Source organism: Ranitomeya variabilis, chromosome 4, assembly GCF_051348905.1.
Source record: "Ranitomeya variabilis isolate aRanVar5 chromosome 4, aRanVar5.hap1, whole genome shotgun sequence".
NCBI lineage: Eukaryota > Metazoa > Chordata > Amphibia > Anura > Dendrobatidae > Ranitomeya > Ranitomeya variabilis.
Window position 1 is genome coordinate 234108955 of NC_135235.1, and position 72089 is coordinate 234181043.

At 45.3% G+C, this 72089-nt stretch overlaps 1 protein-coding gene and 1 long non-coding RNA gene across 2 annotated transcripts; both read right to left on the reverse strand.

Annotated features, from left to right (window-relative positions):
- Positions 1-44134: 44134 nt before the first annotated feature.
- Positions 44135-48274, reverse strand: LOC143768756 (uncharacterized). The gene is made up of 3 exons (XR_013214009.1): positions 47973-48274; positions 45813-46072; positions 44135-44419 (listed from the first exon to the last, which is right to left on the reverse strand). It is a non-coding gene; the product is annotated as an uncharacterized LOC143768756 (long non-coding RNA).
- Positions 48275-50906: 2632 nt separating this feature from the next.
- Positions 50907-54716, reverse strand: LOC143768757 (dispanin subfamily A member 2b-like). The gene is made up of 2 exons (XM_077257407.1): positions 54481-54716; positions 50907-51061 (listed from the first exon to the last, which is right to left on the reverse strand). Exons 1-2 carry the CDS (start codon positions 54649-54651, stop codon positions 50918-50920), a joined length of 315 nt encoding a protein of 104 aa, XP_077113522.1. The 5' UTR covers positions 54652-54716; the 3' UTR covers positions 50907-50917.
- Between the last annotated feature and the right edge of the window lie 17373 nt (positions 54717-72089).

Here is a 72089-nt window from a genome sequence, read left to right on the forward strand (position 1 = left end):
GGGCTGTGCTCTGTGCTGTATACTGCTGTGGGCTGTATATAGTTCTCTGGCTGTGCTCTGCTGTATACTACTGTGGGCTGTATATAGTTCTCTGTGGGCTGTGCTCTGTGCTGTATACTACTGTGGGCTGTATATAGTTATCTGTGGGCTGTGCTCTGTGCTGTATACTGCTGTGGGCTGTATATAGTTCTCTGTGGGCTGTGCTCTGCTGTATACTACTGTGGGCTGTATATAGTTATCTGTGGGCTGTGCTCTGTGCTGTATACTACTGTGGGCTGTATATAGTTCTCTGTGGGCTGTGCTCTGCTGTATACTACTGTGGGCTGTATATAGTTCTCTGTGGGCTGTGCTCTGTGCTGTATACTGCTGTGGGCTGTATATAGTTCTCTGGCTGTGCTCTGCTGTATACTACTGTGGGCTGTATATAGTTCTCTGTGGGCTGTGCTCTGTGCTGTATACTACTGTGGGCTGTATATAGTTATCTGTGGGCTGTGCTCTGTGCTGTATACTGCTGTGGGCTGTATATAGTTCTCTGTGGGCTGTGCTCTGTGCTGTATACTGCTGTGGGCTGTATATAGTTCTCTGTGGGCTGTGCTCTGTGCTGTATACTGCTGTGGGCTGTATATAGTTCTCTGTGGGCTGTGCTCTGTGCTGTATACTGCTGTGGGCTGTATATAGTTCTCTGTGGGCTGTGCTCTGTGCTGTATACTGCTGTGGGCTGTATATAGTTCTCTGTGGGCTGTGCTCTGTGCTGTATATAGTTCTCTGTGGGCTGTGCTCTGTGCTGTATACTGCTGTGGGCTGTATATAGTTCTCTGTGGGCTGTGCTCTGTGCTGTATACTGCTGTGGGCTGTATATAGTTCTCTGTGGGCTGTGCTCTGTGTTGTATACTACTGTGGGCTGTATATAGCTCTCTGTGGGCTGTGCTGTATACTGCTGTGGGCTGTATATAGTTCTCTGTGGGCTGTGCTCTGTGCTGTATACTGCTGTGGGCTGTATATAGTTCTCTGTGGGCTGTGCTCTGTGCTGTATACTGCTGTGGGCTGTATATAGTTCTCTGTGGGCTGTGCTCTGTGCTGTATACTACTGTGTGCTGTATATAGTTCTCTGTGGGCTGTGCTCTGTGCTGTATACTGCTGTGGGCTGTATATAGTTCTCTGGCTGTGCTCTGCTGTATACTACTGTGGGCTGTATATAGTTCTCTGTGGGCTGTGCTCTGTGCTGTATACTACTGTGGGCTGTATATAGTTATCTGTGGGCTGTGCTCTGTGCTGTATACTGCTGTGGGCTGTATATAGTTCTCTGTGGGCTGTGCTCTGCTGTATACTACTGTGGGCTGTATATAGTTATCTGTGGGCTGTGCTCTGTGCTGTATACTACTGTGGGCTGTATATAGTTCTCTGTGGGCTGTGCTCTGCTGTATACTACTGTGGGCTGTATATAGTTCTCTGTGGGCTGTGCTCTGTGCTGTATACTGCTGTGGGCTGTATATAGTTCTCTGGCTGTGCTCTGCTGTATACTACTGTGGGCTGTATATAGTTCTCTGTGGGCTGTGCTCTGTGCTGTATACTACTGTGGGCTGTATATAGTTATCTGTGGGCTGTGCTCTGTGCTGTATACTGCTGTGGGCTGTATATAGTTCTCTGTGGGCTGTGCTCTGTGCTGTATACTGCTGTGGGCTGTATATAGTTCTCTGTGGGCTGTGCTCTGTGCTGTATACTGCTGTGGGCTGTATATAGTTCTCTGTGGGCTGTGCTCTGTGCTGTATACTGCTGTGGGCTGTATATAGTTCTCTGTGGGCTGTGCTCTGTGCTGTATACTGCTGTGGGCTGTATATAGTTCTCTGTGGGCTGTGCTCTGTGCTGTATACTACTGTGGGCTGTATATAGTTATCTGTGGGCTGTGCTCTGTGCTGTATACTACTGTGGGCTGTATATAGTTCTCTGTGGGCTGTGCTCTGTGCTGTATATAGTTCTCTGTGGGCTGTGCTCTGTGCTGTATACTACTGTGGGCTGTATATAGTTATCTGTGGGCTGTTCTCTGTGCTGTATGGTACTGTGGGCTGTATATAGTTCTCTGTGGGCTGTGCTCTGTGCTGTATATAGTTCTCTGTGGGCTGTGCTCTGTGCTGTATACTACTGTGGGCTGTATATAGTTCTCTGTGGGCTGTGCTCTGTGCTGTATACTACTGTGTGCTGTATATAGTTCTCTGTGGGCTGTGCTCTGTGCTGTATACTGCTGTGGGCTGTATATAGCTCTCTGTGGGCTGTGCTCTGTGCTGTATACTACTGCGTGCTCTGTGCTATATATAGTTCTCTGTGGGCTGTGCTCTGTGCTGTATACTGCTGTGGGCTGTATATAGTTCTCTGTGGGCTGTGCTCTGTGCTGTATACTGCTGTGGGCTGTATATAGTTCTCTGTGGGCTGTGCTCTGTGCTGTATACTACTGTGGGCTGTATATAGTTATCTGTGGGCTGTGCTCTGTGCTGTATGCTACTGTGGGCTGTATATAGTTCTCTGTGGGCTGTGCTCTGTGCTGTATATAGTTCTCTGTGGGCTGTGCTCTGTGCTGTATACTACTGTGGGCTGTATATAGTTATCTGTGGGCTGTTCTCTGTGCTGTATGCTACTGTGGGCTGTATATAGTTCTCTGTGGGCTGTGCTCTGTGCTGTATATAGTTCTCTGTGGGCTGTGCTCTGTGCTGTATACTACTGTGGGCTGTATATAGTTCTCTGTGGGCTGTGCTCTGTGCTGTATACTACTGTGTGCTGTATATAGTTCTCTGTGGGCTGTGCTGTATATAGTACTCTGTGGGCTGTGCTGTATATAGTACTCTGTGGGCTGTGCTGTATATAGTACTCTGTGGGCTGTGCTGTGTATAGTACTCTGTGGGCTGTGCTGTGTATAGTACTCTGTGGGCTGTGCTGTGTATAGTACTCTGTGGGCTGTGCTGTATATAGTACTCTGTGGGCTGTGCTGTATATAGTACTCTGTGGGCTGTGCTGTGTATAGTACTCTGTGGGCTGTGCTGTGTATAGTACTCTCTGGGCTGTGCTTTATATAGTACTCTGGGCTGTGCTGTATATAGTACTCTGGGCTGTGCTTTATATAGTTCTCTGTGGGCTGTGCTGTATATAGTTCTCTGTGGGCTGTGCTGTATATAGTTCTCTGTGGGCTGTGCTGTATATATTACTTTGTGGGCTGTGCTGTATATATTACTTTGTGGGCTGTGCTGTATATATTACTCTGTGGGCTGTGCTGTATACTACTGTGTGGACTGTGCTGTATACTTCTACGTGGGCTGTGCTGTATACTACTGCGTGGTCTGTGCTGTATACTACTGTGTGGTCTGTGCTGAATACTGCTGTGTGGGCTGTGTTATCTACTACGCGAGCTGTGCTATAGTATGCAGGCTGTGCTGTATACTATGCGGTTTGTGCTATATAATATGCGGGCTTTGCTATATACTATGGGGAGTATATTATATTCTATGGGGGAGGCCATGTTATGTACTATGTGGCTGTGTTATATACTATTGTGGGGGTATATTATATTCTATGGGGGAGGCTGCGTTATATACTATGGGGGGCTGCATTATATTCTATGGGGGGCTACATTATATATTATGGGGAGGTGGGCTGTATTATATTCTATGGGGGTTACATACTCTGGGGTGGCTGCATTATACTCTGTGGGGTGGCTGCATTATACTCTGGGGTGGCTGCATTATACTCTGGGGTGGCTGCATTATACTCTGGGGTGGCTGCATTATACTATATGTGGGCTGCATTATACTGTATCGAGGACTATGGGGAATACGTTATACTATATGAAGAACTATGGGGTGCATTATACTATGGGAAGTGAATTTTACTACATGGATGACTGTGGCGGTGCATTATACTATATGGAGCACTATGAGGATTGTATTATGCTATATGGAGGACTATGAGGATTGTATTATGCTATATGGAGGACTATGAGGAGTGTATTATACTATGTGGAGGACTGAGCAGTGTATTTTAATATATGGAGGACTATAGGGAGTGTATTATACTATATGGAGGACTATGGAGCACATTATAATATATGGAGGACTATGGGGTGTATTTTACTAAACAAGTAAAATGCTGCATATTCGGATTGTTTTTGCTGGAACAAAAAGCCTTGTTGTCAGCAGCACATCGCCGGTGTAAACTGTAGATGTGCTGCTGAAAACATGATACTGTATGGTGATCTATTAGTGATCGTTCTGTCTCATCATTATTCCTCAGCTGGTGGAAAGAGGCCGGGAAACAAGCGTTGAACAACTTCAGTATTGTCGATCAAACTCGTTTAGCGGCCTGAACTCAGCGCACGTAAATACAACAGAAATGCGATGTGTGATGTGCAATATGTTAGCATTTGGGGCCCCATTTTAAACTTTGCCTAGGGCCCCACTTTGCCTAAAACCGGCCCTGCCTACAAGTGTACAAAGATATTATACAGTCACCATGTGACAAGTGGGCCTGTGTAACTTCAAATGCCAGGGCTGAATTTTAGTCCCAGTCCGGCCCTGACTGCAAGTATCGGGTATCGGCCGATATTTGCTGTATCGGAATTTCCGATACCGAGATCCGATACTTTTGTGGTATCGGGTATCGGGTATCGCAACAACATTAATGTAATAATGTGTAAAAGAGAGAATTAAAATAAAAAATATTGCTATACTCACCTCTCCGACGCAGCCTGGACCTCAGCGAGGGAACCGGCAGCGTTGTTTGTTTAAATTTCGCGCTTTTTCTTGGTTACGTGAAGTCCCGGCTTGTGATTGGTCAGGGCGGCCATGTTGCCGGGACGTGGACCAATCACAGCAAGCCGTGACGAAATTACGTCACGGCTTGCTGTGATTGGTCCGCGTCCCGGCAACATGGCCGCCATTAACCAATCACAAGCCGTGATGTCACGGGAGGCTGGACATGCGCGTATTTTAAAAAGCGCGCGTGTCCAGCCTCCAGTGACGTCCCGGCTTATGATTGGTCACGGCGCCATGTTGCCGGGACGCGGACCAATCACAGCAAGCCGTGACGAAATTACGTCACGGCTTGCTGTGATTGGTCCGCGTCCCGGCAACATGGCCGCCATTAACCAATCACAAGCCGTGACGTCACGGGAGGCTGGACATGCGCGTATTTTAAAAAGCGCGCGTGTCCAGCCTCCAGTGACGTCCCGGCTTATGATTGGTCACGGCGCCATGTTGCCGGGACGCGGACCAATCACAGCAAGCCGTGACGAAATTACGTCACGGCTTGCTGTGATTGGTCCGCGTCCCGGCAACATGGCCGCCATTAACCAATCACAAGCCGTGACGTCACGGGAGGCTGGACATGCGCGTATTTTAAAAAGCGCGCGTGTCCAGCCTCCCGTGACGTCACGGCTTGTGATTGGTTAATGGCGGCCATGTTGCCGGGACGCGGACCAATCACAGCAAGCCGTGACGTAATTTCGTCACGGCTTGCTGTGATTGGTCCGCGTCCCGGCAACATGGCCGCCCTGACCAATCACAAGCCGGGACTTCACGTAACCAAGTAAAAGCGCGAATTTTAAACAAACAACGCTGCCGGTTCCCTCGCTGAGGTCCAGGCTGCGTTGGACAGGTGAGTATAGCAATATTTTTTATTTTAATTCTTTATTTTACACATTTATATGGATCCCAGGGTCTGAAGGAGAGTTTCCTCTCCTTCAGACCCTGGGAACCATCAGGGATACCGTCCGATACTTGAGTCCCATTGACTTGTATTGGTATCGGGTATCGGTATCGGATTGGATCCGATACTTTGCCGGTATCGGCCGATACTTTCCGATACCGATACTTTCAAGTATCGGACGGTATCGCTCAACACTAGTGCTTACTGATTTGACAATAGAAGCAACGGAAGGCAAAATTTATGCCCCAATGAAATCTGGCACCTGGGGCCGCCACTGCTGTGTTTTTTTTTTTTCCCCATTCCTACACCTGCACAGATGCCAAGTCGTACCCTCGCTCCCCGCGTCCGTGCCAGGTTTGCATTGTTTTTCTGGTTTTGGAAATTCCTTGGATCCAGTATCACAACCCTGTTGTCATCCATCACCAATGCTTCAAAAAACTGAATTTCTGTTGATTCCTCTTCCGTCATCACCCGATTCATCGCCCGAATACTTAAGTGGTTGCAATTCTCTGTATCTGAAATCCTAAGAAATTCCCACCACATAGGGGGTAGGATTGCAAAAATAACTTGCACCTAATTCTTTCCTCTCGAGCCTTTATAGAATTATTTAACCTAGACACTAAACGCCATAAAAAATGAAAAAGTTAAAATTGCTGTTGTTTTTCGGGGCACTTCAAAAATTCAATAAAAAAAAAAAAAATCAAAGCATCAAAGTATTCCACAATGGCTTTATTATAAACTTCAGCTCTCACACAGCAACAATGACACAAACATAACAAAAAGTTAATGGTGGCACAAGCAAAATAACTTTTTATAAAGTTCTGAAACTTTTGTATCACTAAAATATAAAAGAAACCGACACAGGTTTGGTATTGGCGTAACTGTCCCCACCTGATGGATCGAGCTTCCAGGTAATTTTTTTTTTTTTACTATGCGCCACTGTGTCTCCTGGGTATTGGGGCGGACAGGTTACGTGTAGTCCAGCTGTCCTGCCGGTTTCTGCTGTGACTCCTAGAATCTGACACAACCTACCGGGATCTGCGCTCTACAGGGAGGTAGCCCAATTGCAGCTGTCCTCCCCAGGTGTCACTCTCCTGTGCTTTGCTCTCCTGCCCGCTCACTACAAATCTGTTCGTCTTTCTGTGTTATCCCTGTGCAGGAGCTGCAGCTCCTTCTCGTGGCTGTACAGCCCCTCAGTCCTTTATCTCTTTATGCCAGGAGGTGCAGACTCCCACGTCTGCTCAGCTGTACTCCTCTCTTACCAGCTCTGCCTAAGCTGATATTCCCTGACAAAGCTCCTCTTTGGCATTCCGTGACAGGAACTAACTAACTTTCCCTCCAGACCAGAAAAAAAAATAAAAAAAAAAATATATATATAATGAGCCACACACAAGCTGGATCAGAGCTTCCCCTTCTGGCCTGGAGTGTGAACATGTTGCATGCTTGTGGTTACCTGATAAAGAAGATCTTCGTTCGCTTCCGAGCGCGACATCACTCTCCCCGTGAGGAAAGCAATGCCACTGTAACAACCAGGACCCTGGGGTGTTACAATTATATGTTGCACATATGGTATATATCCCTTTTGGGATTACTGTTGTTCAATTTATCTATATTAGACATGTTTTGCCCCTGCTCATACTCTCATATATAGAGTGTTTGTTATCACTCTTGTTACTGCCTTGAGTCATATACACACACTGTGTGTTTTTTTTTTTTTTTGTTCAGTCCAGGTGTCCCACCTATTGTTTGTTTGAGGTGCTCACTGGTTTTTATTTATACATGTTTTTAATATTATTAAAATAAAGCATTTAATTTACTTTGTGACTTTATTATTATTTTTTGGTGTTTTATACACTGCTCCAAAAAATAAAGGGAACACTTAAACAACAAAATATAATTCCAAGTAAATTAAACTATTTTGAAATCAAACTCCACTTAGGAAGCAACACTGTTTGACAATCAATTTCACATGCTGTTGTGCAAATGGAATAGACAACAGATGGAAATTATTGGCAATTAAGACCCCCTCAATAAAGTAGTGATTCTGCAAGTGGGGACCACAGACCACATCTCAGTACCAATGCTTTCTGGCTGATGTTTTGGTCACTTTTGAATGTTGGTTGTGCTTTCACACTGGTGGTAGCATAAGACGGACTCTACAACCCACACAAGTGGCTCAGGTAGTGCAGCTCATCCAGGATGGCACATCAATGTGAGCTGTGTCACGAAGGTTTGCTGTGTCTGTCAGCGTAGTGTCCAGAGGCTGGAGGCAGTACCAGGAGACAGGCTAGTACACCAGGAGCCGTGGAGGGGGCCGTAGGAGGGCAACAACCCAGCAGCAGGACTGCTACCTCCACCTTTGTGCAAGGAGGAACAGGAGGAGCACTGCTAGAGCCCTGCAAAATGACCTTGAGCAGGCCACAAATGTGCATGTGTCTGCACAAATGGTTGGAAACCGACTCCATGAGGATGGTCTGAGTGCCCGACGTCCACAGATGGGGGTTGTGCTCACAGCTCAAGACAGTGCAGGATGCTCGGCATTTGCCACAGAACACCAGGATTGGCAAATTCGCCACTGGCGGCTGGTGCTCTTCACAGAGAAAGCAGGTTCACACTGAGCACATGTGACAGACGTGACAGAGTCTGGAGACACCATGGAGAGAGATCTGCTGCCTGCAACATCCTTCAGCATGACCGGTTTGGCAGTGTGCCAGTAATGGTGTGGGGTGACATTTCTTTGGAGGGCCACACAGCCCTCCATGTGCTCGGCAGAGGTAGCCTGACTGCCATTAGGTACTGAGATGAGATTCTCAGACCCCTTGTGAGACCATATGCTGGTGCAGTTGGCCCTGGGTTCCTCCTAATGCAGGACAATGCCAGACCTCATGTGGCTGGAGTCTGTCCAGGAGTTGGCGGACGCATTAGTTCAGGTCTGGGAGGAGATCCCTCAGGAGACCATCTGCTGCCTCTTCAGGAGCATGCCCAGGCATGTTAGGGAGGTCATGAAGGCACGTGGAGGCCACACACTACTGAGCATCATTTCCTTGTCTTGAGGCATTTCCTCTGAAGTTGGATCAGCCTGTAACTTTGTTTTCCACTTTGATTTTGAGCATCATTCCAACTCCAGACCTCCGTGGGATATTAGTTGTGATTAGTGTTGAGCGATACCGTCCGATACTTGAAAGTATCGGTATCGGAAAGTATCGGCCGATACCGGCAAAGTATCGGATCTAATCCGATACCGATACCCGATACCAATACAAGTCAATGGGACTCAAGTATCGGACGGTATCCCTGATGGTTCCCAGGGTCTGAAGGAGAGGAAACTCTCCTTCAGGCCCTGGGAACCATATTAATGTGTAAAATAAAGAATTAAAATAAAAAATATTGCTATACTCACCTCACCGAGGGAACCGGCAGCATTGTTTGCTTAAAATGCGCGCTTTTCCTTCCTTCCGTGACGTCACGGCTTCTGATTGGTCGCGTGCCGCCCATGTGGCCGCGACGCGACCAATCACAGCAAGCCGTGACGTAATTTCAGGTCCTTCAGGATTTTAAAATTACGTTCTGGCTTGTGATTGGTCGCGTCGCGGTCACATGGGCGACGCGACCAATCACAAGCCGTGACGTCACGGGAGGCTGGACACGCGCGCATTTTAAAATGCGCGCGTCTCCTGCCTCCCGTGACGTCACGGCTTGTGATTGGTCGCGTCGCCCATGTGACCGCGACGCGACCAATCACAAAGCCGGGACGTAATTTTAAAATACTGAATGCCTAGAAGGACCTGAAAATTACGTCACGGCTTGCTGTGATTGGTCGCGTCGCGGCCACATGGGCGGCACGCGACCAATCAGAAGCCGTGACGTCACGGAAGGAAGGAAAAGCGCGCATTTTAAGCAAACAACGCTGCCGGTTCCCTCGGTGAGGTCCAGGCTGCGTCGGAGAGGTGAGTATAGCAATATTTTTTATTTTAATTCTTTCTTTTACACATTAATGTCCGCTCTCTATCTGAAACTCAACCTCTCCAATACTGAACTTCTTCTGCTCCCACCATCTACTAACCTCCCTAAACCTGACATTTCCCTCTCCGTGGGTGGCACCATAATAACACCCCGGCAGCAGGCGCGCTGTCTGGGTGTTATGTTTGACTCCGATCTCTCCTTCACATCCCATATACAATCTCTTGCCCGCTCATGCCGCTTACACCTAAAGAACATCTCTAGAATCCGCCCTTTTCTCACTATAGAAACAACAAAAACCCTCACTGTCGCCCTGATCCACTCCCGCCTGGACTACTGCAACTCTCTATTAATTGGCCTCCCCCTCACTCGACTTTTCCTTCTCCAGTCTATCCTTAATGTGGCAGCCAGGGTCGTCTATCTAGCTAATCGTTACTCAAACGCGTCCACTCTTCACCAGTCATTACACTGGCTGCCCATTCATTACAGGATACAACTCAAAGTACTTGTTCTCACCCACAAAGCTCTTCATAGTGCGTCACCCCCTTACATGTCCTCCCTCATTTCGGTCTATCGGCCTAACCGACCTCTGCGCTCTGCAAATGACTTTCGACTAACCTCTGCACTAATCCGTACCTCCCACTCCTGACTCCAAGACTTCTCCCGTGCTGCACCAATCCTCTGGAATGCTCTACCCCAAGAAATTAGGACCATCCACAATTTGCATAGTTTTAGGCGATCCCTCAAAACACATTTGTTCAGAGCGGCCTATCATGTTCCCTAATCAGTTATTTTGTTTGTGTGTAGCCCATTCACTATCTCCATCTACCCCCAATCCCTGAAGATGGCTGGTCCATCATTGTAAATACATCATTGTAAATACACATCTGTACTTTGTATCTCCCCCCCACCTGATTGTAGATTGTAAGCTCTCACGAGCAGGGTCGTCTTGTGTTGCTTTAATTATTGTATTGTTAACACTGTTACTTATGACTGTGTTTGAAACTGTTAAACTGTAAAGCGCTACGGAATATGTTGGCGCTAAATAAATAAAGATTATTATTATTAGTGAATGTAAGAAATAAATCTTTAAGGAAATGTTATAACCAAGAACCTTCTATGTTTTCGGGAGATTTTGAACAATACTTTTATTTGGGGGGATTTTTTAACAATTTCTGGGAAGGGGATTATAGTAATAGTCAATAAGATGAGTAATAAAACATAACAGAGTGATCTAAAACTGGTTCTATTAAACAAGTAAGTAATAAGATATATTCAAAGAAGAATCAACAGAGAAAAAAAGGTTAATGCAAGAGGAAAAGAATGCGGAAGGAAAAGTTAGGAAAGGTTCGAGGGGAAGGAAAGAAAAGGGCATTGGAGAAGGTTGGATCAGATAAACGTGGAGAGTATGGACAGGGAAAAAGATCATCCTTATTGAAACAATATTTGTAATAAAACCATTTTCAATTTGCTTCATTAAATATGTAATTGTACTTGTACTTCTTGGCATATAATAAAGCATTTAACTTAAAAGGGGGCATTCCGACTTGAGGAAAGAAATAGGTACCAAGATGACCATGTGGAATAGTATTTTTTTATTTTTTAATGAATTGTTTAGACATTCTATTAGACATTCTATTCATTATTTCTGAAATGCAGGGAACATCTATTAATTTCCACTTAGATACTATAAGTATTTTTGTTACAGCAAATAGATGAATTGCGAGATATTTAATTTTTGGGGGGAAGTTGGTTTGAATCAATCGAGAACAAAACCAGTTGAGGAGACAATTCAACTACAGAATTGTTAATATTGCTCAATAAATTAGCTACTTCTTTCAACGGGTCGATTATTTTAGGACATGACCAGAAAATATGTAATATGAGCTTTTTGAGTAAAGTTCCTCCAGCGTAAGTCCGATCCATCCTCAAAAATCTGCTTTAGTCTGATTTTCAGGAGACTTTCCACCAACTCTTCATAGTTATCTGCTCTTGAGTTCCCACTAATGTGAATACGACCCATGCAGACTTTTACTTGTCCTGCAACAAAAGGAAGAAACTTCTCATCTTGAAGAAGCTTTCGAATTTGAGGTCCAATAAAGACGCCTTCCTTTATCTTTACTTCACTCAGCCTTGGAAATGTATCAATGAGTGTAGCTTGACAATAGGGATAATGAAGTTAATGTTTGGGACAACCCCATAGTGGATGGGGATGAATTGAAGTGATGATTTCCCGGTAGTAAGTTGGATAGGTTCCAGAGTGCATAGCAAGAAGACCTACTTCCAACGTGAGCAGTACCGCATTCTGGGGTGTCCCTAAGTGGGAGAAGACCAAAGGAAAGAGATGGCGAGATCCAAAGCAGAAGTGACTGAGAGGCAGATTGATCGACATGAGACGGACCCTGAGAGAGGACGCCTAGTCGCAAGACCCAGAGTTTACAACTCTTAAAGGTAACGGGCTTAAACAGGACTGAGTACGTGAGACAAGTAAAATCCTGAGTGTCAGTATAGAGGATCCAATATCCTGTATTGGATGCTGCCCTTCCCGTGGTTGTTCCTTCCCGGGGAAAGGCCTGGCTATTCACTGCTTGCGTTGAGAAACATGTGATGGTGTCTCCGCAGCTATCCCACATGCATTTGCATATTTCCCATAAGGGATGGGGGCAGTGTTCTGGATCACTGCGTTGAGAAACACGTGATGGTGTCTCCGCGGTGTTGGATGTTTTGGTCTCCCCGAGGCCAATCATCTGTGCCTTTACAGCCTTTTACTAGGCACTGCTCCTAATAGCCAGATTCCTACTCCACACTGATGAGGGGCAAACACCCCGAAACAGCTGTCTGTGGATGGATACCATGCTTGGCATAGGTGGTTTTCCTGTATTGGATGCTGCCCTTCCCGTGGTTGTTCCTTCCCGGGGAAAGGCCTGGCTATTCACTGCTTGCGTTGAGAAACATGTGATGGTGTCTCCGCAGCTATCCCACATGCATTTGCATATTTCCCATAAGGGATGGGGGCAGTGTTCTGGATCACTGCGTTGAGAAACACGTGATGGTGTCTCCGCGGTGTTGGATGTTTTGGTCTCCCCGAGGCCAATCATCTGTGCCTTTACAGCCTTTTACTAGGCACTGCTCCTAATAGCCAGATTCCTACTCCACACTGATGAGGGGCAAACACCCCGAAACAGCTGTCTGTGGATGGATACCATGCTTGGCATAGGTGGTTTTCCTGTATTGGATGCTGCCCTTCCCGTGGTTGTTCCTTCCCGGGGAAAGGCCTGGCTATTCACTGCTTGCGTTGAGAAACATGTGATGGTGTCTCCGCAGCTATCCCACATGCATTTGCATATTTCCCATAAGGGATGGGGGCAGTGTTCTGGATCACTGCGTTGAGAAACACGTGATGGTGTCTCCGCGGTGTTGGATGTTTTGGTCTCCCCGAGGCCAATCATCTGTGCCTTTACAGCCTTTTACTAGGCACTGCTCCTAATAGCCAGATTCCTACTCCACACTGATGAGGGGCAAACACCCCGAAACAGCTGTCTGTGGATGGATACCATGCTTGGCATAGGTGGTTTTCCTGTATTGGATGCTGCCCTTCCCGTGGTTGTTCCTTCCCGGGGAAAGGCCTGGCTATTCACTGCTTGCGTTGAGAAACATGTGATGGTGTCTCCGCAGCTATCCCACATGCATTTGCATATTTCCCATAAGGGATGGGGGCAGTGTTCTGGATCACTGCGTTGAGAAACACGTGATGGTGTCTCCGCGGTGTTGGATGTTTTGGTCTCCCCGAGGCCAATCATCTGTGCCTTTACAGCCTTTTACTAGGCACTGCTCCTAATAGCCAGATTCCTACTCCACACTGATGAGGGGCAAACACCCCGAAACAGCTGTCTGTGGATGGATACCATGCTTGGCATAGGTGGTTTTCCTGTATTGGATGCTGCCCTTCCCGTGGTTGTTCCTTCCCGGGGAAAGGCCTGGCTATTCACTGCTTGCGTTGAGAAACATGTGATGGTGTCTCCGCAGCTATCCCACATGCATTTGCATATTTCCCATAAGGGATGGGGGCAGTGTTCTGGATCACTGCGTTGAGAAACACGTGATGGTGTCTCCGCGGTGTTGGATGTTTTGGTCTCCCCGAGGCCAATCATCTGTGCCTTTACAGCCTTTTACTAGGCACTGCTCCTAATAGCCAGATTCCTACTCCACACTGATGAGGGGCAAACACCCCGAAACAGCTGTCTGTGGATGGATACCATGCTTGGCATAGGTGGTTTTCCTGTATTGGATGCTGCCCTTCCCGTGGTTGTTCCTTCCCGGGGAAAGGCCTGGCTATTCACTGCTTGCGTTGAGAAACATGTGATGGTGTCTCCGCAGCTATCCCACATGCATTTGCATATTTCCCATAAGGGATGGGGGCAGTGTTCTGGATCACTGCGTTGAGAAACACGTGATGGTGTCTCCGCGGTGTTGGATGTTTTGGTCTCCCCGAGGCCAATCATCTGTGCCTTTACAGCCTTTTACTAGGCACTGCTCCTAATAGCCAGATTCCTACTCCACACTGATGAGGGGCAAACACCCCGAAACAGCTGTCTGTGGATGGATACCATGCTTGGCATAGGTGGTTTTCCTGTATTGGATGCTGCCCTTCCCGTGGTTGTTCCTTCCCGGGGAAAGGCCTGGCTATTCACTGCTTGCGTTGAGAAACATGTGATGGTGTCTCCGCAGCTATCCCACATGCATTTGCATATTTCCCATAAGGGATGGGGGCAGTGTTCTGGATCACTGCGTTGAGAAACACGTGATGGTGTCTCCGCGGTGTTGGATGTTTTGGTCTCCCCGAGGCCAATCATCTGTGCCTTTACAGTATAGAGGATCGGACATGCTGGCTCCCGGAACGGAAGGAAGACTCAGAGCCGCGGGTCAACAAAATGACTCTTTCTAAGCAGGACTGTAGTGTGGAGCTGGGCGGTGGTGGTGAAGTGGTGAGAAACGGTGGAAACTAAGGACCATTAGAATAAAGAGGAAAAGAGAAGATAAAGAACAACCAAGGAAGGAAGGAAACTGCATGGAAAATGCTCAGAGTTGAAAAGGAAACATTCATAACACTGTGTACCCACTATCTAATAACAATAATAATCAGCTGATTTACATAGCGCCAACATATTCCGCAGCACTTTACAATTAAGCGGTGATATATGAAGACAATAAATTCAGTACAAGGTAGGACAGTGAAGAGTTTACGGAGCGAGGGTCCGGCTGCTCGCAAGCTACAATCTACAAGGAAATAGGGGGGCACAATAGGTGAAAAGTGTTTGTTATTTCAGATCCATCCATTGTAATGAATAGGGATTTTCATAGAAAATTGCAGGATCCGGTCATCAGCCAGTATCTGTGTATGTACATGTATGATCCATCATCAGCTAGTATATGTACATGTATGATCCATCATCAGACAGGATCTGTATATGTACATGTATGATCCAGTCATCAGCCAGTATCTGTATGTATGATCCGGTCATCAGCCAGTATCTGTATATGTACATGTATAATCCATCATCAGCCAGTATCTATCTAATATATAAAGCTGAATGTGTGTGTGTGTGTATGTATGTATGTATGTATGTATGTCCGGGATTGGCATCTGAACCGTAGCAGCTACAGCCACAAAATTTTGCACAGTCACACGTCTGGACCCCGAGAGCGTCATAGGCTATGTTGTGAGGTGAAATTTTAACCCCGCGCTTTCCAATTCACCAAACAATTTTGCCCCTATCTACATAATGGGGAAAAAGTGAAAGGAAAAGTGTTGGAGGCGTCGCAGCTACAGGCACAAAATTTTGCACAGTCACACGTCTGGACCCTGAGAGCGTCAAAGCTATATTGTGAGGTGAAATTTTAACCCCGCGCTTTCCAATTCACCAAACAATTTTGCCCCTATCTACATAATGGGGAAAAAATGAAAGGAAAAGTGTTGGAGGCAAATTAACAGCTGCCAGATGTGAACAAGGGGGACTTAAAGAATGACAGCGATGGCACCAAAGAGTATATACTGTACAGTTGCTAAGGTGGGGCCCCAACATGGGATAATCACACCACCACGGGGATATGAACACACACACAAAATGCGCCACACACTACCACGTGCTCGAACACATATACCACCCTCAGTGCACATTTCACCACACATACACCAACCTCGCCACATAAAAGTAGAAACACAAAAGTCGCCGCTCAAAACTCGCCACGCGCAAAACTCTCCACATGCAAAACTCGCCACACGTGCAAAACTCGCCACACGCAAAACTTGCACACGCAGAAAAATTGCCACACGCAGAAAAATTGCCACATGCACAAAAGTTGCAACACATGCAAAAGTTGCCTCACACAAAACTTGCACATACTCAAAAGGCACCACACATAAAACTCGCCACGCGCAAAACTCGCCATGCGCAAAACTTGCTGCACACAACTTGCTACACTAACCTGTCACATGCAACTCGACACACAAAAAGTTGCTACACGCATGTCGCCACACAAAACTCATCTCACAAAAGTCCCTACATGCATGTCGCCACACGCAACTCAACACACACAACTTGACACACGAAACTCGCCCTAAAACACACACAAGTCTGGTATCCTTCAAAAATAAAAATCTGATTAATAAGCAGACAAACTACAAGAGCAACAAATGTACCATATAGGAATCCGGCAGCTGTCAGTCACATGACCAGTCTATTATGTGTATGTGTGAGCTAATATATACTGCCAGGGGGTGGGCTTACTGTTGGCTGGGGATTTATCAGGCTGCCATTTTAGCTTACAAATACTGAGGTAAAAATACTGACCAAATAACGTGTGAACGAGGGCTAATACAGGAGGAGATGACATACAGCTATATACTATATACAGGAGATGACACACAGGTATATACTATTTACAGGGGAGATGACACACAGGTATATACTATATACAGGAGGAGATGACACACAGATATATACTATATACAGGAGAGATGACACACAGGTATATACTATATAGAGGAGGAGATGACATACAGGTACATACTACATACAGGAGGAGATGACATACAGGTATATACTATATACAGGAGGAGATGACACACAGGTATATACTATATACAGGAGCAGATTACCTACAGGTATATAGTATATACAGGAGGAGATGACACAGGTATATGCTATGTATAGGAGGAGATGACATACAGGTATATACTATATACAGGAGATGACACACAGATATATACTATATATAGGTGAGATGACACACAGGTATATACTATATACAGGAGATTACATACAGGTATATCTAATATATAAAGCTGAATGTGTGTATGTATGTATGTGTGTATGTCCGGGATTGGCATCTGTACCGTCGCAGCTACAGCCACAAAATTTTGCACAGTCACACGTCTGGACCCCGAGAGCGTCATAGGCTATGTTGTGAGGTGAAATTTTAACCCCGCGCGTTCCAATTCACCAAACAATTTTGCTCCTATCTACATAATGGGGAAAAAGTGAAGGGAAAAGTGTTGGAGGAAAATTGACAGCTGCCAGATGTGAACAATGAGGACTTAAAGAATGAGAGCGATGGCGACAAAGAGTATATACCGTACAGTTGCTAAGGTGGGGCCCCGACATGGGATACTCACCACACACGGGGATATGAACACAAACACAAAATGCGCCACACACTACCACGTGCTTGAACACATATACCACCCTCAGCACACATTTCACCACACACACACACCAACCTCGCCACATAAAAGTCGAAACACAAAAGTCACCACTCAAAACTCGCTACATGCAAAACTCGCCATATGCAAAACTAGGCTCACGCAAAACTCGCCACACGTGCAAAACTCACCTCATGGAAAACTCACCTCATGCAAAACTTGCACACACAGAAAAATTGCCACATGTACAAAAGTTGCACCACATGCAAAAGTTGCCTCACACAAAACTTGCACATACTCAAAATGCACCACACATAAAACTCGCCACGCGCAAAACTCGCCATGCACAAATCTTGCTGCACACAACTTGCTACACTAACCTGTCACATGCAACTCAACACACAAAATGTTGCTACACGCATGTCGCCACACAAAACTCATCTCACAAAAGTCGCTACATGCATGTCGCCACACGCAACTCAACACACACAACTTGACACATAAAACTCGCCCTAAAACACACACAAGTCTGGTATTGTCCTTCAAAAATAAAAATCTGATTAATAAGCAAACTACAAGAGCAACAAATGTACCATATAGGAAATACGGCAGCTGTCAGTCACATGACCTGTCTATTATGTGTATGTGTGAGCTAATATATACTGCCAGGGGGGAGGGCTTCCTGTTGGCTGGGGATTTATCAGGCTGCCAATAGCAACCAATCACAGCTCAGCTTCTATTTTGCTACAGTTAATTAACCTGAGCTCTGATTGGTTAATATAGGCAACAAAGACATTCTCAGTATAACAAAGCTAATATATGTTGTGAAATGCTTCTATTTGCTTAGTTTTTGCCTTTTAATAATTACATTTCTATCTATTTGTTTTGTGGTTTTTGTGTGCAGAATAAATTTTTGTTAACACATTCTATTTTGCTAACAGCAGTCATTAACCCGGGCGAAGCCGGGTAGTACAGCTAGTATATAATATATCTAATATATAAAGCTGAATGTGTGTATGTATGTATGTATGTATGTATGTATGTCCGGGATTGGCATCTGAACCGTCGCAGCTACAGCCACCAAATTTTGCACAGTCACACGTCTGGACCCCGAGAGCGTCATAGGCTATGTTGTGAGGTGAAATTTTAACCCCGCGCTTTCCAATTCACCAAACAATTTTGCCCCTATCTACATAATGGGGAAAAAATGAAAGGAAAAGTGTTGGAGGCAAATTAACAGCTGCCAGATGTGAACAAGGGGGACTTAAAGAATGACAGCGATGGCGCCAAAGAGTATATACTGTACAGTTGCTAAGGTGGGGCCCCAACATGGGATAATCACCACACCACCACGGGGATATGAACACACACACAAAATGCGCCACACACTACCACGTGCTCGAACACATATACCACCCTCAGCGCACATTTCACCACACATACACCAACCTCGCCACATAAAAGTAGAAACACAAAAGTCGCCGCTCAAAACTCGCCACGCGCAAAACTCTCCACATGCAAAACTCGCCACACCTGCAAAACTCACCTCATGGAAAACTCGCCACACGCAAAACTTGCACACGCAGAAAAATTGCCACACGCAGAAAAATTGACACATGCACAAAAGTTGCACCACATGCAAAAGTTGCCTCACACAAAACTTGCACATACTCAAAAGGCACCACACATAAAACTCGCCACGCGCAAAACTCGCCATGCGCAAAACTTGCTGCACACAACTTGCTACACTAACCTGTCACATGCAACTCGAGACACAAAAAGTTGCTACACGCATGTCGCCACACACAACTCATCTCACAAAAGTCCCTACATGCATGTCGCCACAGGCAACTCAACACACACAACTTGACACACGAAACTCGCCCTAAAACACACACAAGTCTGGTATTATCCTTCAAAAATAAAAATCTGATTAATAAGCAGACAAACTACAAGAGTAACAAATGTACCATATAGGAATCCGGCAGCTGTCAGTCACATGACCAGTCTATTATGTGTATGTGTGAGCTAATATATACTGCCAGGGGGTGGGCTTACTGTTGGCTGGGGATTTATCAGGCTGCCAATTTAGCATACAAATACTGAGGTAAAAATACTGACCAAATAACGTGTGAACGAGGGCTAATACAGGAGGAGATGACATACAGATATATACTATATACAGGAGGAGATGACACACAGGTATATACTATTTACAGGGGAGATGACACACAGGTATATACTATATACAGGAGGAGATGACAGATATATACTATATACAGGAGAGATGACACACAGGTATATACTATATAGAGGAGGAGATGACATACAGGTACATACTACATACAGGAGGAGATGACATACAGGTATATACTATATACAGGAGGAGATGACACACAGGTATATACTATATACAGGAGCAGATTACCTACAGGTATATAGTATATACAGGAGGAGATGACATACAGGTATATACTATATACAGGAGGAGATGACACACAGATATATACTATATATAGGTGAGATGACACACAGGTATATACTATATACAGGAGATTACATACAGGTATATCTAATATATAAAGCTGAATGTGTGTATGTATGTATGTGTGTATGTCCGGGATTGGCATCTGCACCGTCGCAGCTACAGCCACAAAATTTTGCACAGTCACACGTCTGGACCCCGAGAGCGTCATAGGCTATGTTGTGAGGTGAAATTTTAACCCCGCGCGTTCCAATTCACCAAACAATTTTGCCCCTATCTACATAATGGGGAAAAAGTGAAGGGAAAAGTGTTGGAGGAAAATTGACAGCTGCCAGAAGTGAACAATGAGGACTTAAAGAATGAGAGCGATGGCGCCAAAGAGTATATACCGTACAGTTGCTAAGGTGGGGCCCCGACATGGGATAGTCACCACACACGGGGATATGAACACAAACACAAAATGCGCCACACACTACCACGTGCTTGAACACATATACGACCCTCAGCACACATTTCACCACACACACAAAAACCTCGCCACATAAAAGTCGAAACACAAAAGTCACCACTCAAAACTCGCAACGCGCAAAACTCGCTACATGCAAAACTCGCCATATACAAAACTAGGCTCACGCAAAACTCGCCACACGTGCAAAACTCACCTCATGGAAAACACACCTCATGCAAAACTTGCACACACAGAAAAATTGCCACATGTACAAAAGTTGCACCACATGCAAAAGTTGCCTCACACAAAACTTGCACATACTCAAAACGCACCACACATAAAACTCGCCACGCGCAAAACTCGCCATGCACAAATCTTGCTGCACACAACTTGCTACACTAACCTGTCACATGCAACTCGACACACAAAATGTTGCTACACGCATGTCACCACACAAAACTCATCTCACAAAAGTCGCTACATGCATGTCGCCACACGCAACTCAACACACACAACTTGACACATGAAACTCGCCCTAAAACACACACAAGTCTGGTATTGTCCTTCAAAAATAAAAATCTGATTAATAATCAGACAAACTACAAGAGCAACAATTGTACCATATAGGAAATACGGCAGCTGTCAGTCACATGACCTGTCTATTATGTGTATGTGTGAGCTAATATATACTGCTTCCTGTTGACTGGGGATTTATCAGGCTGCCAATAGCAACCAATCACAGCTCAGCTTCTATTTTGCTACAGTTAATTAACCTGAGCTCTGATTGGTTAATATAGGCAACAAAGACATTCTCAGTATAACAAAGCTAATATATGTTGTGAAATTCTTCTATTAGCTTAGTTTTTGCCTTTTAATAATTACATTTCTATCTATTTGTTTTGTGGTTTTTGTGTCAGAATAAATTTTTGTTAACACATTCTATTTTGCTAACAGCAGTCATTAACCCGGGCGAAGCCGGGTAGTACAGCTAGTATATATGTATATATATATATATATATATATATATGTACATGTATGACCCATCATCAGCCAGGATCTGTATATGTACATGCAGGGGCGGACTGGCCCGGGTTGCAGGAATGCATATGCCCCCCGGGCCAGTGCCTGAGCAGCTGCACAGGGCCGCTGGAGGACCGGCAGCGATTTTAATATATAGCGCATCTCGCCAGCCGGCCCTTTAAATCTTGTCAGTCAGGTCCTGTGTGCGCGCATTGCCCGCGCTGAGAAGTGCCGCGGCGGCCCGGGTTAGTGCACGAGCACGGCCGCATTGCTAGTTCCTGCGCGTGCTCGTCTGCTGCCTGTGCCAGCGCGGGCAAGCAGGAGACCACGCGCGCACATGGAGAGATTTGAAAAGTCCGGCGCGCATAGAGGGCGCCTCCACCTGACTGTGTGTGTGACGCTGGCCGGCCTGCACCAGCGTCAGAGAAGACTGTTCTCCTCACCAATGCCTGGGATCCTCTCCTCTTCACCGCCTAAGCTGGACAGGACCCGACCCACTTAAGCTCTTCATCCTCCCGACCTCCTCCCCCATCTCAGGGACCTGTGTTGTGAATTTACCTTTTGGCTCCCTCTAGTGGTTACTAGTGATTTGACTCTGGGTATGTCATTCATCCCTTGTATGCTCACCTGGGTCGTTAGGTCAGGGGTGTTGCTATATAAGCTCCCTGGACCTTCAGTTCAATGCCTGGCAACGTTGTAATCAGAGCTAATCTGTTGTGCTCTTGTCTACTGATCCTGGTTCCTGCTAAATTAAGCTAAGTCTGCTTTCTTGCTTTTTGCTATTTGTTTTTGTTTGCATTTTTGTCCAGCTTGTACATAATCTGTATCCTAACCTTGCTGGAAGCTCTAGGGAGGCTGGAGTTCTCCCCCCGGGCCGTTAGACGGTTCGGAGGTTCTTGTATCTCCAGTGTGGAATTTTGTTAGGGTTTTTGTTGACCATATAAGTTATCTTACTACATTCTGCTATCAGTAAGCTGGCCTCTCTTTGCTAAACCTAGTTCATCTCTGTGTTTGTCATTTCCTCTTACCTCACCGTTATTATTTGTGGGGGGCTTGTATCCGACTTTTGGGGTCTATTCTCTGGAGGCAAGAGAGGTCTTTGTTTTCCTCTTCTAGGGGTAGTTAGTCCTCCGGCTGGCGCGAGACATCTAGCGACCAACGTAGGCATGTTCCCCGGCTACTTCTAGTGTTGGCGTTAGGAGTAGTTATATGGTCAACCCAGTTACCACTGCCCTATGAGCTGGATTTTTGTACGTCGCAGACTTACTTGTTCCTCTGAGACCCTCACCATTGGGGTCATAACAGACCTGGGTGAGTCCCAAGATGAATTTTTTTAATGTATATACAGCAGTTGCACCTATATAATGTGTATAGATTGCTTTATATACATTATATAGGTGATGCTGCTGTGTATAATCACTATACCACCTATATGATGTATGTATAGCAGTCTATATCTTATATAGGAGACACTGCTACTGATGAGTATATACCTTATATAGGAGACACTGCGGGGTGTGTGTGTATGTGTGTATATATATATGTACATGTATACACAGCAGTATCACCTATATAACGTATATACATCAGTAGCAGTATTGCCTATATAAGATATAGACTGCTATACGTACATTATATAGGTGGTATAGTGATTATATACAGCAGTATCACCTATATAATGTGTATAGGCTGCTATATATACATTATATAGGTGATACTGCTGTATATACTCACTATACCACCTATATAATGTACGTATAGCAGTCTATATCTTAAATAGGTGAGACAGCTACTGATGTGTATATACCTTATATAGGTGACACTGCGGGGGGGGGGTGTATATATCACACCACTGTATACACAGCAGTATCACCTATATAACGTATACACATATCAGTAGCAGTATTGCCCATATAAGATACAGACTGCTATACATACATTATATAGGTGATACTGGCTGCTACTCCTGTATATAATCACAGTATCACCTATATAATGTATATACGGCAGTCTATATACATTATATAGGCAATACTGCTACTGATGTGTATATACACGTTATATAGGTGATACTGCTGAGTATATACTGTATCGTTATATAGGCGATACTGGTGTGTGTGTATATATACACACACACACGTACATATATACACAGCAGTATCACCTATATATAATGTATAGACTGCTGTATATTCACTATATAGGTGATACTATCATACACAGCAGTAGCAGTATCGCCTATATAATATGTATCCAACATTTGCAGTATCACCTGTATAATGTTGACTACTGCATATACGTTATATAGGTGATACTGCTGTGTACAGTCGCACTATATATCTGTGTGTGTATGTGTGTATGTGTGTGTGTATATATATATATATATATATATATATATATATATATAGCAGTTTCACCTAAATAATGTGTGTAGCAGTCACAGTATCACATACAATATATAGGTGATACTACAACTATGCACATCAGTCGCAGTATAAACTATATATTGTATATACAGTAGTTTCAATGTGATATATATCCAGCAGTCGCGGTGTCTCCTATGTACATCAGCCTCGGTGTCTCTTATGTGATGTATGCATCATAATGTATGCATCATAATATAGTATAATGGTGTCTTAATTATAATATATTGAGAGAGAGGGAGAGATGTTTATATAGTGTAGAGATGTTTATATAGTGTGGTGCTATGTACATAGTGTGGAATTCACACTATATATACACTGCTGCCACATCTCTACACTATATAATATATACACCGCTCTATATTCCTTAACACGATATATAATATGCAGCTGTGTATATAATAGATTGTAGTATACTGTATATACTCGTGTATAAGTCGAGGTTTTCAGCATATTTTTTTTAGTGCTGAAAACGCCCCCCCTCGGCTTATACACAAGTCATTGTCACAGAAAGATGGAGGGGGAGCAGCGGGTCACAGAGGCAGGACCCCGGCGGCTGAGGCTAAAGTCTGTGCCGCTGTTAAAGAGAAATGAATATTCACTGCGCTGGCAGTGAATATTCATTTCTCTTACAGTGTGCACAGCCACAGGCGCCGGCTTCCAGCACACATCCTACTTACCTTCCCTGTGCGCCCTCACTGAATCTCGTTCCGGGGCCAGCAGCTCTTCAGGCCGAGCGATCACGTGTCCTCCGCTCATTAAAGTAATGAGTATTCACCCCTCTCCACTCCCATAGGTGTGGGTAAATATTCATTACCTTAATGAGTGGGGGACATGTGATCGCCCAGCCATAGGAGCTGCTGGCACCAGAACGAGATGCTGCGAGGGCATGCAGGGAAGGTAAGTAGGAAGTGGTTTTTTTTTTTTTTTTTTGTATAGGAACCATGCATACAAGGATGGGGGTAAGGAGCCATGCATACAAGGACGGGGATAAGGAGCTATGCATACAAAGACAGGGATAAGGAGCCATGCACACAAGGACAGCGGAGCCATGCAGACAAGGATGGGGATGAGGAGCTATGCATACAAGGACAGGGATAAGTAGCTATGCATACAAGGACGGGGATAAGGAGCCATGCACACAAGGACAGGGGAGCCATGCAGACAAGGATGGGGATGAGCAGCTATGCATACAAGGACAGGGATAAGGAGCTATGCATACAAGGACAGGGATAAGGAGCTATGCATACAAGGACAGGGATAAGGAGCTATGCATACAAGGACAGGGATAAGGAGCCAGGCATACAAGGATGGGGATGAGGAGCCATGCATACAAGGACGGGGATAAGGAGCTATGCATACAAGGATGGGGATAAGGAGCCATGCAAACAAGGATGGGGATGTGGGGACAATGTATACCCGGCTTATACTCGAGTCAATAAGTTTTCGCAGTTTTTTGTGGCAAAATTAGGTGCCTCGGCTTATACTCGAGTACATACGGTATATTGGGAGCTGTGTATACTTCTACTGTCCTGCATAAATGGTGTAATTCTCAGCATCTATTCTTACTATGTATGTGTGTATATCTATATATCTATCTATCATTCCAATTAATTGTGAGAAAACTAGCGGACTCTTTATTAGTCCATGTGGCAACGTTTCAGATCCATAACTGAACATTTCTCTGATATGGAAGTGAAATGTTGCCACATGGGCTAATAAAGTGTATAAAAAAAAAAATCGGTTCCATTTTCTTCCACAACAGTGGTATGATTTTCTTCTCACATCCGATGCCATATTCTACTGTGATTCCACCCTAATGAGTACCTGTATTAAGCCCACGTTCACACTATCAGTATTTGGTCAGTATTTTACATCAGTATTTTTAGCCAAAACCAGGAGTGGAACAATCAGAGGGAAAGTATAATAGAAACATATGCACCACTTCTGCATTTATCACCCACTCCTGGTTTTGGCTACAAATACGGATAAAAAATACTGACCAAATACTGAACATGTGGCCTTATTCTGTATATATACACTGCACAGTACCACTCCTCCTGTATATATACACTGCACAGTACCACTCCTCCTGTCCTGTATATATACACTGCACAGCACCACTCCTCCTGTCCTGTATATATACACTGCACAGTACCACTCCTCCTGTCCTGTATATATACACTGCACAGCACCACTCCTCCTGTATATATACACTGCACAGCACCACTCCTCCTGTCCTGTATATATACACTGCACAGCACCACTCCTCCTGTATATATACACTGCACAGCACCACTCCTCCTGTCCTGTATATATACACTGCACAGTATCACTCCTCCTGTATATATACACTGCACAGCACCACTCCTCCTGTCCTGTATATATACACTGCACAGTACCACTCCTCCTGTCCTGTATATATACACTACACAGTACCGCTCCTCCTGTCCTGTATATATACACTACACAGTACCACTCCTCCTGTCCTGTATATATACACTGCACAGTACCACTCCTCCTGTATATATACACTGCACAGTACCACTCCTCCTGTCCTGTATATATACACTGCACAGTACCACTCCTCCTGTCCTGTATATATACACTGCACAGTACCACCTCTCCTGTCCTGTATATATACACTGCACAGTACCACTCCTCCTGTCCTGTATATATACACCGCACAGTACCACTCCTCCTGTCCTGTATATATACACTGCACAGTACCACTCTTCCTGTCCTGTATATACACTGCACAGTACCACTCCTCCTGTCCTGTATATATACACTGCACAGTACCACTCCTCCTGTCCTTTATATATACACTGCACAGTACCACTCCTGCTGTCCTGTATATATACACTACACAGTACCGCTCCTCCTGTCCTGTATATATACACTACACAGTACCGCTCCTCCTGTCCTGTATATATACACTGCACAGTACCACTCCTCCTGTCCTTTATATATACACTGCACAGTACCACCTCTCCTGTCCTGTATATATACACTGCACAGTACCACCTCTCCTGTCCTGTATATATACACTGCATGGTGCCATTTCTCCTGTTCTGTTGTCAGAGAGGCGACATTGGTCTTTGGGAAGGTCAATACTGGTTTATTATTTTCAGTTTTTTTATAGGAAAATTTTAAAAAATATTGGAAAATCCATTTAAATGGATTATCCCAAGTAATCTCCTATGCCGAGATCTTGGAATCGCCGGGGTCCAACCGCTGAGACCCCCATGATCCCGAGAGCTGGAGCTCTAAAGAGCACCATGCAAATGGACCTGTGGTCGATCATGCGCACTTCGGCGCCATTCACATGTGGCTCTTCAAATAACTCCTTTAAGAGGATTGTTGAAGGGCAGAACAAAGTATAGCAAAATTAACTGTTAGGGGGTGGGGAGTGTTTGAGTATGTGGACTGGTGGGGTTTTTTGTGGCAGGGCTGCTTTTTTGTCCCTGTCCGGCTGTGTGTGTGACTATACAGTGGGGCTGTGCGTGTGTGTCACTATACAGTGGGGCTGTGCGTGTGTGTCACTATACAGTGGGGCTGTGCATGTGTGTCACTATACAGTGGGGCTGTGCGTGTGTGTCACTATACAGTGGGGCTGTGCGTGTGTGTCACTATACAGTGGGGCTGTGCGTGTCAATTTTACAGTGGGGCTGTGCGTGTGTGTGTCATATTATATATTGCAGTCACAAGACCACTTGTTCCCGGCGCAGGCACCGGATAATCCTCACAGCGCACAGTGCGCACGATATGAGGATTCACACATAGTGACTAGACATGTAGCTTAAGATCCGACAACCCCTTTAAGGATGGGCCGCTACTCATGGGCCACTGCTGTGTGCTTGCCCCCCAGGCTAAAATTTGCCAGCCAGCCCCTGTGTACATGTATGATCCGGTCATCAGCCAGTATCTGTATATGTACATGTATGATCCGGTCATCAGCCAGTATCTGTATATGTACGTGTCAGGACTCTGAACATTTTTTACCTTTTGTGCATTACTGCCCTTTTCCAAGACGGCGTCTTTGGTCTCATGTGCACTGTGTCTTCCTGCTATAGAACTCCACCCCAGCCTTCAGTCTGTGCTAGAGTATTCTGCCTTGCATCCAGCTCCTGACCTCTGATTACTCCCTGGCTGTACACCTGCTCCTGTGAACCTGTGTGGTGATCCTGCTACCCTGCTCTGAGTTCCTGCTGCATACACAAGTTTCCAGTAATCCTCCTTCATCTGCTGCTCGTGTTTACTTCCATCTGCATTTGCTGGACATGTAAGCTGTTGCTGCTTTGCATTAACCTGAGACTATTAATCAGGCCTCCCTGGTTGAGCTAAGATATGATTTGAACTGCCTAATAAGCATATCTATCTGTGCCTGGACTAAGACAAGGACTTATTCGTGTCAAGTATCCTCAAGAATAACTGTGCTTCATAGACTTTCTGCTTGATTGCATTTTCCTCTGAAGTTTCCTATAGACTGCTAAGCTGCGTTTATTATTTGCACCAAGTGTTGTGGACTTGAGTTTCGCTCTGCACCTGTTTGAATCACCGTGTGATAATATAGACTTTACCACTTATAAAACTGTGTCCTGTAGTTGTCTTGTTCCACGCAAAGAGTCTCCTGAGTTATCCCCTATAATTATTACAGTACGTGTATGATCCGGTCGTTAGCCGGTATCTGTATATGTACATGTATGATCCGGTCATCAGCCTGATAGTTCAAGTGCAATTATCAGGTGCAGTTAACATTTGCATGGAGGGTGTGGATAATACAAGGGAGCTGATTCTGAATAATGTTTAGTAGGAGAGAGCAGGGGAGAATTAGGTTTAAGATTTGAGGTGATCGACTTGTTTAAAGAGTTTTTAAACCACACTGGGGGCTAGGTATCAGTTGGATCGTCTGTGGTAGTGCATACCAGAAAGCTGGCGAAGCACGGGAGATGTCTTGGAGATGGAGGCGCAAGGTTCGGATTATGGAGGATGTTTGTCACGGGGCGCCTAGAAAGGCAGGAGCTAATAACCCGGGCCCCTGCAATTTCCCTTAGACTAGGGAAACCCTGACTGACCCTCTCCCAGAGTTTACACTGATGGTGTGCATGTCTGGGCCTCCACCCTCGCCCTGTCTCCTGTTTCAACCCTAGGCTGAATCCACAACCCACCTCCCAGTGAAGAGACCACACACCAATACCCACAGTAAGCACATACAAGGATAACGGAAAATATGCACCACGCTGCAGTCACACAGGAATACACTATAAGTGCGCAGGGCAAAACAAATACAAATATAGGAAGGAGAAAATAAGACAAAGGGAAATACACCACCAGATACGATACTCCTTCTCCTAGACCACCACTCCAGACCGAGATAACCAAGCACAAGACAGAAGCTATAATCGGCGACGCCCAAAGCCCAGCAAAACTATTTAAAGGCAGAGGGCATGACTCAGCCTTCAACCTGAGTACCAGCTAGATTAACCCTGGATAATCTGGATCAAATCTAACCGGCGCCACTGAGCATATAGTGGACGAATGAGGAATTACCCCTGACTGTCGGACGCCCTAGTGTGAACAGCGTCCGACATGACAATGTTGGTCTTTGGTCTGTTTCAGAATGGAGGGAACATGTAGTGCAATAGACTGAGATGTGGGAGGAGATGTAGGGTGGTGAAGAACTGTGGAGGGCTTTGTGGATGAGATATGAGTTTATATTGTATTCTGTATTGAATGGGTAACCAGTGCAATGACTGGCACGTGGTGGAGGTGTCGGTGAAGCGGCTGGACAGAAATACTACCCTGGCTGCCACATTCAGGACAGATTGGAGAGGAGATAGTTTCGTTAGAGGGAGACTGATCAGTAGAGAGATGCAGTAGTCTAGACTAGAATGAATAAGAGCGACATTAAGAGTTTTAGCAGTTTCAAAGGTGAGAAAAGGTCGGATTCTGGAAGTGTTTCTAAGATGCAAGTGACTCAAGCAAGTGATCGGATGTAGGGAACAAAGGAAAGTTCTGTGTCAGATATAACCCCAAGACAGTGAGTGTGCTGCTGGGAGTTATGGGGGGAGCCATCCAAGGTACTTTCAGTGTCACGTAGAGTAAGGTTAGTAGAGGGACAAACCCAAGGAGTATTGAAGAGATTCAGCATCAGAGGGAGGACATGATATTGGAGACAGTGGTAAGGCAATCACTGGTGTTTTGTATTAGGGTGGGGGGTGCAGGTAGGAGTAGAGGTGTATAATTGTATGTCGTCAGCATAGAGGTGACACCGGAACCCAAAACTGCTAATTGATTGTCCAATACGGTGGTATATAAAGGGAGGGGGTCAAGGACTGAGCCCTGAGGAACCCCAATAGTAAGGGGATGAGGTGAGGATGAAGAGAGGTGATACAGTGAAGGAGCAGCCAGAGAGGTAGGAGTAGAACCAGGAGAGAACGGTGTCCTTGTGACCAATGGAGTGTAGGATAGTGAGGAGGAGCTGGTGATCCAGTGTCGAATGCTGCAGAGATCCAGGAGTATCATCAGGGAGCAGGGACCAGTAGATTTAGCTGTTAGTAGATCATTAGAAACTTTAGTGAGGGCAGTTTCAGTGGAGTGTAAAGAGCAGAAACCAGATTGTAGAGGGTCGAGAAGAGTGATCTGAGAGATAGCGGATTAGATGGGAGTGGACCAGGTGTTCCAGAAGGTTAGAGATGTAGGGAAGATTAGAGACAGCACAGTTGTGGGCGAGGGATTTTTTTTTAAGTAAAGGGGTTATGATGGCGTATTTAAATAAGAAGGGGAAAAGATATCAGAAGAAAGAGAGTTTTAATTTTAGTTGTTACGCCAAATGAAGGGCAGAGTTTTAAGTTTTGAGCATTGCACGGCGAATAAGCCTCCTTACCTTGACAAGCCAGCCAGGGCCGGACTTAGCCCAAAAGGCGCCCTGTGCGAGACTGCAGGACGGCGCCCCCCCCCCTCCAAACTTTGAAAGAAAACAATAACTCTTTAATATTCACAACAACACGTTTACTTAGAAAACTTGTGTTTCCCTGCAAAACACTTGAAGAAACACTAATATTGCAATAACGGGAATTATAAAGTGCTTTAAAGCGGACCAAAAGGAAAAAATGACGCTTGGTCCAAAGCCATATGGGCTGACAGCCAATCAGAGTGCAGAGCGGCGGCCTGCAAGGCCAAACACCGCCACACCATGACCAGATGACATATTACCACCACAGTGATCGAATAATATCAAATACAAGGAACGAATACCACAACATCATGACCAGACCACATATTACCACCACATAGTGACTGAATACTACAATACTGATCAATAATAAAAAAAACCACAATACTATCACCATAAGTGCCATTATACACAGGAGATCTGTACTTAGTATGCAGCGTCTGTGTATAGGTAATACAGTGATCACCGGTGACATACACAGGACCTCAGTATATAGTATACAGTGTATAGTGTCAGTGTATAGGTAACACACTGACTCACCAGTGACATCTCTAGGTGAAGTCCTTCATCTTTCATCCCGCACAGACCGCCATCACTTCATCCAGCCAGGACTCATCTCTGCAGGAAATAACACAGTTATCTCGAGTTCCACTTGCAGAACACATTACTTAATTTTCCCAACTTCTACATTACACCACATGAAGAAGGCGACATAGTGTCACTCTACACAGTAATAGGACCGCCCCTCCATTTAAAACAGTATACTCAAAAAATAAAATAAATACATCACTGCAGTAATAATATCCCTTAATTAGCCCCTATGGTAATAATATTCGCCATCCTGGCCCCCGTGTGTCTCATTCCTGGCGTCAGCCATATATTCTCCCATCCTGCCCTAATGAGTATCTATCCTGCCCCATATGATCTTCCCATCCTGCCCCATCTGTCTCCATCGTATCCATCCTGCCCCATCTGTCTCCAATCCTGCCTCCAGTGTCTCCAGTCATGACGCCATGTCTGTCATCCTGCCCCGTGTCTCCATTCTGCCCCTGTGTCAAGCATTCTGCCCGTGTCCAGCATTCTGCACCAGTGTCCAGCATTCTGCACCAGTGTCCAGCATTCTGCACCAGTGTCCAGCTTTCTGCCCCCTGTGTCCAGCTTTCTGCCCCAGTGTCCAGCTTTCTGCCCCAGTGTCCAGCTTTCTGCCCCAGTGTCCAGCTTTCTGCCCCAGTGTCCAGCTTTCTGCCCCAGTGTCCAGCGTTCTGCCCCCGTGTCCAGCGTTCTGCCCCAGTGTCCAGCGTTCTGCCCCCGTGTCCAGCGTTCTGCCCCCGTGTCCAGCGTTCTGCCCCAGTGTCCAGCGTTCTGCCCCAGTGTCCAGCGTTCTGCCCCTGTGTCCAGCGTTCTGCCCCCGTGTCCAGCGTTCTGCCCCAGTGTCCAGCGTTCTGCATCAGTGTCCAGCGTTCTGCCCCAGTGTCCAGCGTTCTGCCCCAGTGTCCAGCGTTCTGCCCCAGTGTCCAGCGTTCTGCCCCAGTGTCCAGCGTTCTGCCCCAGTGTCCAGCGTTCTGCCCCCCGTGTCCAGCGTACTGCCCTCGTGTGCAGCGTTCTGCCCCAATGTCCTTTCTGCCCCCCTGTGTCCAGCTTTCTGCCCCCCCCTGTGTCCAGCTTTCTGCCCCCCCCTGTGTCCAGCGTTCTGCCCCAGTGTCCAGCTTTCTGCCCCCCAGTGTCCAGCTTTCTGCCCCCCAGTGTCCAGCTTTCTGCCCCCCCCTGTGTCCAGCGTTCTGCCCCAGTGTCCAGCTTTCTGCCCCAGTGTCCAGCTTTCTGCCCCCCAGTGTCCAGCTTTCTGCCCCCCCCTGTGTCCAGCTTTCTGCCCCCCCCTGTGTCCAGCTTTCTGCCCCCCTGTGTCCAGCTTTCTGCCCCCCTGTGTCCAGCTTTCTGCCCCCGTGTCCAGCTTTCTGCCCCCCAGTGTCCAGCTTTCTGCCCCCCAGTGTCCAGCTTTCTGCCCCAGTGTCCAGCGTTCTGCCCCAGTGTCCAGCGTTCTGCCCCAGTGTCCAGCGTTCTGCCCCAGTGTCCAGCATTCTGCCCCAGTGTCCAGCGTTCTGCCCCCGTGTCCAGCGTTCTGCCCCAGTGTCCAGCGTTCTGCCCCCCGTGTCCAGCGTTCTGCCCTCGTGTGCAGCGTTCTGCCCCAATGTCCTTTCTGCCCCCCTGTGTCCAGCTTTCTGCCCCCCAGTGTCCAGCTTTCTGCCCCCCCCCTGTGTCCAGCGTTCTGCCCCAGTGTCCAGCTTTCTGCCCCCCTGTGTCCAGCTTTCTGCCCCCCTGTGTCCAGCTTTCTGCCCCCCAGTGTCCAGCTTTCTGCCCCCCTGTGTCCAGCTTTCTGCCCCCCTGTGTCCAGCTTTCTGCCCCCCTGTGTCCAGCTTTCTGCCCCCCTGTGTCCAGCTTTCTGCCCCCCAGTGTCCAGCTTTCTGCCCCCCTGTGTCCAGCTTTCTGCCCCCCAGTGTCCAGCTTTCTGCCCCCCTGTGTCCAGCTTTCTGCCCCCCTGTGTCCAGCTTTCTGCCCCCCTGTGTCCAGCTTTCTGCCCCCCTGTGTCCAGCTTTCTGCCCCCCTGTGTCCAGCTTTCTGCCCCCCAGTGTCCAGCTTTCTGCCCCCCTGTGTCCAGCTTTCTGCCCCCCTGTGTCCAGCTTTCTGCCCCCCAGTGTCCAGCTTTCTGCCCCCCTGTGTCCAGCTTTCTGCCCCCCTGTGTCCAGCTTTCTGCCCCCCTGTGTCCAGCTTTCTGCCCCCCTGTGTCCAGCTTTCTGCCCCCCAGTGTCCAGCTTTCTGCCCCCCTGTGTCCAGCTTTCTGCCCTGGGCCCCCCCCCCCCCCGATCGCCGCTCTCAATAAAAAAAAAAAAAAAACAAGTTCTGCTTACCTGACCGCGATCCTGCTCTGTCTGGTTATCGGTGGGGGCGGCCATCTTCCTGAGGCCGCGCGTGCGCAGGTGGAGTGCTCTGCTGCCTGGGGCTTCAGGAAAATGGCCGCGGGATGCCGCGCATGCGCAGATGGAGATCGCGGCGGCCATTTTTCTGAAGCCGACATGCGAACAGGTAAATTCTGCGCCGCCGGCGACCCGCCCCCCGCATTGTGCCGCCCCCCGCATTGCGCCCCCCTTCCTACGCCACTGCTTGGCGCCCTGTGCGGCCGCACAGGTCGCACAGGGCAAAGGCCGGCCCTGAAGCCAGCTGGTATGTCACTCTCCATAAGGAGAAACGTTACCCCTTAGACCCCACTCCAGAGCCTCTCACCTAGCCAAATCAGTTCTCATGCTTCGCACTGACGAAGGCCAACAGCCCGAAACACCGTGTCTGCGAATTGAGATACTGATTTGGCTTTTATCCTAAGTCATATTGCACGACTCGTTAAAGGGTTGATTGTGACTTGTAGGATCGCTACTTCCAATAGGTGGCGCTATAGAGTTAAGTCCTCTTTTTTTCAGCAGAGGCAATTTGCATATTTAAATTCCCAGAGGAGCATTGCACGGCGAATAAGCCTCCTTACCTTGACAAGCCAGCTGGTATGTCACTCTCCATAAGGAGAAACGTTACCCCTTAGACCCCACTCCAGAGCCTCTCACCTAGCCAAATCAGTTCTCATGCTTCGCACTGACGAGGGCCAATAGCCCGAAACACCGTGTCTGCGAATTGAGATACTGATTTGGCTTTTATCCTAAGTCATATTGCACGACTCGTTAAAGGGTTGATTGTGACTTGTAGGATCGCTACTTCCAATAGGTGGCGCTATAGAGTTAAGTCCTCTTTTTTTCAGCAGAGGCAATTTGCATATTTAAGTTTTGAGCATGAACTTATAGTGGACGAAATCCTCTGCTTAAAGGGATTTTCTCCACTGACACTGGAGAAAATGTGTTTGCATCATGTGTCATCCCTTGTATATCATCCTTACCAATTTCCCATTTAGTAAAACGTTTATTTTTGAATGGTGGTCTCCCTCATTGGACTGTGAAACATCAGGTCCTGGCAAACCAGTGTCATCAGTAACGTGCGGCCTGCACGTGCGTCGCCACCTCACAGCACAAGTTGAGACACTTAGCCAAGTCCCCCGCCTTCATGTAACATGCCGGGGCACAAGAGACAAGTACCTTACCCACGTCTACTGATCGTTGACACGTTAAGCATCTACCCTGGTGACTGACTAAGAGGACAGCCACCTTTAAGTCACCACTGAAGGTCCACAAATATTGGTCGTAGTTCAGACACCTCACCAGCTGTTTCACGCCATAGGTTTCATGTGGATGACATATCCACCTGGAATTGAAGGTAGCGCATTGCCATTATGCAGGAAGGTGGCTTTTAGGCTTGATTTGGACGGATCGATGAAGAGCCTCCACTCCTCTGGATTATGACTTCTTAGGAGCTTCCATTACACTGTTGATGTTGTTGCATGCCACAAGATCACACTCCATGAAGAAGTATTGGACGAGATCGTTATCACGGTTGTGAAACAAACATCTCTATCAAGATTATTCAGGTCACTTTGTGGTTTAGTTGAGGGTGCTGACAGAAAGTCTGAGTCGTGAGAGGAAGATGCTTCATGACACCAAGCGCCTTCTTCTTCCTCATTCGACTCGGCTGACAATGTTTCTGCTGCTTTTGGAGCCGGCAGTTCTTCGGTATGTGGTACTGGGCGTATTGCAGATGGAAGGTTTAGATACTGTAAAGTCCACTTCTTCTTTCTTGAAACTCCTTTCCTAATGGGGGACACCATGCAGAAATAGCAATTGGTAGTGTGATCAGTTGGCTCTCTCCAGGTCATTGGGACTGCAAAAGCCATAGATTGTCTCTTCTCATGCAACCACTGGGTAAGATGTGATGCACATGTATTGCACCATATGTGTGGAGCCCAATTCTTGTCCTGATCTCCTAGTCTGCAGCCAGAACTGTTATGACCTGGTGGTTAAGGAGCAACACTGATATGACCTGGTGGTTAAAGAGCAACATGGGACGAGCTCTGAGGAGGTGGCATCTATACTGACCGCAGTTCCTAATCCTAACACCAACACTAGTAATAGCCGTGGGATGTTCCTGTCTCTCCCTAGACACCTCGTCACAGCCTGAGAACTAACTACCCCTAAAGATGGAAACAGAAAGCTATCTTGCCTCAGAGAAAACCCCCAAAGGAAAGATAGCCCCCCACAAATATTGACTGTGAGTGGAGAGGGAAATGACATACACAGAAATGAAAACAGATTTTAGCAAAGGAGGCCAATACTAATCTAAATAGACAGAATAGGAAAGGTTACTGTGCGGTCAGTATTAAAAACTAAAAATCCATGCAGAGTTTACAAAAATGATCTCCACACCGACTCACGGTGTGGAGGGCAAATCTGCTTCCCCAGAGCTTCCAGCTAGCCTGAACAAATTATAATGACAAGCTGGACAAAAAGAAACATTACATGAGCTGAGCAATAAAGTCCACAATAAATGGACAACAAAGAACTAGCAAAAACTTATCTTTTGCTGAAATGGACAGGCCATAAGAGAAATCCAAGGAGAGATCTGAATCCAACCCAGAAAACATTGACAGCTGGCATGAACTGAAGACCAGAGCCAGGTTAAATAGCAAGGCCAGGAGAGACGATCAGTGAAAGCAGCTGCTACAGCTAAACTCAAGGAGCAGCAGTTCCACTCGAAACCACCAGAGGGAGCCCAAGGGCAGAACTCACAAAAGTACCATTCACAACCACAGGAGGGAGCCCAAAAACGGAATTCACAACACAGAACACAAGTTGTAGAGTTTCCTTACCATGGAAGTCAAGTTTCGCCTTTGTGACTCAAAAGTGACTTCTCCGCATATGTAGCAAAAATGATCCGCTTTTTTAATGCAAGAATGAGGCATATATGCAAAAACCTATAGAAACGTCAATATGCTAAGAAATCCTAAAAGTGTATACCTTACACAGAGAGCATTTATAAGTGTATACCTTACACAGAGAGCATTTATAAGTGTATACCTTACACAGAGAGCATTTATAAAAAGAGGTGATGTCACTGCAATTAGGATAACGTCATTGGAGCAGAGTCGGCGTTTTGTGATTGGTCGCCCTGAGATGATAGACTGTAGGCTCAACAGACTAAATAGAAGTAACTAACAAGCTACTAACAATGTAATGAGGAGGAAATGATAAAGACGCAATCGTCAAAAATAATCACAGCCTCCTCTGGATTATGGAAATTATAGCCAATCAGCATATTTAAGTATCAGATTCGTTTTCAGATACGTTCAACTGTTTTCGTCTCTGAACCAATTGTTATTATAAGTTTTCAAAGAATTTTTCTAAACCCTTGATTGACCCAAACATGAAAGGTTGGAAACTGTTTCAATTCTCAGAGTTTTATCTCTGCCCTAGATCTGAATTCCTCTTGATGTGGAGGTTGATGCCACAGAGATGGGGGTTGGAGTGATACTTTCCTGAGGTGCCTCATGTCTCGCACATCTAAGTCCTTCTCACTTCTCATGTTCATTTTCTCCTACACAGAAGAATGAGGACACAGGTAATCATTGCTAATTTAAGGGGCGTTTGAAGAATGGCGTCATATCCTGGAGGCTGCAAAGAGCGAGATTCTTGTAACCATAGACCACGAAAACCTCAGTTACCTTTGCTAAACAAAGACAATCTACTGTACATAGGTACACTCTGTTCTCCTCTAGGTTCAGTCTTGTGGGTAGGTTCAGATCTTCAGAGAGAATGCTCAGTCTTGTAGGTTTCCTTCTCAAGCTGATCGCTGTTCTTAGTTTCTGCAGTTGGACTTGTCCTTTCAGCCGTAGTTCTAGATTTCGTTGAGGAGATACGAGGATCTTGAGATTTAGCTTTCACTAATTTACCTCCTGTTAGCGCCTTCACAATTTTGGGTACATGTTCTTCAAGAAACTTCCTGAATTAATGGTGCCAATCATATGTCATTTTTGGTGGCCATCAATCTCCCGGGATGTCAGGGCTCACATCTCCTTCTGTGACGCTGGTGGTGGTGCCAATATGTCCCCTACTATCCCTGCCAGTCTCCTTATTCCAGATCCTACACTTCTCTCCATGGACTTCATTGCTGATCCTCCTATATTACCTGGTCATTGTGGATCATTTTAGCAAACAGTTTCATTTTGTGCTGCTGTCCAGGTGTCCTCCTGCCCCCAAAACTCTCCAAAATTAAGCAGGAATTTTATTTTCCCTTGCTTTTTTCCTCCTCTTCTCCCAAGAGCCATAACTTTTTTAGTTTTCCTACAACATCACCATATCAGGGCTTTCTTTTCGCAGGACAAGTTGTAGTTTTGAATGACTTCATTGATTTTTTTTTATACAATGTACAGAAAGATGGCAAAAATTTATATGGGAGGTTTATTTTGTTCAGGTCGGTGCGAATATGACAAAACCAAACAGGTTAAAAAAAGGTTCTGAATTTTGTAAAAAAAAAACAACTAGTAGAACGGTGATGTTGCCATTTTGCGAGATCCGAACCTTTTCTATTTTCCACCAATGTGAATGAAGGCATTAGTTCTTACTGGTAACACTTTCAGGCACACAGGGTGTTGTGATCACTAATGGGGTGACTTGATGCTAATAATGCTATCTGAAAGTTCTATCTTTGTTTTCCCAGAAAACCAGATCCTGAGGGTCTTTGGGACCCTCATATGGGGGTCTGTTACATACTGGAGTAACCCCATGTGCCATCCGTCTCCATGTCCCGGTGAGCTGTCCTGACAGTGGAGAACACACTTGGGTGGCACGTTCATCGGCATTGCTGTTGTTTTTCTGCTCCTGGCATGTTCATTCCGTTCTGATATCCTGGTTCCTGTCCTGACTCGTTTAGCTCCCACTATAAACCATCCTCGTGCCTGTGGATTGTGTCGCTGATCCTCATCTCCTGGTCTGACCTTGGCTATACCCCAGACAATGCTCATGCCTTTCGATTTTTCCCCTTTGTTCTGTCCCTCTAGAACTGACCAGGTTTATTAACCATTTTCTGCCAACTCGCTCCACCAGCCATCAACTACTGCATGGGCTCTGTTGTAAGTCCACATCCCTGCATAGATGTTAAGACCAGACCTGCCAATAGGAGTGGCTGATGCCAAGTCTGTCCCTGGAAGCCAGATTTAGAGTTACCAGGTTTCTGTCCCTCTGTAACTGATGCAGCTAGTAATCAACCATTCTTTGCCAACTCACTACACTGGCCAGCAGCTTTCCATGCATGTAACCTAGGTGGTCCTGTTGTAATTCCAGATCCCTGCATAGAGGTTAAGACCAGACCTGCCAAGAGGAGTGGCTGGTGCCAAGTCTGTCCTTGGAAGCCATATTTAGAGCTACCATTTTTGTGTCCCTCTGTAACTGATGTGGCTAACCAACCATTCTTTGCCAACTCGCTGCACTGACCAGCAGCTTCTCCATGCATGTAACCTAGGTGGTCCTGTTGTACGTCCAGATCCCTGAGGTTAAAGACCAGAGTGCCCCGGGGACCTGCCAAGTGGAGTGGTTAGTGCCAAATCTGTCCTTGGAGGCCACATTTAGAGCTACCAGATTTCTGTCCCTCTGTAACTGACCTGGCTTATCATTTGTTCTTTGCAAACTTGCGGCACCAACCAGCAACTACTCCATAGATGTACCCAACGAGGTCCTGCTGTAATCCAGATTCCTGGGTGAAGGACAAGGTGCCCCTGGGACCTGCTGAGCGGAGCCTCTAGCTCCAAATCTGCTGGTGGAAGCCATAATTAGAGTTGTCAGATGTCCACATGCAGCAATACAATGAGTCCTGCATGCTAAATATACCATGACACAAAAGGGGCAGGTAGTCTACCAGGGGCCGGATGTTGTTAGGATAGGTCATCATTATCAGAGTAGTGAAAAACCCCTATAAGAAGAGACCCCCCATCACTATTGCTGGATTCAACTGTATCTGTGGCTTTAAAATGCAAACATACTAGTAGTGGAGCTAAAGGGTGCAGGGTGCGTGACCGGCAATCACTGGTAGAGACTTGTGGTTAAGAAAACTGATTTCCTGTGACTTTCTCAAACTTTATTTCAGTTTCGATAGTTAAAGAGTAACCGCCATTTTATTTTGTTTTCCCCATAAATCATTAGTGCACGTGAAAATGAAAAACTTTGTAATATATATTATCTGGGAAATCTGCTTTTTTTTTTCTCCTCTTGGATCGATCTTTTATTCTCAAAATTCTAAATTTTTTTCATAAAATCTGTCTTTAGTTAATACAGATTTTCTTCTTACTGAAATATGAGATGACAGTTGGTGCTCATAAATGTCCATGGAGAATTATAACTGTGGTTTCAGTAGAAGATCCACCGTTCTCCATAGAACTTCAAAAGCACCAACTGTCAGGATATATCTCAGTAATGTCTCCGCTAAATACAGATTTTTCTCATGAATTGAAAGTAAAAGATGCGTCCAGGAAGAGAAAGAATCAGAGTTCTCTGATATATACAGTGAAGAACAAAGGGGTAACAATGTCCTGACCTTCTGACTCTCTGGCTATTTTCTTGGCCAAGAAACCGCTATGAATGAGCTAAATGATGCTGTTTCTCTTTTCTTGGGAAATCTTCTTCATGGCTGTAATGGATGGTGAGATATGGAGCCCGGAAGTCACAAGTCACAACATCGTTCCCCTCCTTTTCACTGTATGACAAAGCTGCTTGTGTTCACAGAACACTTGGAGCGATGGTTGCCCTTTAAGTCTTCAAGAACATCTATTCTGATCATTTCTATTAAATGTCATATTAAAAGCCGACAAGTAAGGGTTTCTGTTGATCTGGTTTCCTTGGAAAACTTCTGATAAAAACTCAAATATCCGCATGAGTTTTCCATCCCATGGAGCCAGTGTCGCATTGGGGTTGAGTAAGTCACTGACAGCATCCGTCAGCTCACCGGGGCTCTGTTTTGGTGCAGTGTGCTGTTTGGGCAGTATAGAATTAGTTTCTTGCCTCATAGAAACAATTCAAGAAGTTTCTTGAGCTTCAAGATAGTTACATTGTTAACATGGTCTTAAAGTCAAATGTCCATAAAGTGCAGTGAAGGAAATGATGCTGGGAGGATTGCAAGAAGGCTGCTAAAAACTCCTGCATCCTGGTAAAAAAGTCTAATTTGGCTCCGCTCTTCCAAAAAACCCCTTTTCATGTTCGCAAGCTGCCATCCTCCCATGTAGCTGGTGATTGGTGCTGCTTCCTCCAACCCAGGTCATATAGAATGGCATCAAGAAATGTTCATATATGGCACCCTAAAAATTACCTATGAAGCATCCGGGTATATAGGGTCACACTAGTATTAAACAGCGACTAAGTCCAGTGGAGTAAAGGTTATGGTCCGCATCCCTGGTGGGTTAAAGTTTGCATTTCTGGTGGTCTAGAGTAAAAAATTGAGTTCTGTATTCCTGGTGGTCTAGAGTAGAAAATGTAATTCTGCATTTCTGGTGATCTAGAGTAGAAAATGTAATTCTGCATCTCTGGTGGTCTAGAGTAGAAAATGTAATTCTGCATTCCTGGTGGTCTAGAGTGGAAAATGTAATTCTGCATCTCTGGTGGTCTAGAGTGGAAAATGGAATTCTGCTTTCCTGGTGGTCTAGAGTGGAAAATGGAATTTTGCATTTCTGGTGGTCTAGAGTGGAAAATGGAATTCTGCATTCCTGGTGGTCTAGAGTAGAAAATGTAATTCTGCATTCCTGGTGGTCTACAGTAGAAAATGGAATTCTGCATTTCTGTTGGTATAGAGTAGAAAATGTAATTCTGCATTCCTGGTGGTCTAGAGTGGAAAATGTAATTCTACATCTCTGGTGGTCTAGAGTGGAAAATGTAATTCTGCATTCCTGGTGGTCTAGAGTAGAAAATGTAATTCTGCATCTCTGGTGGTCTAGATTGGAAAATGTAATTCTGCATCTCTGGTGGTCTAGAGTAGAAAATGTAATTCTGCATCCCTGGTGGTCTACAGTAGAAAATGGAATTCTGTATCTGCAGTGGTCTAGAATAAAAAAAAATTCTGCATTCCTGGTGGTCTAGAGTAGAAAATGTAATTCTGCATTTCTGGTGGTCTAGAGTGGAAAATTAAATTCTGCATTTCTGGTGGTCTAGAGTGGAAAATTGAGCTCTACGTCTCTGGTGGTTGAGTGCAGTTAAGGGTTAGGGCTAGAGTTAGGTTTCTTTAATGTGTACAAAGAAAAGGAAAAATTACAGACAGGCAATATATATATATATATATATATATATATATATATATATATATATATATATATATATATATATAAATTATAAATCTTTATTGAAAAGCCATTCAAAACAGACATGGAATAAAAGATCCAAACAGAGAATAATAATGATAATAAAAAAATATTTATTTATTGTCTGTTTGGATCTTTAAAATTTTGTGTCTATTTTTAATAGCTTTTCAATAAAGATTTATTATACTTAAAAAAAAAAATTAATAATAATAAAAATAATAATATATATTTTATATTCCCTGTCTGGAATGTTTTTCTTTTCTTCATATTCCACTTGTGTTAATGCCTTGGGACAGTATATTTTGCTGTTTGTTTGCGTAATAGGTTTTGTGTAATGAGTAACTGAAAACTTAAAAAAAACATATAGGCTAAGTGTACATGCTGCGGATTCAAATGCGGAATTTTCCGCAGCAGATTTGCAAAATCCACAGTGAAAAACCGCTGCGGTTTTTACTGCGGATTTATCGCGGTTTCTTTTGCGGTTTCCTCTGCGGGTTTTCACCTGCAGTTTTCTATTGGAGCAGGTGTAAACCCGCAGCGGAATCCACACAAAGAATTGACATGCTGCGGAAAATAAACCGCTGCGTTTCTGTGCATTTTTTTCCACAGCATGTGCATTGCGGATTTTGTTTCCCATAGGTTTACATTGTACTGTAAACTCATGGGAAACTGCTGCGGATCCACAGCAAAATCCGCAGCGTGTGCACATACCCATATACTTTAGCTCTAACTTGCTTTAATTCTGGAAAACATCCTAAAGGGTTAACAAACTTCCCAGAGCAATAATGGGATTAAAATCTGTATTCCTGGTGGATAAAGGCAGTTAAGGGTCAGGGCTACAGTTCTTCTATTGGTTAATATGAGTATTCCTTGTGGAATTATTTATTATCAGTGCCTGAAACTTCCTAAGAAAAGGTGCCCTCCAATTCCTTAATTCCTTAAAGGGTATACGTCATTTGAATTTTAGAAATCAATATAATATACATGAAAATAAGGAACTTTGTGATATATCTCATCAGAGCAATCTGCATCTATTAGTAAAATTCAGTAAAAACAAAATGTTACATTACTGAGATTGGAGGTGACAATTGCTGCAGATAAGGTTCTATAAAGAGAGAGCAGGAGGAGCTAGTGGTAGAGCTCCTCCCCCTCTGGCCTCCATAGAATCTTATCAGTACCAACTGTTATCTCCTTTCTTAGATCTCTGTGATAAGATATATTACAAAGTTTCTTATTTTCACATGTTCTATTGATTTAGGAAATAAAAATTAAAGCGACAGCTGTACTTTAAGGTTCTCCCTAATTTCTGAGGTTGGGGTTTGAGTTCAGGGATAGTTATAGGTAACACCCTGATTATACAGAGTTTTTTTTAAGTGGCCTTTAAAGAATAGAGATTGTCACCTGCAAAATAATTATTGACATCCCAAACTTACAAAAATAAAGTTTTTAAACCTAAAAAGCCTTAATGAATTTCATTAGAGGTCCAAAGTTGATAACAGTATAAATAAAGGGTTTTAAACCCCTTAAAGGGAATCCGTCAGTAGAATCATCCTTCGTGAGCCATCTATATGGGCATGTAGGTCATGGGAAGCTGAATAAAATGAAACCTTGAAATCTGCAATCTGATGTTTTATCACAGAGAAATTCAAGTTTTTCTTAATATGTAAATGAGCTGTTAAGATCTATGGGTGTGGCATAGATCTCTCTGAGAATCTGCTTCTGGAGCTTAATTTACATGACAGGAGGCGTTACCAGTGTGAGACAGATAGTGACTGACAGCCTTTTCTCCACTGGTAACGCCCCTTTTCATTTATAATAAGCTCTAGAGGCGGAGTCTCAAGGAGCTTAGTGTTCCGCCCGTAGATCTTAACAGCTCATTTACATAGCAAGAAAAATGTTGATTTCTCTGGAATAAGAAGTCGTATCCCAGATATCAAGGTGTCATTTTATTCAGGATACCATGACATGCGTGTCTACACAGATGCTTAGGAGGGACGATCCTACTGACACATTCCCTTTAAAACCAACCTTAGTACTGAATAAATCCTTAAAAATCGATTTGAGATTTAAAAAAAAAAAAAAAAAAAGTGAAAATTTGCTGCTCAGCCTAAAAGCTATATTAGCATCCAAAAAAACCCCTCCAAACAAAAAGATATTTTTTTTTTAAATAAAAAATAATGCCAGGATCGAACATGAGGTAATTGTGAACTTTTTATTATCGGTGTGGAATAACTGATTTAAAAGCAGAGAAGTGAAATTTTGCAATATTTTTTTTTGTAAACTTCAGATACAAAAAAAGGAACAAAGTATCAACCATTTTTTTTTTTAATTACGGAAGCGTGAATTTGTTAAATTGATGTAAATGGCGGCAATAAGAAAGATGACCCCGATCATCGTAGCGGCAATATTCAGGCCGTAGGCGGTACCGGAGTGCTTGGCCGCCAATTCTGCGTTGTTTCGTTGAATGGCGTCGCGGCTCTGCGAAAAAAAAAATCAATAATGACATGAGAAGCATCAAGTCTGGTAAATTTAGAATTCTTTTAGAATTTTTGGTGATCCCAGTGGAATCTGGTAACTCCCGATTTTACCCTGATTTATCAATTGTAACTTTTTAAAAAAGTTTCGAAATTTGGCGCAACTTCATTACAGCTCCCTCCTAGTGTATTCTTGAGTATTCCAGTATTTTGATATTTTTGAAACTTTTTGCATCAATGTACAACTTTTCGCAAAAAGCTTTTCAAGATAGGAAGAAAGTTCACTTTTGATTTTGCGCCAAATGTATACATTTTTATGAATTTGGAGCCAAAAAGGCAACAAGCGATTCATGAATTATGACTTAAGAAATACATAAATGATGAATCGGGGTCTAAGTGTTACATCATTGGAGGATTGGGGATCTTGTCAGAGGTCACAGTTAAAAAACATATAGTGGAATAAGCAAAACTCCCAGCAGCACAGAGTATTTCAGAGAACAAGGGCATGATGGAACCTTCCATGATCCCTTTTTTTCTCCCTATAGTTATATATCTTCTTATTACTGCGCAGTTTTTAGATTTATTAAACAAAGCTCCGTCCTGTCTCCTATCGGTAAACATTGGTCTTGGCATCTTTTACTTATAAATGTTTAGAACAAAAGCTACAATAAAAGATCATAAAATAAACACACAAAAAAAGGCAAGACGAAAAGGAAAATGTTACAAAATTAAGAAAACGCTTGAAATAAAAAAACAAACAACGAAAAGACAACAATAAGTTAATAAAGCAAGGAAAAAAGGGTAACGAAACAAAAAATAAAAAAGAAATGAAACCAAAAATTCAATTACAAAATAAATGAAATGTTAAAGAAAAAATCAACAATGAGGAAATTGCAAAAATGAAATTAATTAATAACTAAAGAAAAGAAAGTTTTGCAGGAAAAGCAGAGAAGTTTTTTACTTTGGGAACTTGTGACCTTTTGTACTTTTTTATTGAGCAACTTTTTCCTTGAGTTCAATATTTACAATACATTTTTGTAGATTCTGCTGTGAATTACGCTTCAGGCTTAAAAAAAAAATATAAAAAAAAATACAATGATATCTCTGTTTCTGATTTCGCCACTCCAGATCTAATTCTATGCCATTCTTGGCACATGGTGACCTCCCGGAGTGACGCTTCATCACATGTGATCAACGCTGCCAACCAAAAATTCATAAATCCTGCAAATAATTTGATGATACTGACACAAACATAAAAAGCTACAGCTGAGGATGATGATGAAAAAGCTAAATAAAATGTTGACAGTGTTTGGTCTTTATGGCACAAGAACGCTGGGTTCTAGAAGGGTTAAATAATAAAAAATCTCCATTATAAATTAGGATCTTTTCGTAGTTACCTTGACGGAGAAGATGACAGCGGCCAGTCCTAGGGGCAGGCAGCAACAGATCAGGTTGATGATGGACCACACCAGATAATCCTTCTGTGGGGTCTGATAGGACACCGGCCCAGGCTGCATGCTCACCACATTTACAGTCGGCTGGTACATTTTCTTGCCGTCTCCTTCCATACGCAGTTGCAGTAGACTCGAGTGTAGCTCCTACTTCTGATTCTCGCTTTCTGCCATACTTGGTTTTATTTTTTAGGGAGGGGGGAGTTCTAGACAACGGAAATTCTTTGCAATATTATTCACAGCTTCTTAAAGAGCCCCTACACAATATACTTCTGTAATCAAAGACGAGTTTTTAAAAAACTACTTTTTGATAATTCCACATATAGGGCCCTGATATAATGTACAGCTGAGTATACCACCAGCACATACAGAAAGATCTATGGAAGTCCAAGTCTGAGGCTCCACAGGCAAAACAATTCCCAGAGCAACGGAGAGGAATCATAATTAACAGCAGATCAGAAAAAGTAATTAATGGGAGAATCCTTCTAAATGAAGGACTGACCCTGAATTCCCTCCTATATTATACTACAGAGCTGCACTCACTATTCTGCTGGTGCAGTCACTGTGTACATACATTACATTACTGATCCTGAGTTACATCCTGTATTATACCCTAGAGCTGAACTCACTATTCTGCTGGTGTAGTCACTGTGTACATACATTACTGATCCTGAGTTACCTCCTGTATTATACCCCATAGCTGTACTCACTATTCTGCTGGTGCAGTCACTGTGTACATACAGTGCATTACATTACTGATCCTGAGTTACATCCTGTATTATACCCTAGAGCTGAACTCACTATTCTGCTGGTGCAGTCACTGTGTACATACATTACTGATCCTGAGTTACCTCCTGTATTATACCCCATAGCTGTACTCACTATTCTGCTGGTGCAGTCACTGTGTACATACATTACATTACTGATCCTGAGTTACATCCTGTATTATACCCTAGAGCTGCACTCACTATTCTGCTGGTGCAGTCACTGTGTACATACATTACATTACTGATCCTGAGTTACATCCTGTGTTATACCCCAGAGCTGCACTCACTATTCTGCTGGTGCAGTCACTGTGTACATATATTACATTACTGATCCTGAGTTACATCCTGTTATACCCCAGAGCTGCACTCACTATTCTGCTGGTGCAGTCACTGGGTACATATGTTACATTACTGATCCTGAGTTACATCTATATTATACCCCAGAGCTGCACTCACTATTCTGCTGGTGTAGTCACAGTGTACATACATTACATTACTGATCCTGAGTTACATCCTGTATTATCCTCCAGAGCTGCACTCACTATTCTGCTGGTGCAGTCACTGTGTACATATATTACATTACTGATCCTGAGTTACATCCTGTGTTATACCCCAGAGCTGCACTCACTATTCTGCTGGTGCAGTCACTGTGTACATATATTACATTACTGATCCTGAGTTACATCCTGTTATACCCCAGAGCTGCACTCACTATTCTGCTGGTGCAGTCACTGTGTACATATGTTACATTACTGATCCTGAGTTACATCTATATTATACCCCAGAGCTGCACTCACTATTCTGCTGGTGTAGTCACAGTGTACATACATTACATTACTGATCCTGAGTTACATCCTGTATTATCCTCCAGAGCTGCACTCACTATTCTGCTGGTGCAGTCACTGTGTACATATATTACATTACTGATCCTGAGTTACATCCTGTGTTATACCCCAGAGCTGCACTCACTATTCTGCTGGTGCAGTCACTGTGTACATATATTACATTACTGATCCTGAGTTACATCCTGTTATACCCCAGAGCTGCACTCACTATTCTGCTGGTGCAGTCACTGTGTACATATGTTACATTACTGATCCTGAGTTACATCTATATTATACCCCAGAGCTGCACTCACTATTCTGCTGGTGTAGTCACAGTGTACATACATTACATTACTGATCCTGAGTTACATCCTGTATTATCCTCCAGAGCTGCACTCACTATTCTGCTGGTGTAGTCAGTGTACATACATTACATTACTGATCCTGAGTTACATCCTGTATTATACCCCAGAGCTGCACTCACTATTCTGCTGGTGCAGTCACTGTGTACATACCTGCATCTCAGATGATGTGTGAGGGGAAGGTTCAAGTATTATAAAATTTATCCTTTTGTGCTGTTTAGAGGGATGGAAGGTTATAGAAGGAGCAGAGGAGTCTTCACAGGTGTTTTGAGGGGCACAGAGGAGACAGGACTGGAGAGAACAGAGATCTCTGTATGAGAACAGATGTATCTGAAGGAGAACGAGGAGCCTAGAGAGGAAAGAAAGGCTGGAGAGGGACAGAAGAGGCTGAGGAAGCAGAATAATCTTTAGAAGACAGGGAAGTTAGTTTGGGGACAGAGTGGAATGGAGAGGACAGAGAAGTCTGGAGAATAGTTTGTAGGAGGATATATGAATTTTGAGAACAGAGGTGATTGGATGATATTGTGGAGACTAGTGCTTGGAGGAAGTCGCATCTTTTGGAGACATGACACAGTATTCTTGAGAGGGACAGATGTTTCTAGAAGGCAACAGAGGACTGTATAGGGGGTCTGAACAGATAAGTCTGGAGAAGACAGAGGTACCTGGAGGACAGCAGTGTCTGTGGGGGACAGAAGAGTCTCAAGACATAATAGTTTCTTAGAGGATACATAAGTATTTGGCAGCATCCAACTTTTCCCATATGGAGCCCAAACACATGTGACTGAGCTTTCATGTCTTAGGGGGAGACGTAGGGTTGCCAGAGTTTGTTGTCACTAGAAGGGAGAACCAGATTCCCATTTAATGTATATTTTCTATTTTGTTCTGTATTTATTAGTTTGGTCTGGTGCTGTATTTATGTTGTGCACTTGGTTCTGGTTCTGTATTAATGTGCATCTGGCTCTGTGCTGAGTATATGTCGTGCCCTTGGTTCAGGTGTTGTATTTTTGTTATAAGCTTTGAACTAAACCTGATTGTATCATACGAGCTCAGTTCATACCATAAAGACAGCACCAGAACCAAGCTCACAATATAAATACAGCGCAAAATTCAGTAGAACTTAATCTTATAATATAAATTATGTCATTATAAGATTGTTTTGTGCTGTATATATTGTAAGGTTGATTGTGTGCTGTATTTCTGTTATGAACTTGGTTCTGGTTCTGTATTTTCATTTTGAGCTTGGTTCTCGTTCTGTGTATATATTATGAACCAACCTCATATCAAACATTCATATAACACTTATAACAAAAATGACATAATATAACATTGTTTTGTGCTTATTTATATTATGAGCTTAGTTTTGGTGCTGTAGTTATGTCATGAGCTTTTTTGTAGTGTATTTGTAGTGTATTTGTGATCTGAGCTTGGTTCTGGAGCTTTACTTAGGTTTTAGCTTAGTTCTGGTGCTGTATTTAAGTGTTAGCTTGCTTCTGGTGCTCTAGTTAGTTGTGAGCATGAATATGGTCCTTATTTAAGAGGTAGCTTGGTTCTGCTGATTTATTTCACTGTTAGCTTGGTTCTTGTGCTGTCTTTAGGTTATTTGGTTGATTCCGGTGTTGTATTTTGATATTAGCTTGGTTCTGGTGCTTTATTTGTATGTTAGATTGGTTCTCTATTCAGTTGTTAGCTTGGTTCTGTTGCTTTATTTCAGTCTTAGTTTGGTTCTCTTGCCGTCTTTTGGTATTAGGTTGATTCCGATGTTGTATTTAGATAGCAGCTTGGGGATTTTATATATAACACTTTATTCACGGTCCTCTTGATATCATAATTAATGTCAATCTGTATTTATGTAATTCTTCTATGGTTGTTCAGTTGCCAATAACACAAAATTCTTTAGAAATTTGATCCAAGCAGCTTTAGTTTAGTGTCCCATGCAGGCTCAATGGACCAGGTACCCGTCCTTATCTGAACATTTGAAAAAGCTTCTTGATATAAGATGGATTGCAAGTGAGCGAAAGATTGGGGTCTACGACAGTGATGGAGTTAAAGGGATTGCCTCTTGTCAACTAGCTTTAGCCCACAGGCTCAGTGATGTATAATAAATCAATCTGATTTTATTTACCCTTCCTGTGCTGGTATTAATTACCTACCTTGTATAATATGACCGACGCCTCTCTCCTCGGCCATCTCCATACCCGTCTGCAGCAATCCACCCAGTCCTTCCATCTCTTCTCTCCCGCCCTCTCCCTGTTTTGGGTCTTTCAGTGCTGCCGCTGACTTCATTCCATGGGGGTAAAATGGTGTATGACGCACATCATCAATGTTAGAAACCTTGGTGTTTACAAGTAAATATTTTTGGAAAATTCACATTTTTATTTTCTTGGTCCCATTCTAATAAATCCTATGTGACTCCCTAGTGGTCAAAATGTTCACGGCGCCCCTAGATACATTTCTTGATCCTGATCAGCAGAATCAGGTTAATAAACACGGAGTGGTGTTTGTTTGTCATCAGCCGCGTGTTTGAAATCAAGTGAACCCAAACTTTGTATCTACTTTGCTTTAGTTCCGGTAACTCTCCCTAACTAACTCACTTTGTTTTTAAACTTTCTAATAAATTAACAAATTTCTTAAATGCTGTTTTGAGGACTGAGCTGTGCCGGATTAAAAATGAAGCGACTTTAGGAATCAATTCAGGTCCCTTTAGAAGTGAATTAGGTCCTAAAAATGGAGATGTTTAAATGTTCATGAAAGTTTGAAGAATTGCAGTAAAACTTACCAGTCTTGTAACATTACGAAAAGAGTTAAAAAGAGTTTTCAAAAATGAGACCATGAAAAAGTCAATTTATTGTACATATTCTTTATTCACTATGTCTGATATACAAGCAGAATTGTTGAAACTTTTTGAAAATTGTCTGAAAATTCCATTTTTATAATACAAGCAGAATGAATATTGACCACAATTTACCAATAATATAAAGTACAAAGCGTCATGAAATCTTGGTCCCAGTACAAGCGATTATCAGCCAAATACAACATAAAGGGACATACGTCCAGAATTTTTTGCATTTTTTTACAATTTTATTTCTATTTGTAAAGATCTACTTTCCTGTGGTGAAAAACATGATGATAAGGACAATAATTAGGATGACTCCAATTACTGTAGCAGCGATATTTAGGGCGTAGGCGGTACCGGAGTGCTTGGATGCCAGGGCTGCGTTATTCTGATTAGCGGCGTCGCGGGTCTGTGAATAAAAGGAATGATTTATTGATGGCACAAGAAGTGTAAAAGACTTGTTAATTAGATCTGTTTCTGCAAAACATTGGTGAAACTGTAGGAGTCATAATGAAAACATAACCAAGATGGAAACCATTAAAAGGAGAAAAAATCAACTCAAGAGCAAACTCCAAAAACTAAAAAAAGTATAAAAAAAAATCAGAATTGTATTAAATTCATCCAAGACATACAATAACTACCGTAATAAAAAATACTTAAAAGTGTAGAAACTTATTCCATTATATGCAAGGGTTCAATTATAATACTCCATCTATACTAACACCCAATCTCTAGGATCACAAATAATGAAAATATATTCAATAAGTTGCATTGGAGAAACAGTATAAATATGTAACAAAATAGCGAAGCATAAAAGCACAAATCCTTAGTAAATTAGGATCGAATATAAAGTAAACATTAAGCGCTATGTCATCTATTACCATACAAATCAGAGAAAAGGAGAACCGTACCAAGGGAGCGAAATCTGGGATAGACAATAAATTGGCCAGCGCCATACTGTGCATGTCAACTCAGCTTGTGATGAATGATAGATAGGTGAGTGTCAGGAAATAGGAAAGTTCTGATTACTTCACTTACACATACAGAGCTCTTAGCTGCAGTTTCCTCTGCCTGCCAACACAAGGCTGGAATTCTAAGCCACTTTTTCTCCCTCCGCCTGTGTGTATAATCCTATACTTCTTCCTCCCCCCTCAGGAATTTTTATGGCTCTGTGCACCCACAGACAAGTCTCCTTACACTTCTCATTTCCCCCTCCCACCAGATACTGGCTAAAACTGGTACAGAAAGCATGGGAATCTATTGTTCTTTTAAGGTTATTTATAGTGGCACTGATCAGGGCTAGAGATATAAGGATTATATATTCCGGACGTCCATCGAGAGATCTATAACTCCCTGAAACCACTAGAAGCTAAACTCAACGAGTACAAGGAGTGGGTTTCTCTGTAAGCGGGTCATGTAACTACACCGTGTTTACACTTAAAAGAATCCCCCCGATGGGGTGCACATCTTGATCATTGTGTCTTTCTTATACGAGGTTCATACAGCGAGCTATGTATAAAAATGGTTGCCATAACTCTAAGAAAAGAGGAGGATTCAGCCTCTAAGTGAGGTCACCACAGGGGTAGTGCCTTGGTTTTAGGCCGGGAAATAAGTGAGTGAAGCAGCAGTCTTCACGTGTCTTTTGTCCGGGCCTAGCTGCTATACAGATGTGTGATATGCATCTAGATGTGTCCCTCTGAGCACATGGGCAGCCAGGAGATGGAATGATCTGAATGAAATGTAACTGTTTTTTCAACTTTAAACCCATTTTATTTGTAATTGTATTGTACATACGATATTTGTCTTCTTTATAATATCTTTGTATACTTCTGTAAACACTGCTCCCTTTTTTGGAGTAAAATATATAAAATTACTAGCCTTGTCTCTCCTTGCTCTATAATGTACTGTCCTCTGAAGTGAATTACACTACTAATTTGGGTTGGCTCCAGACCCGTTAATAATTAAGAAATCCGAGCTGGTGGCAGCGGATTTGTACTGTGCGTTTGGGAGTCTTTGTAGCGACTGGTGGCGTTGATAATTATTGTTCCCTCCTGAGTGGGAGTAGTTATATCGCCCTTGCTGCAGTGTGCCCCTTAACCAGTACATAGAAGGCAGCCTTTCTGGTGACTAATTATCCTAGGTGCAGTATCTGGTCTGACCTGGGGATAAGGGGGGCACCAGAGAGCTGCAAGTTCCAAACCGGAACTGGGAAGTAGGATATAGATAAATCCCCTTCAGAAAGAACCAGGGGCAACCAAACAACCCCGGTTCATGACAAATTGGTGTGAGTTGTGGGGATGATAAAGGTACCCTCCCCGTGAACCGTGGCAGCGAGGTACCACCCAAATTACCCCAATCTAAATAGGAGATAGGCTGAAGCCAAATGTAATCAAATCGGGGATTGGTGGAGAAAATTTACCTACACGTTTCGCCCCCTCAATTTGGCTTTGTCAGGGGTACAGTGAAAATGCATGCATTGTCTATTTATAATGAAATAATACAGTAATTACCAAATGCTTGTCAAGAGAAGGTGAAAAAAGGGCATTGTGAAAACCTTGTCCAGAAGTATCAGCGTGCGCTTGTGCAAGAGTTATTAGTAGGGATTAGCACAAGGGCACATGCGTCATAATGTCATAAGTCAGATACAAAGTGAATGAGCGTCAATGTGATGGCGCCCGGTGTTATATGCTCACATTACCATTCGTCTCTATTATTAATTAGCGCAGTAATTGGCAACAATCACTGCAAGTGCGAATGCGCAAAAGTGTTATAAGTGAAACCTAAGCCTGAAGAGAAGAACGCCATTACAATCAAACCAAGTGTAGGCAACACTAAAAGCCTTCCGGCTCATGAAGAAAAGTGCAAACCCTAATAGACAGTTCATCTGATTGTCCATGAGTGCCCGAGGGAAATCTGCTTTATGGAAGGCTTTTGAAACTTGCAATCTCTTGGGAATAGGGCAGGTCTTCCATGTAAGTTGCCATGTGTGCATTCACATCATGGATGGGGGTATGCTGATTTCAGTAATGAAGGAGAAAGTCTTGTGGGAGGAGAGATTAATGGGAGGAAAAAGATTTTCCACAGCGCAGAGAATTTCAGGAGAGGAGTCTGTTGATCTCAGGGAAGGTCATTGGCCGAGAGTTAGAAGAGCAGGGGAGAAACCACATAGTACAGCAAGCAGAGCACTGAGCAGCACAGAGGATTTCAGAAGGACGGACAGTACATGTATATGTGGGCTCAGGAGCTGAGCCTGCGCTATTCCCTCTGGGAGTCAGCTGAAACTCTGATTTATAACACAGAGGCTGCTGCAGTGAATGCTGTAAAGATAAACTTAAAAAAAAAAAAAAATACAATTGAAGATTTTATTTTCTAATTAAGCCTTCAAAAAAAAAATCCTGTAAAGTTGAAAATAAAGTAAAGACACATCATCATCATCATCACCTCCTCTGTCACTTTTGCCACACCCAGCATTGTTTGTATGCCATCCCAACCTCCTGGCATGGCGTTGGCGTCTTCTCTTATGTCACCGCTGAAGCCAGTCGGAGGCACTGTGATCGGTGGCAGCGGCAGAAGAGGTGAGTATTTTATTTGATTTCATTTGTTACTGAAGTTGACAAGTAAATCAGCAGACTTGGGGCAGATTATCATCTGTGGATTTACCTGCAGATACTCCTACTTCTATATTAACAGAGACATTAAAAAGTTCTGGCTCTTAGAGAGCGACAATAAGAAAAATGGAAGCAAAAAATTGAAAAATTTGGCACAAGATCACCTGGTTCTGGAAAGGTTAAATATTGGATAATCACTCAGAGAATTGTGGATTTTTACCTTGACGGAGAAGATGACAGCGGCCAGTCCTAGGGGCAGGCAGCAACAGATCAGGTTGACGATGGACCACACCAGATAATCCTTCTGTTGGGTCTGGTAGGACACCGGCCCGGGCTGCATGGTCACCACATCGGAAGTCGGCTGATACATTTTCTTATTGTCTCCGTCCATGCGCAGTTGCTGTAAACTCCAGTTTCTTCCTCTGCTCTGCGCACTCTGCTGTGCTCAACTTTTTGTGTAAGGGGGAAGATCAACAGGATGGGAGTTTATTACATTATTTTGATTGACTTCTTAAAGGGCCCCTGTTATTGGCTGTTACTACTGAGCTTGTCAGGAAGGGAGGGATGATGGTGCAGTCACTGTGTACATACATTACATTCATTACATTACTGATCCTGAGTTACATCCTGTATTATACCCCAGAGCTGCGCTCACTATTCTGCTGCTGCAGTCACTGTGTACATACATTACATTACTGATCCTGAGTTACATCCTGTATTACAGGGCTGCCACTAGAAATTTCGGGGCCCCATACTGGCAAAATTTTCGGGGCCCCCTTGAGACTCCACCCTGGCTCCACCCCAGCCCCGCCTCCACGCTCCACCCCTCGAACTGGCCACAGTCCCACCGCTCTCTCTTGGAAAATCTCCACTTCTCACCTATCACACATTGACAGTTCCTATCACCAGATCACACATATAGCTGGCAGCTTTTGTTTTGGCCAAAAGATTTTTTAAGCCACCAAAATGACAAGGTAGACACTTTTGGCCAGGCCCTACTCTACTGTAACCTATTAAATATTTGTTAAAATATGCAATACAATTTAGGTATATTTTTATTTATTTTTCAATTTTTAAAATGACCTATAATACCACATACAAGGAACAAATACCACAGCACTATGACCAGACACCATATTACCACCACAGTGACCGAATAATATCAAATACAAGGAACAAATACCACAACACCATGACCAGACCACATATTACCACCACATAGTGACTGAATACTACAATACTGATCAGTAATAAAAAACACCTCACAATACTATCACTATAAGTTACATAGTTACATAGTTATTAAGGTTGAAGGAAGACTGTAAGTCCATTTAGTTCAACCCATAGCCTAACCTAACATGCCCTAACATGTTGATCCAGGGGAAGGCAAAAAAACCCCATGTGGCAAAGAGTAACTCCACCATGGGGAAAAAAATTCCTTCCCGACTCCACATACGGCAATCAGACTAGTTCCCTGGATCAACGCCTTATCAAGGAATCTAGTGTATATACCCTGTAACATTATACTTTTCCAGAAAGGTATCCAGTCCCCTCTTAAATTTAATTAATGAATCACTCATTACAACATCATACGGCAGAGAGTTCCATAGTCTCACTGCTCTTACAGTAAAGAATCCACGTCTGTTATTATGCTTAAACCTTCTTTCCTCCAGACGTAGAGGATGCCATTATACACAGAAGATCTGTACTTAGTATGCAGTGTCTGTGTACAGGTAATACAGCGATCACTGGTGACATTATACACAGGAGCTCTGTATATAGTGTACAGTGTAGTGTCAGTGTATAGGTAACACTGACTCACCAGTGACGTCTCTAGGTGAAGTCCTTCATCTTTCATCCAGAACAGATCGCCATCACTTCATGCAGCCAGGACTCGTTTCTGCAGGGAATAACACAGTTATCTCGAGTTCCGCTTGCAGAACACATTACTTAATTTTCCCAACTTCTACATTACACCACATGAAGAAGGCAACATAGTATCACTGTACACAGTAACAGGACCGCCCCCCATTTAAAACCGTATACTCAAAAAATAAAATAAATACATCACTGCAGTAATAATATCCCTTAATTAGCCCCTATGGTAATAATATTTGCCATCCTAGCCCCCGTGTGTCTCATTCCTGGCATCAGCCATATGTTCTCGCATCCTGCCCTAATGAGTATCCATTCTGCCCCATATGATCTCCCCATCCTGCCCCATCTGTCTCCATCGTATCCATCCTGCCCCATAATCCTGCCCCATCTGTCTCCAATCCTGCCCCCAGTGTCTCCAATCATGCCCGTATCACCATTCTGCCCTGTCTCCAATCATGTCCCCTGTGTCTCCATTCTGCCCCATCTGTTTCCAATCCTGCCCCATCTGTCTCCAGTCATGCCCCAGTGTCTCCATTCATGCCCCGTGTCTAGCATACTGCCCCCCTGTCCAGCATTCTGCCCCCGTGTCCAGCATTCTGCCCCGTGTCCAGCATTCTGCCCCCGTGTCCAGCATTCTGCCCCTGTGTCCAGCATTCTGCCCCTGTGTCCAGCATTCTGCCCGTGTCCAGCATCTCCTCTGCCCCTGTGTCCAGCATCTCCTCTGCCCCTGTGTTCAGCATTCTGCCCATCCCCTGCATCTCCTCTGCCCCTGTGTCCAGCATTCTGCCCCTGTGTCCAGCATCTCCTCTGCCCCTGTGTCCAGCATCTCCTCTGCCTCTGCGTCCAGCATCTCCTCTGCCCCTGTGTCCAGCATCTCCTCTGCCCCTGTGTCCAGCATCTCCTCTGCCCCTGTGTCCAGCATCTCCTCTGCCCCTGTGTCCAGCATACTGCCCCTGTGTCCAGCATACTGCCCCTGTGTCCAGCATACTGCCCCTGTGTCCAGCATACTGCCCCTGTGTCCAGCATCTCCTCTGCCCCAGCATGTCCAGCATTCTGCCCCCGTGTCCAGCATACTGCCCCCGTGTCCAGCATTCTGCCCCCGTGTCCAGCATCTCCTCTGCCCCTGTGTCCAGCATCTCCTCTGCCCCAGCATGTCCAGCATTCTGCCCCCGTGTCCAGCATACTGCCCCCGTGTCCAGCATTCTGCCCCCGTGTCCAGCATCTCCTCTGCCCCTGTGTCCAGCATCTCCTCTGCCCCTGTGTCCAGCATCTCCTCTGCCCCTGTGTCCAGCTTTCTGCCCCCGAGTCCAGCATTCTGCCCCCGTGTCCATCATCTCCTCTGCCCTTGTGTCCAGCTTTCTGCCCCTTTGTCCAGCATCTCCTCTGCCCAGCTTTCTGCCCCTTTGTCCAGCATTCGGCCCCTGTGTCCAGCATCTCCTCTGCCCCAGCATGTCCAGCATTCTGCCCCCGTGTCCAGCATACTGCCCCCGTGTCCAGCATTCTGCCCCCGTGTCCAGCATCTCCTCTGCCCCTGTGTCCAGCATCTCCTCTGCCCCTGTGTCCAGCATCTCCTCTGCCCCTGTGTCCAGCTTTCTGCCCCCGAGTCCAGCATTCTGCCCCCGTGTCCATCATCTCCTCTGTCCCTGTGTCCAGCTTTCTGCCCCTTTGTCCAGCATCTCCTCTGCCCAGCTTTCTGCCCCTTTGTCCAGCATTCGGCCCCTGTGTCCAGCATCTCCTCTGCCCCAGCGTGTCCAGCATTCTGCCCCCGTGTCCAGCATACTGCCCCGGGCAACCTCCCCCCCCCCCCCCCCCCCCGGATCGCCGCTACCAAAAAAAAAAAAAACTTCTTACCTGGCCATGTGCTCCTGCGGCGGGCGAAGCTAACTTCCTCCACGCAGGTGAAGGACGCACTCGCCGGCGGATGACGATTATGTCAGACGCCGGTGAAGTGCACACTGCGGTCGCTCAAGTCTGCTGCCAGCCTCCGACTGGCTGGCGGCGGCTGTTAACTATTGACGTGCGGGCAGGGGCCCGCTCATCAATAGTGTGCCGCAACGCCTGCAGGGGGGGGGCCCAGTGAGCAGATTAGACGGGGCCCGATGCGGGCCCCCTCTGCCCACCGGGCCCCATACGCCAGTCATGGCTGTAATGCCCTGATGGCAGCCCTGCTGTATTATACCCCAGAGCTGCACTCACTAGTCTGCTGGTGCAGTCACTGTGTACATACATTACATTACTGATCCTGAGTTACCTCCTGTATTATACTCCAGAGCTGCACTCACTATTCTGCTGCTGCAGTCACTGTGTACATACATTACATTACTGATTTATCCATAAGGTGCCAACCTCTATGACTAGGTAGAAGCACCTATAGGGATTATTAGGGCACACTAGTAGTGATTGTTAAGTGCCCAATTTACCCTTTATCTAATAGGGCATTACATTTAAGTGCTTATACCTGCCCTTTATTTAACAACTGCCCTAACTGAAGTCACCAATGACGTACTAACCGACAAGAGCAAGCGACACTACTCTGTCCTCCTCCTCCTGGACCTGTCTTCTGCCTTCTACACTGTGGACCACTTCCTCCTGCTACAGATTCTCTCATCTCTCGGCATCACAGACTTGGCCCTGTCCTGGATCTCATCATATCTAACAGACCAAACATTCAGTGTCTCTCTCTCCCACACTACCTCCTCACCTCGCCCCTTGTCTGTCAGTGTTCCTCAGGGCTCAGTTCTAGGACCCCTTCTCTTCTCCATCTACACATTCTGCCTGGGGCAGCTCATAGAATCCCACGGTTTGCAGTACCATCTCTACGCCGATGACACATATATCTACCTATGCGGACCTGACCTCACCTCCTTACTCTCCAAAATCCCACAATCCCACACTGTCTGTCTGCTATCTTGGTCTTCTTTTCTGCTCGCTTTCTAAAACTGAACATGGACAAAACAGAATTTATCATCTTTCCCCCATCTTACTCTACCCCTCCACCAGACCTATCCATCAATGTCAATGGCTGCTCACTTTCCCCAGTCCCGCATACTTGGTGCCTCGGGGTGTTCCTCAACTCTGCCCTCTCTTTCAAGCCTCATATCCAAGCCCTTGCCTCCTCCTGCTGACTCCAACTCAAAACATTTCCTGGATCCATAGATTTCTTGATCAAGGAACTGTAAAAATGCTTGTGCATGCCCTTATTATCTCCCACCTCGACTACTGCAACCTCCTACACTCTGGCCTCCTCTCTAGCAATCTTGCACCACTCCAATCTATCTTAAACTCTGCTGTCCGACTAATCCACCTGTCTCCCTGCTATTCCCCGGCATCTCCTCTGTCAAGCCCTTCACTGGCTTCTTATTGTCTAGAGGCCCCATTTCAAAACCCTAACTATGACATACAAAGCTATCCACAACCTGCCTCCTCCATAGATCTGCGACATGGTCGCCTGGTACTTACCTACATGCAACCTTTGGTCCTCACAAGATCTCCTTCTCTATTCCCCTCTTATCTCTTCACTTATCGACTTCTTTCGTTCTTCCCTATACTCTGGAACTCTCTACCCCAACACATCAAACTCTCGCCTACCTGTAAGAGGGTGGTGCTGTTATGGACAGTAACACGCTGCCACTTTAAGAGACAGCACCCCCTTGTTTTGTGTGATGGAATGTTCTGCTTTTCCCTGCTTAGATTGTGACGATGAACTGCCCGAGAATAAGGGGGGGGGAGTTGAGCCTGAGCTGCCTGTGAGAGGAGAAGCTTCTAGAGATCTGTGTGTTGTTTTGCTACAAAGGTCCCAGGCTGGGACAGAGTGAACTTCTGAAATTTGCAAGACTTTACAGCAAAGGTGGCTGTTCTGTGCTAGTTTGTGAAGCCACGAAGATACTGAGAAGGGGACTTACAGTATCCAGAAGCAAGGAGAAGACCACGCTTCGCAGAGCTGACAGGAATCCGTGCGCACCACCGTGTTGGACTTCTGAGGGCCCCCTGGGACTGGACCTGTGTCCCCAACATCACCGTGAGTCTGTTCCTGTATGGTGCACCAGTTAGGGCCTAGTGCAGGCTTCAGTAGTCAGAACACGGTAGCCGTGTGGCCTGCGTAGTAAAGGCCAGGGAGGTTATACATAGAGTAGTATCGATATTTGTTTTATTGTTTAAAGTTGCTTGTGAGACAAATTCTGAGTTTGTAATTGTTGAAGCACCGTGCTATTTTACGGACAAGATAACTCATGTGCATTATCTTTTGCTATTGTAAACCCCTGTTTGCATCTTCCTTGTTCCTTCCATTCCCTGTCTCCCAATAAATCTACCCTTTGTTGTTTGCACCTCATCTTGTGTACAGTAGTCTTCCTGCACCGTGGTGGTCCCCTGGCCATCGCTTCAAGTGGTGCTATGCGTCTGGGGTGATGCGTGTCCAGGGTGCCAATTCCAGAGCGGACCCAAACCATCAAGAGGTGCTGGTCCAGGTAGTGCAAGACTTGCAGCGGTCTCTTGTTAACGTGCAAGACAAACTGACCCAGATGGAGCGAAGAGTGGGGGAACTACAAGAGACTGACCCACCATACTCATGCAACCATTCTAAAGCCCGATCGACAAGGGATCAGTGCGAACAAGCCCTCTCCCGTCAGGCATTGGAGGCACGAGGACAGGCTCAACGTACCCCCCAGCGAAGAGGAGGCATTCAATGCTGGGAGTGTGGAGGACGGGGGCACCTTGCCAGAGACTGTCGGAACTATACTCAAGGCCAGCGGAAGCCGTCGTTAAACTACCAACCCCCGCAGTAGTGCGGCACTCTGCGGGGGAGGCGAGAAGAGAGGCCGCTCCATATCATAACGAACAATTGATTGCTTGTAGCACCATCCTACGTGCTGAATTTGAAGGAGTTCTGGTGGATTGCCTGGTAGATACCGGGTCACAAGTGACTACGATGCCCGTAGCGTACTTCAAGCAGCATTTCCAAGACCTGGCCAAGCCAGAAAAAGAGACATTGATTCGGTTGTTTGCTGCCAACCAACAACCGATTCCTGTCACAGGGGTCGTGTGGATGAATATTTGAATCTGTGGGCAAGAAGTTGGGAGAAAAGGGATCCTGCTAGTCCCTGAGCCTATCAAGGAAGATGTGCCTGTAGTGCTGGGAATGAATATCCTACGTGAACTCGATCAGATTATGTTTACCAAACGGGGACCTGGATATTGGAAGAAGGCTACTCCCCATAAGCCTACTCAGGAAGCCCTTCAACGACTGATCCGCGTCTGTGGGACGCAGAAGAGTGTGCCATCTTATCAGATGGTAGGGGTCATCAGGGCTCCTGGTAAAGAACCTGTAATCCTACCTCTCGAGCGAGAAACTATAGTATACCTTCCAGTGGGGACTCACCGCAACCTTGATGGGTTAGAAGTGGTTGTTCAGCCTGTGGTAGGCGGAGGAGTGGACCAAGAAGTCATGATAGCTCGTACGATAGCTGTGGTCCAGCGAGGACATGTCCCCATAAGAGCTTTGAATGTGGGCCCCGGGGAGGTCACCTTGCCACGAGGGACAGATCTGGCCCTGGTGTACCTACATAAAGGTGAAGTGGTGAGTCAGAAGGAGATGTCTTTATCACTGAAAGAAGGTGCGGGGTGGACCCTAGCAGTTGCTGCAGGGGACGAAGAGACGCCATCCCCGGAGTGGAGTGGACGGGTCACCTTTGATCAAATGGAAGTGGATGTGAAGGCTCTGGGCCCTGAGCGTGTGAAAGCAATAGAAACTACGCTGTGGGAAAATCAGGCCACATTCGCCCGTCACGCCGAAGATTTCAGCTGTACTGAAGCCATCACGCATGAGATACCGAATGGGGAAGCTCGTCCAATTCGAGAATGATACCGGCAGATCCCGCCCAAGATGTATCAAGAGGTGAAGACATTACTGAGGCAGATGCTGGATTCAGGAGTGGTGCAGAGTAGTCAGAGCCCTTGGGCAGCCCCGGTGGTGCTCGTCAAGAAAAAGGATGGGACCATCCGGTTCTGTGTAGATTACAGGAAACTCAATGCCTGCACTGTTCGAGACTCGTATCCATTGCCCCGCATTGAGGAATCCTTGACAGCGTTGGGGAAAGCCAAGTACTTCTCCACCCTGGACCTAGCAAGCGGATACTGGCAAGTAGCTGTGGCAGAGAAAGACAGAGAAAACCGCCTTCATCCTCCCTATGGGGCTGTTCGAGTTTAACCGGATGCCCTTCGGGCTCTCCAATGCCCCAGGCACCTTTCAACGGCTGATGGAAAAGTGTTTGGGAGATTTAAATTTTGAGGCTACCCTGATCTATCTGGATGACATTATTGTGTTTTCAGCCTCATTCGAAGACCACCTTGCCCGGCTTGGACAGGTACTCGGAATACTGCGGGCTCATAACCTGAAGGTGAAGCCAAAAAAATGCCACCTCTTCAAGAGAGAGATCGAGTACCTAGGCCACATAGTGTTACAAGATGGAGTTCTACCCTCGCCAGAAAAAGTGGCTGCTATCCAGAAGTGGCCAGTCCCTCAAACAGTGAGAGAACTCCAGGCCTTCCTGGGACTCGCTGGGTACTACCGCCGGTTTGTTAAAGACTTCGCGAAGGTGGCAGGTCCTCTCAATGAGTTGCTGAGGGGGACCGCGGGAGTGCCGAAGACTCAGCGCATCCCCTGGGCACAGGGACAACACGAGGCCTTCCAGGCTATAAAGAATGCCCTTACTTAGGCCCCGATTTTGGCCTACGCAGACTTCGATTAACCGTTCCTGTTGTACACCGATGGTAGCCTTCATGGACTCGGTGCAGTACTTTCTCAGATACAGGATGGACATGAGAGTCATCGGGTATGCTAGCAGGTCCCTGCGAGACAGCGAAAGAAACCCTCACAATTACAGCTCCTTCCGGTTAGAGCTCCTGGCCCTGGTGTGGGCCATGATAGAGAAGTTTGCGGGCTTTCTGACAGGTACCAAGGTTCAAGTTCGAACAGACAATAATCCCCTGGCCCACTTTGAGAATGCTAAATTGGGGGCCTTGGAACAACAGTGGGTGGCTCGCCTAGCCAAGTTCAACTTTACCATCCGTTATCGCTCTGCTACCGAAAACGCAAATGCTGATGGGCTGTCAAGAGTGACTGTGTAGACTCCAGTGGGAGATCTTGATGAGCAACTTGAAGAGGAAGAAACCCCAGACTTTAATAAGTTTAAGCCCCCAATGGTTGCGGCCCAGTCAAGAAGGGAGGCCTGCGCATTACCCCGGTCCCTGGGGAGAACCAATGAGGAATGGGGACACGTTCAGGATGAAGACGAAGGGCTGAGACAGATGAAATGGTGGGTAACGCAAAAGCAGAAGCCTGGCAAACAAGAGAGAGATCATCTGGACTCCGAAATGAGGAGTGTGTTGCACCAGTGGGATAGACTGGAAGTGCGAGAGTCAGTACTATATGGTAAGAGGCAACAGCCAAAAGATATGGAAGTAAGGTGGCAAGTGGTCATCCCAGGAAGAATGGCTCAAGAAATATCTAAAGAAGCCAGACAGTGGCAGTGTGGTCTGTCTGTTTTTACACCTTTGTTGCCTCCTCCATTACACTTTTACCCTGATGCTGTGATGGCCGAGGACGACCATTATTAAGAAGGGAGGCATGTAAGAGGGTGGTGCTGAAATGGACAGTAACACGCTGCCACTTTAAGAGACAGCACCCCCTTGTTTTGTGTGATGGAATGTTCTGCTTTTCCCTGCTTAGATTGTGAAGATGAACTGCCCGAGAATAAGGGGGGGAGTTGAGCCTGAGCTGCCTGTGAGAGGAGAAGCTTCTAGATATCTGTGTGTTATTTTGCTACAAAAAAGGTCCCAGGCTGGGACAGAGTGAACTTCTGAAATTTGCAAGACTTTACAGCAAAGGTGGCTGTTCTGTGCTAGTTTGTGAAGCCACGAAGATACTGAGAAGGGGACTTACAGTATCCAGAAGCAAGGAGAAGACCACGCTTCGCAAAGCTGACAGGAATCCATGCGCACCACCGTGTTGGACTTCTGGGGGCCCCCTGGGACTGGACCTGTGACCCCAACATCACCGTGAGTCTGTTCCTGTATGGTGCACCAGTTAGGGCCTAGTGCAGGCTTCAATAGTCAGAACACGGTAGCCGTGTGGCCTGCGTAGTAAAGGCCAGGGAGGTTATACATAGAGTAGCATCGATATTTGTTTTATTGTTTAAAGTTGCGTGTGAGACAAATTCTGAGTTTGTAATTGTTGAAGCACCATGCTATTTTACGGACAAGATAACTCATGTGCATTATCTTTTGCTATTGTAAACCCCTGTTTGCATCTTCCTTGTTCCTTCCATTCCCTGTCTCCCAATAAATCTACCCTTTGTTGTTTGCACCTCATCTTGTGTACAGTAGTCTTCCTGCACCGTGGTGGTCCCCCGGCCATCGCTTCATACCACGGAAAACTTCCAAAGGAACCTGAACACTCACCTCTTCCAACAAGCCTACAACCTGCAGTGATCCTCAACCTACTGAACCACCGCACAACCAGCTCTACCTGACTTCCCCACCATCATAATGGGTGACTTTAATATCCCTACTGACACCCGCCAGCCAACAGCCTCCAAGCTCCTGGCCCTTACCTCATTATTTGGACTCACACAGTGGTCCTCCACAGCCACCCACGCAGACGGACATACACTAGACCTCATCTTCACCCGCCTCTGTTCCTTATCTAGTCTCACAACCTCTCCCTTCCCCCTATTTGACCACCATCTATTGACCTTCTCATCCTTGTCCTCCTCACCTGCCCCCCATGTCCAGTCATTACCACATCCTCGCAGAAACCTTGCACACCTAGACATTCACAGACTCTGACTCTCTTCTACCCCTGTCCTCCATATCTTCACTCTACGACACGGACAGGGCAACCGCTTTCTGTAACTCCACCCTCACATTAGCCATAGACTCAGTCGCCCCTCTCATGCATGGCAAAGTGCGACAAATTAATAGGCAACCCTGGCATAACAACCTCACCAAAAAACTCCGACAAGCATCCAGGGTCGCGGAGCGGCGTTGGAAAAAAACATGCCTGCCAAACTTCACTGCTTTCAAACAAGCTACACTTGCCTTCAATCTAGCCCTCACTTCTGCTAAACAGACCTATTTCACTAACCTTGTATCTTCACTATCCTACAACCCAAAACAACTGTTCAGCACATTTAACTCTCTCCTCCACCCACCACTGCCACCTCCAACTCCCCTCATCTCTTCTGAGAACTTTGCCACCTACTTCAAAAACAAGATCGACCAAACAAGGCAAACCTTTACTGTTCCACCACCCCAACCACCCAATATACCAGACGCCTGCCCTTCCCTAATAACTTCCCTCTCCAACATCACTGAAGGAGAACTTACTCATCTCCTTTCACAATCACACCTCACCACCTGTGCACTTGACCCCATCCCTTCCACCTGCTCCCCAACCTCACTAACATGCTCATTCCAGCCCTAACCCATCTCTTCAACCTATCGTTATCTTCTTGTACCATCCCCTCTGCCTTCAAACATGCCACCATCACACCCATCCTCAAAAAAGCTAACCTTGACCCAACTGCTATGCCCAGCTATCGCACCATATCACTGCTCCCCTTTGCTTCCAAACTCCTTGAGCAGCACGTCCATGCTCAAATTTCCTCCCACCTCTCATCTAACTCTCTACTTGACAACCTCCAATCTGGTGTCCGCCCCCACCACTCCACCAAAACTGCTCTGGCCAAAATTACTAATGACTTACTCACAGCCAAAGCTAACAGACAGTTTTCCATCCTCCTCCTTCTCTACCTGTCCTTTGCTTTCGACACAGTCGACCAATGCCTACTGCTACAGATTATTTCTTCCCTTGGCATCAAAGGCCTTGTCCTGTCCTGGATCGCCTCATACCTTTCCGACCGCACATTTAGCGTTTCCCCCTCCCACACTACCTCCTCCTCCCACCCTCCATCTGTTGGAGTCGCTCAAGGCTCTGTCCTAGGGCCCATACTTTTTTCCATCTATACCCTTGGCCTAGGAAAACTCATAAAGTCCCATGGCTTCCAGTACCACCTGTATGCGGACGACACTCAGATCTACCTCTCTGGCCCAGATGTCACCTCTCTGCTGTCCAGAATCCTGGAGTGTCTATCAGCCATATCCTCCTTCTTCAACTCTCGCTTCCTAAAACTCAATGTAGACAAAACCGAACTCATCATCTTTCCCCCATCTCGCGTATCCCTCCTACCTGATCTATCTATTATGGTAAACGGCACCACGCTCTCTCCCGCACCTGAAATCTGCTGCCTCAGGGTAACTCTCGACTCTGCCCTGTCCTACAAACCGCATGTCCAAACTCTTGCTGTTGTGAATTCTGCTCTTGGGTTCCCTCCGGTAGTTGTTGTTGGTAATACATTTGTCCCTGGGTTGCAATCCTGGGCAGGTGTTCCTGCTGATTGCAGCTCTGACTGAGATATTTAGGTGTGCAGGATTCATTAGCCCTTGCCAGTTGTCCATTGTTCTTGGAGGTTTTGCATCTGTCTGGTTCCTCCTGCCCTGTTTCCAAATCAGCAAAGATAAGTGTCTGGTTTTTGTTTCTGCAGCACACATGCTGTGTGCTTTACAATTCAGTGCTATTCATTGTTTTTTCTTGTCCAGCTTAGACTGTGTTTGGATTTTTTCAGTCATGTTGGATTCTCAGGAGATGCAGATATACATTCCATGTCTTTAGTTAGATGGTGGAATTTTTGTATTATCTGCTGTGGATATTTTTAGGGTTTTAATACTGACCGCTTAGTATTCTGTCCTATCCTTTTCTATTTAGCTAGAGGTGCCTCTTTTGCTAAATCCTGTTTTCTGCCGGCGTGTGTCTTTCCTCTTATACTCACAGTCAATATTTGTGGGGGGCTGCCTATCCTTTGGGGTTCTGCTCTGAGGCAAGATAGAATTCCCATTTCCATCTATAGGGGTATTTAGTCCTCCGGCTGTGTCGAGGTGTCTAGCATGTGTTAGGTACACCCCACGGCTACTTCTAGTTGCGGTGTCAGTTTAGGGATTGCGGTCAGTACAGGTTCCACCTACTCCAGAGAAAGTCTCATGCGGCTCCAAGGTCACCGGATCATAACAGTACAACTGGCCAACAATGAGTTAAATGCATCTCAGAAGAAGGGAAGAAAGGTGTTGAGCCATTTTTTTCTGTAGCCTGCTTTGTCTTTCCTTCCCTCTTTTTCTCTGGGTGGCTGAGGAGTCTTGTGCTAGCATGGATGTTCAGGGATTAGCTTCTCGTGTAGACCAGCTTGCTGCTAGGGTACAGGGTATTTCTGATAATATTGTTCAGACTCCGGTTTTAGAGCCTAAGATTCCTACTCCTGATTTGTTTTTTGGGGACAGGTCCAAATTTTTGAGTTTTAAAAACAACTGTAAACTGTTTTTTGCTCTGAGACCTCGATCCTCTGGTGATTCCATTCAGCAGGTTAAAATTGTCATCTCCCTGCTGCGTGGCGATCCTCAGGATTGGGCATTTTCCCTGGAATCTGGGAATCCGGCCTTGCTTAATGTAGACGCCTTTTTTCAGGCTTTAGGATTATTATATGATGAACCAAATTCTGTGGATCAAGCGGAGAAGACCTTGTTGGCCCTGTCTCAGGGTCAAGAAGTGGCAGAATTGTATTGTCAGAAATTTAGAAAATGGTCTGTGTTGACTAAATGGAATGATGATGCTTTGGCGGCAATTTTCAGAAAGGGTCTTTCTGAATCCATTAAAGATGTTAAGGTGGGGTTTCCCACGCCTTCCGGTCTGAGTGATTCTATGTCTCTGGCCATTCAGATCGATCGGCGCTTGCGGGAGCGCAGATCTGTGCGCGCTGTGGCGTTGTCCTCAGAGCAGATGCCTGAGCCAATGCAGTGTGATAGGATTCTGTCTAGAACGGAACAACAAGGATTCAGACGTCAGAATAGGTTGTGTTTTTATTGTGGCGATGCTTCTCATGTCATTTCAGTCTGCCCTAAGCGTACAAAGAGGATCGCTAGTTCAGTTACCATCAGTACTGTACAACCTAAATTTCTGTTATCTGTGTCCTTGATCTGCTCATTGTCATCATTCTCTGTCATGGCGTTTGGGGATTCAGGCGCCGCCTTGAACTTAATGGACTTTGAGTTTGCCAGGCGTTGTGGTTTCCCCTTGCAGTCTTTGCAGAACCCTATTCCTTTAAGGGGCATTGATGCTACACCTTTGGCTAAAAATAAGCCCCAGTTTTGGACACAGGTGACCATGTGCATGGCGCCAGCCCATCAGGAAGATTGTCGTTTTCTGGTGTTGCATAATTTGCATGATGCTATCGTGCTGGGTTTTCCATGGTTGCAGGTACATAATCCTGTGCTGGATTGGAAGTCTATGTCTGTGACTAATTGGGGTTGTCAGGGGGTTCATAATGACGTTCCTTTGATGTCAATCTCCTCTTCTTCCTCTTCAGAAATTCCAGAGTTTTTGTCTGATTTTCAGGATGTATTCGATGAGCCCAAGTCCAGTGCCCTTCCACCGCATAGGGACTGTGATTGTGCGATTGACTTGATTCCAGGCTGTAAGTTTCCTAAGGGCCGACTTTTCAACCTGTCTGTGCCTGAACATACCGCCATGCGGAGTTATGTTAAGGAGTCTTTGGAGAAAGGGCATATTCGGCCATCTTCTTCACCGTTGGGAGCGGGATTTTTTTTTGTTGCTAAGAAGGATGGCTCCTTGAGACCCTGTATTGATTATCGCCTCTTGAATAAGATCACGGTCAAGTTTCAATACCCTTTACCTCTGCTTTCCGATTTGTTTGCTAGGATTAAGGGGGCTAGTTGGTTTACGAAGATTGACCTTCGGGGGGCATATAATCTTGTTCGTATTAAGCAGGGTGATGAATGGAAAACTGCTTTTAATACGCCCGAAGGCCATTTTGAATACCTTGTGATGCCATTCGGGCTCTCTAATGCTCCATCTGTTTTTCAGTCCTTCATGCACGATATCTTCCGGACTTATCTTGATAAATTCATGATTGTATATTTGGATGACATTTTAATTTTTTCCGATGATTGGGAGTCTCATGTGGAACAGGTCAGGATGGTATTTCAGATCCTTCGTGATAATGCTTTGTTTGTGAAGGGGTCTAAGTGTCTCTTTGGAGTGCAGAAGGTTTCTTTTTTGGGCTTCATTTTTTCTCCCTCATCTATAGAGATGGATCCGGTTAAGGTTCAGGCCATTCTTGATTGGATTCAACCCACATCCGTGAAGAGCCTTCAGAAATTTTTGGGCTTTGCTAATTTTTATCGCCGTTTCATTGCTAACTTCTCCAGTGTGGTTAAACCCTTGACCGATTTGACGAAGAAAGGCGCTGATGTGACTAATTGGTCCTCTGCGGCTGTCTCTGCCTTTCAGGAGCTTAAACGCCGATTTACTTCTGCCCCGGTGTTGCGTCAACCGGATGTTTCTCTTCCATTTCAGGTTGAGGTTGACGCTTCTGAGATTGGGGCAGGGGCCGTTTTGTCTCAGAGGGTTTCTGTTGGTTCCTTGATGAAACCGTGTGCCTTCTTTTCCCGTAAGTTTTCACCTGCTGAACGCAATTATGATGTCGGCAATCGGGAGTTGTTGGCTATGAAGTGGGCGTTTGAGGAATGGCGACATTGGCTTGAGGGAGCTAAGCACTGTATTGTGGTCTTGACCGATCATAAAAATCTGATTTACCTTGAGTCTGCCAGACGGCTGAATCCTAGACAGGCTCGATGGTCCTTGTTTTTTTCCCGTTTTGATTTCGTGGTCTCGTATCTTCCGGGTTCTAAGAATATTAAGGCTGATGCCCTCTCTAGGAGTTTTTTGCTTGATTCTCCTGAGGTCCTTGAACCGGTCGGCATTCTGAAAGAAGGGGTGGTCCTTTCTGCCATTTCCCCTGATTTACGACGGGTTCTTCAGGAATTTCAGGCTGACAAACCTGACCGCTGTCCAGTGGGGAAACTGTTTGTTCCTGATAGATGGACTAGTAGAGTGATTTCTGAGGTTCATTGTTCTGTGTTGGCTGGCCATCCTGGTATTTTTGGTACCAGAGATTTGGTTGGTAGGTCCTTTTGGTGGCCTTCTTTGTCGCGTGATGTGCGTTCTTTTGTGCAGTCCTGTGGGACTTGTGCACGGGCCAAGCCTTGTTGTTCCCGTGCTAGTGGGTTGCTTTTGCCTTTGCCGGTCCCTGAGAGGCCCTGGACGCATATTTCTATGGATTTTATTTCTGATCTTCCGGTTTCCCAGAGGATGTCGGTTATCTGGGTTGTTTGTGACCGGTTCTCTAAGATGGTTCATTTGGTGCCTTTGCCTAAATTGCCTTCCTCTTCTGATTTGGTTCCGTTGTTTTTTCAGCATGTGGTTCGTTTGCATGGTATTCCGGAGATTATTGTGTCCGACAGAGGTTCCCAGTTTGTTTCTAGGTTTTGGCGGGCCTTTTGTGCTAGGCTGGGCATTGATTTGTCTTTTTCTTCCGCATTTCATCCTCAGACAAATGGCCAGACCGAGCGAACTAATCAGACTTTGGAAACTTATTTGAGATGCTTTGTGTCTGCTGATCAGGATGATTGGGTGACTTTCTTGCCATTGGCCGAGTTTGCCCTTAATAATCGGGCTAGTTCGGCTACCTTGGTTTCGCCCTTCTTTTGTAATTTTGGTTTTCATCCTCGTTTTTCTTTGGGGCAGGTTGAGCCTTCTGACTGTCCTGGTGTGGATTCTGTGGTTGACATGTTGCAGCAGATTTGGGCTCATGTGGTGGACAATTTGGTGTTGTCTCAGGAGGAGGCTCAACGTTTTGCTAACCGTCGTCGGTGTGTTGGTTCCCGGCTTCGGGTTGGGGATCTGGTCTGGTTGTCTTCCCGTCATGTTCCTATGAAGGTTTCTTCCCCTAAGTTTAAGCCTCGGTTTATTGGTCCTTATAGGATTTCTGTGATTATTAATCCGGTGTCTTTTCGATTGGCCCTTCCGGCCTCTTTTGCTATCCATAATGTCTTCCATAGATCTTTATTGCGGAAATATGTGGTGCCCGTTGTTCCCTCTGTTGATCCTCCGGCCCCTGTGTTGGTTGATAGGGAGTTGGAGTATGTGGTTGAGAAGATTTTGGATTCTCGCTTTTCGAGGCGGAGGCTTCAGTACCTTGTCAAATGGAAGGGTTATGGCCAGGAGGATAATTCTTGGGTTTTTGCCTTTGATGTCCATGCTGCTGATTTGGTCCGTGCCTTTCATCTAGCTCGTCCTGATCGGCCTGGGGGCTCTGGTGAGGGTTCGGTGACCCCTCTTCAAGGGGGGGTACTGTTGTGAATTCTGCTCTTGGGTTCCCTCCGGTGGTTGTTGGTGGTAATACAGTTGTCCCTGGGTTGCAATCCTGGGCAGGTGTTCCTGCTGATTGCAACTCTGACTGAGGTATTTAGGTGTGCAGGATTCATTAGCCCTTGCCAGTTGTCCATTGTTCTTGGAGGTTTTGCATCTGTCTGGTTCCTCCTGCCCTGTTTCCAAATCAGCAAAGATAAGTGTCTGGTTTTTGTTTCTGCAGCACACATGCTGTGTGCTTTACAATTCAGTGCTATTCATTGTTTTTTCTTGTCCAGCTTAGACTGTGTTTGGATTTTTTCAGTCATGTTGGATTCTCAGGAGATGCAGATATACATTCCATGTCTTTAGTTAGATGGTGGAATTTTTGTATTATCTGCTGTGGATATTTTTAGGGTTTTAATACTGACCGCTTAGTATTCTGTCCTATCCTTTTCTATTTAGCTAGAGGTGCCTCTTTTGCTAAATCCTGTTTTCTGCCTGCGTGTGTCTTTCCTCTTATACTCACAGTCAATATTTGTGGGGGGCTGCCTATCCTTTGGGGTTCTGCTCTGAGGCAAGATAGAATTCCCATTTCCATCTATAGGGGTATTTAGTCCTCCGGCTGTGTCGAGGTG

Coding starts and splice junctions, on each gene's coding strand:
- LOC143768757 (XM_077257407.1), bottom strand. CDS start 54,651: ATGGACGGAGACAATAAGAAAATGTATCAGCCGACTTCCGATGTGGTG. Junction 51,062..54,480: donor CTGTCATCTTCTCCGTCAAG/GTAAAAATCCAC, acceptor TTTTATTCACAG/ACCCGCGACGCCGCTAATCA.